Here is a 72,089-nt window from a genome sequence, read left to right on the forward strand (position 1 = left end):
CTCTATTGCTACCTTCTATTCCTGCTTTTTAAAGTCTAACGATACTTATGTGGAGGAAAACATGGAGATTATTTGATTATAGGTAAATGCTTATATTCCCTTAATTTGGTGATATTCAGGAGGAAATATCTGGGTTGTGACCCTGGGCACAACCCTGTTTGCCTCAGTTCCTCATCTGTAAAATGAACTGGAGAAGGAAATGGCAAATCACTCCAGTATCTTTGCCAGGAGGCCCCCCCCCATAATATATTTACTTATATATACGTAAATATTAAGGAAATTTTTGTGTATGTTATATTTAATTATAATCATACACAATACAATATTTATAATAGTATATAATATTATTGCATAATAATATGATATTGTTTTATGTATATTAACAATCAGTATACAAGCTGGATCCAGTATATCCCTGCATAGGGCCACCTGTTGGCAAAGCTGCTGAGATCATTGGTCACAGGTTGGAAGAGTTCAGTAATTCTCAAACTTTTTGGTTTCAAAACCCCTTTTCTTTCTTAAAAATTATTGAAGATTACTTCATATGTGAGTTATATCTATCTATATTTACCATATTAGAAATTAATACATCATATAATTTTTTGGGGTGAGGCAATTGGAGTTAAGTGACTTGCCCAGAGTCACACAGCTAGTAAGTGTTAAGTGTCTGAGGCTGGATTTGAACTCAGGTCCTCCTGAATCCAGGGCCGGTGCTCTATCCACTGCACCACCTAGCTGCCCCTATACATCATATAATTATAAAAATAATTTTGACCTTGAAGACCCCTGAAAGGGTCTACGAAAACCCCAGGGAACCCCTTTGAGAACCACTGGACTAGATGGTATCTGAGACTCTTTCCCACTTTGAGATCTTGTGTTTCTGAAATCACGGAAGAAATAATACAGTGAGGAGATAAACAGAAATTTTCTGGAAATATGATTCCTAGGACAGTGAATGGGATGACTAAGTATTCTGAATATGTGACAATCCTTAGGCTATTGGTTTTACATGGAAACATATTTAGTCAAAATAAATTACTCATCATTCTCAGATCAAAACTACTGTGCTTACTTCTGGTGGCAATTACAGTTGTTTAGACTAAAGATAGAGTCGAGTTTTTCAAATGAAGCAATACTTCTGCAGGATAAATAGATGGATGGGAGGATAAGATGAGGAATGTCACTAATACAAACTCAAATAAGACACAGCATCTGGTAATCACTGTCTGCCATTAGTTTTCTTGCTTATACTAATTTAATGTGCTTATTCAACATATTTAATACAAGTAGTATTGTTTCCTGGGCTAAATTAATAGCCATATCATTTCTGGAAAAAGAGAGCTATGGGATGAGAGCCATACAGAAGATGTCTGACTCTTGTTAGTTTGGGGGCAAGCAGCTATTGCAAAGGGGTAGTGTGGGATTCTAAGTATTACTCAACCTTTCCCAGGGAGAAAATTCTCCCCCTCAGCTGTGTTAGAAGTGGCTTTCACGTGATACTGAAAAACCTTTCTTAAAATGGGAACTAGGGGGCAGCTAGGTGGTGCAGTGGATAAAGCACTAGCCTTGGATTCAGGAGGACCTGAGTTCAAGTCCCACTTCAGACAATTGATACTTACTAGCTGTTTGACCCTGGGCAAGTCACTTAACCCTCATTGCCCCACAAAAATAAAATAAAATAAAAAGGGGAGTAAAAACAATAATGCAGAAGTCTAAAATCAAAGTCATCAACTCTCTCTTATCACCAGATTTCTGTTATTGGCATCACCATTTAAAAAAATTTTTTTTTCAATTAAAACACATTTGTTTTCTCTCTTTTCCCCATCCCCTTTCATTAAGATAGAAAAGGTTAGTGAACAGATCCAACCATTCTGGAACTATGTTCAAAGGGCTATAAAACTGTGCATACCCTTTGATTCAACAATACCACTGCTAGGTTTATATCCCAAAGATATTCCCCAAAAGAGGAAAAGATCTATTTGTACAAAAATATTTATAGCAATTCTTTTTGAGGTGGCTAACCATTGGAAATCAAAGGAATGCCCATCAATTGGGGAATGGCTAAACAAGCCGTGGTATATGATGGTGATGGAATATTATTGTGCTATAAGAAATGACAAGCAGGATGATTTCACAAAGGCCTGGAAAGACTTGTATGAATTGATGTATAGTGAAGTGAGCAAAACCAGGAGAACATTGTGCACAGTGACAATATTGTTTGATGAAGAACTGTGAATGACGACTATTCTCAGCAATACAATGATCCAAGACAGGCCCAGAGGATTAATGATAAATCATTCTATCCACCTCCAAAAAAAGAACTGATATTGATTGAACACAATCTTGTGGAAATTTATTTTGATTTGGGGACCCTGCCTTTGGGCTGAGATTAAAAAGCCTTGGGCCCTCAGGGTATTTTTTTCTGTGTAAGCAGAGCTGGCACCCTTCCCCCTCTGTTTCAGCTGCAGGGGGGGGGCCTCTGAGCCAGGCTAAACTGCACACAGGAAAAGCCTCAGGCCTCAGGCCCCTAGGCGAGGCACAGTGGTCGTCCCTATGCACAGTGGAGAGGCACATGAAAACCCTCAGGGACGCCAGGGTTTACTTTGCCCAGCCCCCGAGGGCCGGCAGTCAGCCCCAAATTTCACCTGAGAGCAGGTTAATAAGGGGAGGGGGGAGAGACATATGGAGGTTGGGGAAGGGAAGATGGCAGGAGGATAGAGAAAGTGAGAGGAGACTAGAGACGCTGAGAGGTCCATGAAAAAGAAATGCTAGAAACGCTGCGGGGGAGACATAAGAGTAAGGAAGGAGAATGAAACAGTAAGGGGCTTTTCAGGGGGGAGGTCAACAAAGTGAAAGGGGCTTGGAGTTAGAAGAAAGGAGCTGAGCAGTGAAAGGGAATCAGGGGAACAAGAGTGAAAGTTGGAGAAAGCTGGAGCATACCCTAAGGCAAGAGGTGGAAAGGGCCCTTATTGTATTAAAAGCAGATAGGTTGTATAATTTGCATTTCTTAACCCTTATCTCTTACATTTATTTTTATAAATCTGCTTTGATTATTTAATTAAGAGGCTTCTTAATCTTTTGCTTATGCAGTGTGGAGAAATTTTGTAAAAGGCCCATATTAAATTAATAGCAGTCAGATAGCCAGCCAGTCAAACATCCACAGATCAGTCAAAAGTCCAATAAGATTAGGTCCCCCAGTCAGATTAGACCCTAGTTAGCTAAAATATTACCACAGTCTGAAGCATGCTATTTTTCACTTTCATTTTTTCTTTTATTTAAGTTTTCTTATACACAATGACTAATATGGTAATGTTTTACATAATTGCACATGCATAACCTATATCTGATTGATTACTGCCTCAAGGAGGCGGGAGGGAAGGAGGAATAAAATTTAGAAACCAAAACTTTAAATAAAAATATTTATTATTAAAAAATAAGAAAGAAAAATAATTAAAATAAAACCTCTGTAATAAATATGCATGATCAAGCTAAACAAATTCCCACATTGGCTCTGTCCAAATTTACATATGCTGCATTTTGCATACTGAGCTCATCACCTATCTATCAGACTCTATATGACATGCTCCATCTTCCATCCTCTTGATCTTGGTTATATAATATTAGCTATATACACAGAGACATATATATGTATATATACACATTGTGAAATTCCACCATCAATCAACGCATAGATACATTATGATGGACACTATGGAACAATGAAGAAAGAGCTAGCCTTGAGGTTCAGAAATGCCCTGACTTAAGTCCTGACTCAAACGTAAACTAGCTCTGTGACCAGGAGCAAAGCCACTTTACCTCCCCTTGCTCCTAGATGTAATCTATTTGAGTATCAGGCTCCTCTCTTTCAAATAAGGAGGTTGAACTAGGAGGCCTTTAAGGTCCCCTATACCTCCAAACCCATGACCCTATTAACTCCCAAAGACTAGAAGTTACAGGTGAGTTTTGAATCTTCTTTAGTAGAAAGAGTCTATACCCAGATTTCCCTTATATAAATCAAATCACAGAACTCGACCAAATAAATCAATATATGCAACTTCTTCCTCCTTCCTTTAGAGGATATTAATGCGTGATGAATTTAAGTAAGGTCTTTAAGGCAGCATTCATTTCCCTTTAAATAATAATTACATGCTGAATGCAATGGAACTGAAGTTGGCTTTGGCATCTGAAGACTTGGGTTCAAATGCCAGCTCTGCTACTTACTACCTGTGTGACTTTGGATAAGTCATTTCATTTTTCTGGGACTCAGTTTCCTTGTTTGTAAAACGAAGGGGTTTAAAACCTAAGATCCTATTATTAACACCTGAAGCTTGCTTAAATAGGTACAAAATAAACAATTATTGAAATATAGAATGTGTTTTATATGAATTAGGTAAATAAATTCTTTGAAGAAAGTTCTATGTACTGAATTGTATTGTTGTTGTTTGACCTTCATTCTCAAAGAGGACAATGACATCGAGGTGATGTCATGACTTACACTGAATTGGATTTAAGTAAGGGAGGCCTGTGCAAGTCACCAACCTCATTCTTTCCTCCAGAGCCATCTAGGGCCAGTGGCAAGATATAGATGATGACGACTAGAGATGGCCCCAGATGTTTAAGGCAATTGGGGTTAAGTGATTTGCCCAGTGTCACACAGCTAGGAAGCATCTGAGGTGAGATTTGAACTCAGTTTCTCCCAGATTCAGGGCCAGTGCTCTACCCATGGCTCCATGTAGTTGCCCTACTAGATAGCATACATGCATTCTGAAATCCTTCCCCACCAAAGTAAAAAGAGTGCCACTGAGCTGGTACTGGAAATGACTGCACATCCTGACAAAAGCCTGGCTCTTGTTGCTGTCTGAGAAGGAAAGCCTAGGGCCTAGCCAACAAATTGCTACTGTTTAAGCTGATCAGAGCCTGTCCTTGAGTGTTTCAGCAATCCTTAGGAGGCATTAGGAAAACAGACTGCCAATGTATAAGATAGCTATTACCTGAGGGGATGTCAGCACATATGCAGGCATTGGCTCAGTGTGATTGTTTGACTTTATCCCTAGCTCTATTGATTTTGATATGAAGCCCTAATTCCTTTAAGTTTAATTGATATTTGACCTCTGCAAACTTAAGTTCTAGAGAAAATAAAAGGTTTATGCCAAATTGTATTTGCAATGCTGTTGTTTCAAGCCACAAGGCAGATAGCAAAGAAGAGGCTCTCAGTTCTTTAGTGAAGCCAGACACAGATAAAGAATAACATGCCTTCCAGAGATTCAAAAGGGCTTTTTCCAGGTTACTGTGATTAAGGGATTTCTTGGAAAAAACCCCTATGAAACACCACTGCTGCCTTTGGGGATGATTCATGGGACTGGGACTTAAAACATTCATTCAACAAGTATATATTAAGTACCTACTTTGTGTAAAACACTTTGCTAGGTGCTAGAGACATAAACACCGAACAAAAACAGTCCCTGACCTTAAGGAGCCTACACTGGGAGGACATGGAATGGAATACTAGGGTGGCAGTGTATAAAACATTTACACATAGAAGTAATTGTAAGAATTGTAAAACTTTGAGAAGGGAAAAAAAATACTAATGGAATATCAGGAAAGGATTTCACAGAAGGTGGCACATGAGCTAAGTCTTTAAAAAGCTAAGAATTCTAAGATGTGGAAATGATAAGGTAGTGTATTCCAGGCATGAGGATGCCCCTGTGCAAAGGCATGGAAGTGAGATATGGAGAACTGAATTTGTGAAAGAGCAAATTGGACAGGTTGGCTAAAATATCGAGAATATGAGAAGAAGGAAGTAATAAATATCTCAGAAAAGTTGGAGCCAGGTGTTAAAAGTTTTTAAATTAAAAAATTAAATAAATAAATAAATGAAAAAGTTTTAAAATACCAACTTAAAGAGTGTGCATTTTATCCTGAAGGCAATAGGTAACTACTTAAGATTCTTGAACAGTGGAGTGATATGGTGCTGTCATTTGTGTAGAGAGAGGGTTAGAAAAGTAAGAGACTAGAATCAAGGAAACTAATTAGGATGATCTGAATTAGGTTGATGGCTGTATTAATGGAGAGGAAGGGATGTATTGTGAGTGAGGTTTTGGAGGTAGATCAACAAAAGAATACAAGATTTTGTAAATTTTATGAGACAATCATACCTCTTTTCTTTTTCTTTTTTTTTTTTTAATTTTAGTGAGGCAATTGGGGTTAAGTGACTTGCCCAGGGTCACACAGCCAGTAAGTGTTGAGTGTCTGAGGCCGGATTTGAACTCAGGTACTCCTGACTCCAGAGCCGGTGCTCCATCTACTGCGCCACCTAGCTGCCCCTCATGCCTCTTTTCAGTGATTTGGGAGGCTTTATAATAGTGCTTTTATAAAAAGTACTTTATAGATTACTTCAATCCTCAACATTGAAAGAAGGGTTAACTAAGGTTTAGAGGAGTTATTAGACTTGCCCAACATCACACAGTGATTAAGTGTCAGAGCTGAACCTCAAAGCCAGGTCCTCTGGCTCCAAGTCCAATGTTATACTACTAAACCAAGCTTATATAATGATATACTTCTAAGCTATATAGTCATGCACTTCCAAAATACTTTTAATTTACAATCTGGCTCCCTATTACATTATTACTTCAAGGATCAGTGATTTCACTGATGTAGGCTCTCCCTCAACAGCTGCCTTTGTGCCTTGTATCATCTTCATGTGTTCCTGTGGCTGGAAGCCAATTTCTTGGTGATCAGCTTCTCTGAACTTAGCAGATACATACTTCATTTAGGCCCACACTCTAAGCCTTTCAATCTTGGTAGGCCCTTCCAGAGCTTATCATCCTCTGGCATAGGCTTCAGAAGGCCAGAATTGCCTTCACATCACAGTGCTGCCTTTAAGTAAGTAGTGCAGATGGCCAAAGGTCCCTCCCCTTAGATGTTGGCCCCTTTCCTAGAGGAAGGTACTTGCATAGGGAAGAGCTGCTTCCATTCCTCTCCCTCCTATAATCAGCTAGTTTTTTCTTTTCAAATGGACATAGATAAAAAGCAGACAAAATCCAGCAGCTCTAGAAAAAAATGAAAAGAGAAAGGCAATAGAGAAATCAGTGAGAGAACTTTTCCCTGGAGTAGAATTAACTATAAAACAGGGCAGGGAGCCAGGGTAGCATATATCAACTTTGCAAGAGAAGGTTTTAGTAACAGACAACCCATGTGGAGAATTGAGCCCTGAGTTCTTCCTCACTTTGACCCAGAGAGACTATATGGGTGCTGGACTGGGTACTGGCCAGAGGAGAAGTGCTCTCAGCTCCTTGTGTCCTTATTCTATGAACAAAATGGTTCTTCATTGGGTAATCTTGTGAGCCTGAGGACTCGTTAGCCATTCTTGGAGAGAACCAGATACTAAAATGCTCAGGTTTCCCTTGAATGAGGACAATTATATCATATAAGGGAAAGGTCTAAAAAGTGTACCTGGTCCCTCTTGTTAGGATTTAGCCTCTAATATGTTATATTCTTATAAATAGGTTATTCTTTAAAAGACTCAAAATGACAATTCTTGTCTTATGTTTGGCGATGTGATCAATAAACAGAAAAATTACCTCAAGATAATGATCTGGAGACCCAGACTGTAGTTCTAGCAATTCGAGCTAGTATTACCTAGCAATAATAGATGCTGTTACTAGTATCTTGTACTGATGTAGTGTGTGAAATGTGAAGTGTTATATAAGCTTATTGCTCAGCAAATCTTATTTGCATCTATATAAGTGGGAGAGTATTCTTATTTTTGTTGTTGTTATTGTTTAGTCATATCCAACTTTTTGTGACCCCATTTAGGGTATCCTTGGAAAAGATACTGGAATAGTTTATCATCTCCTTCTCCAGCTTACTTTACTGAGTCAAATGGGGTTAAGCCACTTGCCCAAAATCACACACCTAGTGTCTGAGGTCAAATTTGTACTGTTAAGGGCTAAAATTCTAGCTAAACTGTCTAAAATATCTAATGAGTGGTCGCCAATAAATTATAAGCTCTAGCAAGAGTTAGACTTTTAAGCATTTATTAAGGAGAATAAGAATTTGGTAAAGAGAGAAGAAAAGGCCTAGATTCCTATCTATTAAAGGGAGAGTGCATTTCTAGCTCCCTTCTTCACCAGTGTCCCCAGGAAAAGAGCGAGACAGAGCCCCAGTCTCTTCCTTCTTCCTCCCACTAGCAAACATCACTTCCTGACGCCAAAGAAAGGACGCATGGTCTTGCCCTCAAAGACCTTCCTTTTCATGGTGGAGCTTTTCTACAGTAAGTCTCCAGGAGGTGGCGTCATTCCAATCGTTACAGTACTAACCCAATTTTTCATCCTCATTGACCTCCGATCCTTTCAATCCTTTGTAATTTCTCAAGCCATTACCCCTACTTTGGCTTTAATTTCTCTTTCCAATGTGGGCCCTATGATTAATCGATTTGACTCTACCTTGTTTTCTACTCTTAAATCCCCATGTCCCTTTGTCCTATTGATGCTCATCTTTTGTCAAATCCTATTCCTTCATAACTGTGACCATCTTTGTTGTTGTTGAGAGGATTCAGTCATATATGACCCTTCATGAATGCATTTGGGGTTTTCTTGGCAAAAATACCCGAGTGGTTTGCCATTTCCTTCTCTAGCTCTTTTTACAGTTGAAAAAACAGGCAGACAGGGTTAAGTAACCTGCCTGGGGTCATACAGCTAGTAAGTGTTAAATAAAGCCCTTGCCCAAGTGAAAAGATAATAATCTGTTGGCCATATTTGAACATATCTATTCTTATAAGGACAGAAGAAATCTGTCCAAATGTGAATTTGTTCCCGTCGATTACTTTACCATCCTATTTTCTGGGTGAAATTGTGGCCTGATTTTTTATCTACTTGTGGAAGACTTTTCAAACTTTTAATGGAAGTTTGATATTTTGGACTAAGGTCTTCCTGACTCAAGACCCAGCACTCTATTCACTATACCACCTAGTTGCCCTGCCATATGGCTTTTCTACTCTTCAGTTGCTACTAAATAGATAATACTAAATATCCAACTCTTTTGATTATAAATTACTATAAATAATTATAAATTCAGGTTATCTAACTATGACTGGGCCTTCACTGCCCCCAAAGTAGTCCTTTTTCTCCTCTCTAATTTTTTTTTTTATTTCATTCCCCAGAGAGGTAATCCTAAGTTTTCTTTTCTTCCTTCAAATCTTCCATACCTCTTCCTACCCACATTCTTTCAGCTAAGGAACTAACTTTTTACTTTCCTGAGAAACTGGAAGTGAAGCCATTCAATATAATTCCCCCTTCCTCCCCTTCTCTTCATCTCAGACCCCCTTGAAACCATCCTTTCTCTTTGCCAAATCCAGTCCCTCTATGTATGATGCACTTATTTTGTCCAGTAGATTGTACCTTCAATCTTCCCTGCCCCCATCTCTTAACTTTGGTCTCTTCCTGTCTACTAGATCTTTATGCACTTCCTTTAAACATGTCCAAATTTACCCAATCTTAAAAAAAAACAACAACAGCAACAACAACAACACACACACACACACACACACACAACCCTTACCTTTACTAGACCCTTCAAACTATCATCCTACATCTCTATCTAATAATATCAATATGAAGAGAGTGCTAAGGACTTGGGGAGGGGAAAGGGAGGGAAGTCAAGAAAGTCTGGAAAACTCCTGGTCTGTATTTTGAAGAAAGCTCAGGATTCTAAGAGACAGATATGAGGAAGGAAAACATTCCACTCATGGGGGGTTCTGGGTGGAAGGGGACCATATGTGCAAAGATACGAAGGTGGCAGATGAAATATTGTGTCTCAGGAACAGCTAGTAGGCCAGCTGACTGAATGGAGAGTGTGTTAGGGCTGGTAATATATAATAAGACTAAGATTTAGTGGGAGCTAATCTGTGAAGGGACTTATGTTCTAGGTAAAGGACATTATATTTTATCCTAAAGGAATAAGGAGCCACTGAAGGACTATCAAGATAAATGCTTTAAAGCATGAGAGGAAGTGCTCAGGGTCAAGAACAATTCTTTCCAAATTTATGACCAAACAAGAGATAGAAAGGATCATGGGAAATAAAATGGATAATTTTGATCACATAAAATTAAAATTTTTTGCATAAATAAAACAAATGCAGCCAAAATTAGAAGGAAAACAGGAATTTGGAAAAATTATATAGCAAGTTTCTCTGATGAAAGCTTCATTTTTCAAATATATAGGAAACTAAGCCAAATTTATAAAAATAAGTGCCATTTCCCTAATTGATAAATAGTCAAAAGAAATGGACAATTTTTAGAAGAAATTAAAGCTATCTATAGTTATATGACAAAATGTTCTAAATAACTACTAATTAGAGAAATGTAAATTAAAACAATTCTGAGATACCATTTTATACTTATAAGATTGGCTAATATGACAGAAAAGGAAAATGATCAGTGTTGGAGGGGATGTGAAAAAATTAGAACCCTGATGCATTGTTGGTGGAGCTGTCAACTGATTCAACCATTCTGGAGACCAATTTGGAACCATGCCGAAAGGGCTATAAAATTGTGCAAACCCTTTAACCAATACCACTAATAGGTCTGTATCTGAAAATGACGAACGAGAAGCAAAAATGTTCAAATTAGTGGAAAAATAATTGTAGCAGTTCTTTTTATGGTGGAAAAGAATTTGAAATTAAGAATATGCCAATCAATTGGGAAATGGCTGAACAAGTTGTGGTATATGATTGTGATGAAATACTGTTGTGCTATAAGAAATGATGAGCAGGACCATTTTTTTTTAAACCTGGGAACACTTGCATGAACTGATACAAAGTGAAGTGAGCAAAACCAGGATAATATTTTACATGGTAACATCAATATGGTAAGGATGAGGGATGATCAACTGTGAAAGACTTAGCTTCTCTGATAAAGACAATGATCCAAGACAATGATCCAAAGGACCCATGATGAAAAATGCTATCCACCTCCAGAAAGAGAACCAGTAAACTCTGTGCAGATTGAAACATGCTTTTTAAAACTCTATTTTTCTTAGATTTTGTGTGTGTATGTGTATATATGTGCTTTCTTTTGCAACATGGCTATGTGGAAATCTGTTTTCATAACTTTACATGTATAATTGATATCATATTGCTTGCATTCTCAAGGGGATGGGGGAAGGGCAAGAGGCAGGGAGAGAATTTGGAGCTCGATTTTTTTTAAAAATGAATGTTAAAAGTTTTTATATGTAACTTGGAAATATTTAACAAAATAAATACATATAATAATAAATGCAAAATAATGTTTATTGATTGGCTGACAAAAATATTTTTCCTTAAAACATATTATATATAATTATTTTTAAAATCATAAATTGTTTTAAACACTACTTTGAGGAGAAAAAAAACTTGTTTTACCTGTTCGTGACTTGGAAGCATACATATATCATACACATATATTCATATACACATACATTTTGTTTGCCTTTCATATTTTATCATTAATTATTATTTTTTGTATTTTTAATGTAGCCTTGTATTTTCCCCAAAGACTTGAGAGAGAGCTGTGTAACAAATATCATACTACTTTTTACTTTTTAACTATACCTCCCTCTTTTGTCTACTCAGGGAGAGCAGGCATCTGGAGGTGCAATGGATAGAGCCCTGGGCCTGGAATCAAGAAGACCTGAGTTCCAATTTAGTCTTGGACACTTATTAGCTGTGTGACCCTGAGCAAGTTGCTTATGTCTATTGCCTTAGTTTTCCTCAGTTGTAAAACAGGAGTTGTAAATTTCTTAGGAGAGTGCCTGACATATAATCTATGTTACCCATTATTACACTCTGAATATTTTTAATTATAACTTTTTTGTGATATGGATAAGGATAGAGACTGGATCTGTGGTATAATCGATTTATGGAACTCCTAAATGTTAGGAAACTCCCTCTATCACTATAGGTCAGAACCTTCTCTACAACTTAAAGTCTTTGAGAGTTTCCTGGAGGACTGGGAAGTTAAGTAATTTGTCCAGAATCACACTGTCAGTATGTCACAAGTAGGAATTGAACCCAGATCTTCTTAGTTTCTTGAGGTCAGGGACCATGACTTTCTTTGTATTCCAAGCATTATACCTAGTACAAGGTAAGAGCTTAATAAATACTTGTTGACTAACTCCAACCTCATTTCTCTATCCAATGTGCCAGTTACCTCTCATTTAAAAATAAATAAATTATTAAAATCATTTGAATTCATCTTGTTCTTATTATTGTTCTTCTTATTAATTATTATTATGCGATTGGCATTAATAGTATATACTGCACTAAGTGATCTCACCTGTGATTCATCTTTTTAGAAGGAAATGGTTTGAAATGATCCCTAAGTGACAGTGGTTTTGTCTCTCAGTTGGTTGATCATACTCACTGACAATATATCTACAGTGTTTGCTTTTCATATTTTGCTCAGTGCCTGAGAAGTCCATGATGCGGGAAAGGATTGGAGTTCTCATCTCAAAACCAGAGATACTGAAAACATTCTGTCATTTATTTTAAATCACTCTGACACTAACAATTGCTACATGTATGGGCACCATTAAATAGCTTTAAGGTTTTACACCTCAGATCTCTTTCTCATCAGTTTTGCTAATTGACCATAGAATGGAACCCATAGAATGAAGGTAGTTTCCCCCCCTCACCATCCACCACGCCCTACCTTGGAGCTCCCTCTAAAGGCAATATGAACTTGATGGGCTCAAAAGACTTCCAGACTTGGAAACAGGTTGAATGAACAAATAAATGAATTAATGTGCGAGTACTTGAAGAAAAAAATGTTGCTATTTAGTCTTTTCAGTCACATCCACCTCTTTATGACTCCTTTTGGGGTTTTCTTGGCAAAGATAATGGAGTGGTTCGCTATTTTCTTCTCATTTATAGAGATGAGGCAACTGAGGCAAACAGAATTTAAGTGACTTGTCCAGGCAGGGTCACAGAGTTAGGAAGTCTCTAAGGCTGGATTTGAACTCAGGTCTTCCTGACTCCAGGCCCAGTGTTCTCTCAACTGTATCACCTAGTTTACCAAAGAAAAGGACAATAATTCCTGATAAACAAATGGCAGAAGGGTAGAATGATGGGTATGTGAAGCACATTCCAAGACTGAAGCTTCATTACCTCCATAGAATAACAAGAAACTGTTTGGAGAACAAAATATATCCCTATAGAGGTGAGTATAATCTAAAGGACAGATTAATTGAAATGGAGAAAATACTTAATTTTGAATAAGATGACCTTGGATCTAATGGTGCTTCTGTTGCTGACTACCCTTCAGTGCCCTTGAGTGACTTTCCTTTTTTTTTTCTTTTTTTTTTGGGGGGGGGCAGGGTACTGAGGGTTAAGTGACTTGCCCAGGGTCACACAGCTAGTTAAGTGTCAAGTGTCTGAGGCTGGATTTGAACTCAGGTCCTCCTGAATCCAAGGCCAGTGCTTTATCCACTGCGCCACCTAGCTGCCCCCCTTGAGTGACTTTCCAATTTTCTATGGTCCTAAGGCCCTCCATCTGTACTAGATGACTCCAACTTTTTTCCCACTTTTAATCTGCTTCTAATATCCTAGGCATAGCAGATAAATCAGGCATGATATTTCCATGTGGCTTTGCAGAAACTATCAGATACATACATACATACATACATATACATGTATATACATATACACATATATACATATATGTGTGTGTGTATATATATGTATGTATATATATATATATATATATATATATATATATATATATATATATATATATGCGTTAGAATCCAATGTGGGAGAATAGGTAAGGTGGAGAATTAGCTGTTGGTCAGCCATGATTTCTATCCTTCCACCTATCCACACCCTAATGATAATAACTCATAAACTTACATTACTTTTTTCACAATCCTACAAGGAAGTAGGTAGTATAATCTTAATTTATAGATAAAACAAAGGCTCAAAGAAGCTAGGTGACTTGCCCAGGATCACATAGCAAATAAGTAAGAGAGTTAAGGATTGAACCCAGGTCCCTGGGAAGCCAGTCTCAATAGAGTAGTAACCAGTATAGGATTAGGAACAAAATCTGGATGGGGAAACAGGAACTTTGTTTCCAGAACAAGTATCCTGCCTTAGAGCAAAACTTCTTAAACTGTAACTGAATTTCGGGGTCATGAAAAATTTGGCAACAGTAAAAGGTTATGTATACCTATTTTATATACCTAAATACTTAGGGTCACTTAAAAATTTCTCAGGTGGAAAGTTGTCATGAGTGGAAAAAATCTAAGAAGCCCTGCCTTAGAGGATACAATTCCTTTGAGCACAGGTCTGACTAGTTGTCTCTCCCCTCCTCCTCACCCCAGACTACAACTATAGTAGGGCCCATAGCAACCACACTCTAGAACTATTTCAAGGAAATCATCCTGCCTTCATCTTGCCACAAATTAGGGGACAGAAATCTGTACTGAATCAATATGGGAAGGTATGACTGGGAAGAATCAGTGGTAAAGGTAGATATATGGCTTATATCACCCTTTGTAAACTCTTTGAAGAATTGTGTCACATCTTTTCCTTGGTCTTCCCAGACCAAACACAGAGCCTTGAATGAGCCCTCAGTTAAAAATGATATATTAATAGAATAACAATTGACTTATTTTCTGTAAATCAAATAGTTACTCCTCCTACTTTCCAACACACATACACAGTAATCATCCAAAAAGATCTGAGAAACATTCACTGACCATTTGGGTTAGAACTTTGGAGCTGACTTAGCATCTCTGTACTCCCCATGCAGAATGACTAACATATCCTTACCCTCTCATTCTTATGATTCGCAAAGTCTCCTGTCTAAGGCAAAATTTTTCCCCTGTTATCTGTCCCCACATTCTCTTTCACATCCAGCTCATTCCTTGCCAGGAATTCCTAGCCTGTTTCATTTCTGCTTTTTTCAAGCCATGCAGAATAGGTTAGATAGCTTAATTTTAAAGAAAAATTAGCAAGAAAAGGTCTTATATGGGCATAGCTATTTGACCATTCTTGTGGAATGATTTTAAAATTCACTCTAAAGCTTATCTTCACTCCTTTTGGACTTTGTTCCTGACTCTCTGAATTTCTTTCTCTACGTGTGTTTTAGCTCAGTTTTATATATTGTCCTTCTCCATAGAATATAAGCTCATTGAGGGCAGGAACTGTCTTTCTTTTTTACTTGTATTTTTAATCCTAGAACTTAACACAGTACATGGTAAGCATTTAATAAATGCTTATTGGATTGATCTTTTATAGAAGTGAAAATAAGAAAAAAGATAATTTTTTCATTGAAAGTAAAGGGGAGCCAAGATAGCAGAGAGAAGCCAGTAAGTTGCCTGAGCTTTCCCATCTTTCCCTCAAAAACAACATTAAATCAAGCCTCTAAACAGATTCTGGAACTACAGAACCTACAAAAAGAGAGACACAATCCCCCGACTTGAGATCATTTAGAAGACTTCAGGAAAGGTCTGTTTTACCTGGGTGAAAGGGGAGGGTGGCTCAGCACTGCTAGGCTCAGCTCAGCACAGCTCAGTTCAGTGGGCAGCTCTGCTCAGTGGGCAGCTCAACACTGTTGCAACTCGACACAGCTGAGAGTGGGGCAGCTGAGACTGGTGCAGCTGAGAACAGTAAGAAGCTTACAACAGTGAACCCTGTGCCCCAGGAGCAGACTTCAACTTTATAAGTTTAAAAATAGGCTACAACATGAGCAAGAAACAAAAAAAGGACCCTTACCATTGACAGCTTTTATGCTGAAAGGGAAAACCAAAACTCAAATTCAGATGAGTTTGTCAAAATGCCTACAAGGGAAGACTCAAGTGGGAAGATCATCTTGTCTCAAGACCAAAAAGCCTTCTCTGAAGACCTCAAAAAGGGTTTTAAGGGGTGGCTAGGTTGCACAGTGGATAGAGCACCAGCCCTGGAGTCAGGAGTACCTGAGTTCAAATCTGGCCTCAGACACTTGACACTTACTAGCTGTGTGACCCTGGGCAAGTCACTTAACCCCAATTGCCTCACTAAAAAAAAAAGGCTTTTAAAAACCAAATGAGGGGCAGCTAGGTGGCACAGTGGATAGAACACCAGCCCTGGATTCAGGAGTACCTGAGTTCAAATCCGGCCTGAGACACTTGACACTTACTAGCTGTGTGACCCTGGGCAAGTCACTTAACCCCAACTGCCTCACTTAAAAAAAAAAAAAACAAATGAGAGAGGTCAAAGAAAAAAAAATGAGAGAAATGAGAGTTACACTGCAAAAAGAAGCACAAAAATTGAGGAAAACAATTTCTTAAAAAACACAATTGGCCAAATGAGAGAGAAAAATGGCCAAATGGGAGAAAAAAAATTGGCCAAATGGGAGAAAAAAAATGGCCAAATAGAAAAAGAGGTGCAAAAGCTTACTGAGGATAATAATGCCTTAAAAATTAAAATTGGGCAGATGGAAGCTAATAACTCCATGAGACACCAAGAATCTGTCAAACAAAATCAAAAGACTGAAAAAAAGAAGAAAATGTGAAATAACTCATTGGAAAAACAACTGACCTGGAAAATAGATCTAGGAGAGATAATCTGAGAATTATTGAACTGCCTGAAAGCCATGATCAAGAAAAGAGTCTAGACACCATATTCCAGGAAATTATGAAGGAGAACTTCCCTGAAATTGTAGAATCAGAGGATAAAATCATCATTGAAAGAATCCACCGATCACTGCCTGAAGATGCCCCAAAAGGCAAACTCCAAGGAATATTGTAGCCAAATTCCAGAATTATGAGGTGAAGGAGAAAATAGTGCAAGCTATCAGAAAGAAACCATTCAAATATCATGGGGCCACAGTCAGGATTGCACAGGAATTGGCAGCTTCAACATTAAAGGATCAAAGGGCTTGGAATATGATATTCAGGAAGGCAAAGGAGCTTGGATTACAACCCATAATCAACTACCCAGCAAAACTGATTATTCTCTTTCAGAGGAAAAGATGGACATTCAATGAAATAGGGGACTTCCAAGGCTTCCTGAGAAAAAGACCAGAAATGAACAGAAAATTTGATCTCCAAATACAAGATTCAAGAGAAATATAAAGAGGAGGATAGGTACAGAAACAGAATTGACAGGGGTTGAACTTGAACCCAGGCCTTTTGGACTTCAAGAACAGCTCTGTGCACTCCAGTCACAAAACAGCACTGCCTCTCATCAGTGAATGTTAACAAATACTTTACATAAATTGATTATTATAATTTATGTGACATTTGGTGAGAGTACTAAATCCAACTTTAGAAAGGGGAAGAGAAATGTGGGTGTGGTTCTATTATAAGGTTATAGCACAAAAAGGAAATCTTTGTAAAAACCAATTTATCCCCCCCCCCCCCCCCCCGCCAAAAAGAAGAAAATTAGTTAAGGAGGGGCAGCTAGGTGGTGCAGTGGATAGACTACCTGCCCTGGATTCAGGAGGACCTGAGTTCAAATCCGGATTCAGACACTTGACACTGTGAGACCCCAGGCAAGTCACTCATTGCCCCGCAAAAAAGAAAAGAAAAAAGAAGAAAATTAGTTAAGGACACCAAAAAGATTATAAAAATAAATACTTTTCCAGGGCTCATGCTATCAGTAGCATACAAAGATTTTTAAAATGCATACATTTTGAATAAATATACATTTACAAAACACATTACTTTTCTTATTGAAGTATTTAAAAAATTGGAAAGGTGTTCCATCTTCTACTGGTGTATTGCAATTTTCAGGGTAATGCAACATTTCAAATGTAAAAATATATGAAGTGTTTAATTGATCCAAGATTTACTAAGTCATCCATATGAATATTGTGCCTAAGAATTTTGCATTCATTGGAATTGAATGAATATTGCAAATTCATTCAATAAGCACACTCTCCTTAAATTAGGATAGTGACAAGGAAATGACATTCATATAACTTGCCTGACAATTTAGGACATAATCCTATACTTTATCCATCAGTATTGCATACATTCTCTAAAATCATATATACTTTGTCTTCTGCAGGTCCTCCATCACTTGGTTCATTGCAAGCAGGAGCAGACATAATGTACCCTTTAGGAAGACAATAGGGTTTTGGCAGTGTCCTTGTTGTGTGGGGAGCATGACAAGAAACTCAGTGTTCCAGAGGAAACCAAGGCCTTTGAATTTTATTCACAAAGCCCAGGGTAACAAGGGCGTTTAAAGTTATCTATGCTTTATTGCTTCCAGAGAACCTATCATTTAGCATACTGTGGGTGCTCCATAAATATTTGTTTATGTTTGCGATTTATTCAGAATAACAATGCAGAGAAAGGTCAAGGGAGATTTAAGACTCAGATTTGCATTCCTTGCAGGACTGAGCAGTTGGAAAAATCTGCATTTGGGCATTTTAAAGGGGAAAAGGTGGAAAAGTGAATATATTCACACATAAATTAGAATGAAAAGTTAATTCAGTGGATTTCTTACTTTTATTAGTCTTTATTATTACTTTCCTGATGCTAGGACTCTCTATATAGGCAAGAGAGGTAGAAGGGAGGAATAAATTAGGAATTACTTCACTTAGAAAATATCCCATTTGTATCTGTGTTTCCTTCCTACTGTCTCCTACTCATAACCTCAGTTGCCCATTCCTTTAATGAGAGAATCATCCATCAAAATAGAAACAATTAGCAGTGTCCTGCTCAAAGAACAGCAAAGATCTCCCCTTGATCCCCTCTAGTTGTGACTAGCATGCTTGATTCCTTTAGCAAGAATATTATCTGATGGCTTCCCAATAAAGTTCAACCTTTCTTCTCAGAGATGGGAAGCCACAGTAAAGGTATAATATTTCTCCAAAGTTTGAAGCATCTGTGAAACACCATAGCATGAGCTAGCATATCCAGAGAAAGCATCAAGACTGTTTACTCTGTGAAATGAAGTCACAGGTAGAATTTTCCACAGATTAAAGTAGCATGAAAAATCCAGTTCTCAATGTTGATTTCTCAAGATAAAACATTAGATAGATACTGTCTATTTTTCTATCTATCTATCTGTCTGTCTGTCTATCTATCTATCTATCTATCTATCTATCTATCTATCTATCTATCTATCTATCTATCTATCTATCTATCGAGAGAATATAAACTCCTTTGGGACAGGGGTTCATTCATTGATGGGTGTCTGCAGTGCTTAGTATGAGACCTGGCACATAGCAGGATTTTATAAACAATTTTTGATGAATTTATTCTAAATGGATAAAAACATCTATTAAGATGTCAAGTTGGGGGCAGCTAGGTGGTGCAGTGGATAAAGCACCGGCCCTGGATTCAGGAGGACCTGAGTTCAAAACTGGCCTCAGAAACTTGACACTTACTAGATGTGTGACCCTGGGCAAGTCGCTTAACCCTCATTGCCTTGAGAAAAAACGATGTCAGCTCAACAAGCACCTATTAAATGCCTACTCTGTGACAGACCTTGTGCTAAGCACTGGGGTTATAAAGGAAGTTAAAAAAAAAGTCCCTGCTCTCAAAGTTCACAGTCTAAAAGGAGAGATGATATGCAAACAATTATGTACAAATAAGATATATTGGAGATAATCACAAAGGAAAGACACTAGCTATGAGAGGGCAGCAACAGTCCTCTTCTCCTAAATCTTAGGAAACATATTCATATTGGCCATCCAGCCAGCTTCACACTCTGTTGGTTGGCATGACAAGATGGAAACTATTGATGATTCCCAGTGCCTGCTCCAGCAATCACATCATTCTGGAAGCAGACTCAATGAGTGATCCATCACCCTGCTGTGTGAATCAAATATTCAAGTCTTCCCCTCAAAGGTGGTCCAGTGCTATATGCTGTTTTCCATTGGACACTTACTGACCCCTAACAATGTGCCAGCCGCTATACATAGCTTTGCATTAGAAATAATTCCCTACTCAGTGGTTGGCTATAGAAACCCAAGCTTGGTTCTCAGGAAGGGTATTTCAGGGATTTGATTGAAGTTTCAATTTCAGAACCCTGTTTTCCTTCATTTAAAAGAGAGAGACAGAAAGAGACATGAGACCCAACAGATGCGTGTGGGAAAAGCTCAGCATTTGGGCCAGGAATTGTTTCATTCAACAGGCATCTTTCAAGGGCAGAAGGAAGCTAAGAATGGAGCCTGAATAAAATATTAATATGTGCATATACAATGTCATATGGCTATAGATTTAGGCAACTCAAATCATTCTTTAAGAAGTTTTGCTCAGAATAGAATTTAAACAAGAGAATTGCATGTCTCCAATATGGTACAATGAAAGGAACCTTGGATTTGAAGTCAAAAGACCTTGATCTTAGCTTGATAATCTACTCCCTATATGTTTGGGGCAAGTTATCTGTGCATATACAGTGTCATATGGCTATAGATTTGGGCAACTCAAATCATTTCTTAAGATGTTTTGCTTAGAATTATTTACTACCTCTATGATTTGGGGCAAGTTATCTGCCCTCTCCAAGCCTCATCTGTAAAATATCAGTTTGAACTTTAGGAGCTCTTTTGTACATCCTATACCCCTTGGGCAATTTGGTAAAGCCTATTGACCCTTCTCAGAATGTTTGAAAATGCATAACGATTATAAAAATAATATACATATAATTATAAAGGAAGCTGGTTCTATTAAAATTCAATTATCAAAATATTTTTAAATGAACCCCAGGTTAAGAACCCCTGAACCAACTGTTCTCTAAGGCCCTTTCTGGCTGTACAATTCTATAACTTTGTTGCATGGAGTCCTAACATAGAGCTTCCTCTAAAAGCCTCAGTAAGCTAAAAAATCTTCTTGATATGGAAATAGGATCCCTTATGATAGAAATCACCTAAAATAGCATGTCAAACCAGAAATATCAAAAGCATACCCTGAGAATCATAATTTTTGACTTCATTCTTTTGGTTGTATTCTAAAAAACTTGATTGGCAAACCTCACTTCCTATGAAAGCAAGAGGGTCTGGGCATAGAAAAAAAGATAAAAATAGCCCCATTCTGTTTGAGTTGGCTATTAATTTCTCTCTAGAATATTTGGTAAATAAAATGGATTTTTTTTGTTGCCTAAACTGTAGGACCACTCTTTTTCTATAGAAAAACATGGTGAACATTTTTATTCATCGGAGCTAAGTGTTCTCTTATCCAGAGTTGGACAAGACCAGTGTAAGTCACCAATTTTGGTTGTTTGTTCCTTCTTGTGAGGCAATATTCTCCAAACAGAATGAATTCCAAAAGGTGTTTACTTTGTAATAGCCTCAACGGTTCCATTTTATTTCAGACTGCTAAGTAACAGTGTGGTCATTAATCACTAGCAAGTAGCTATAATTTCCTAATGATTGTCATTTTAATAAGACACATCTGCTCCAGTGATTCCTCCCAGGGTTTTCTTGCCTTATCAGATACTCACAGCTAGACCTGCAATCTCTATATTGTTTCACAACATGAAAGAGTCAAATTCAGCCAGAGAAGCAAGCAAATTTGGAGAAGGATGTTATCCTTGGTCAGGGTTTAAATGTGTAGTGGCTTGTTATTGTTACTGGGTTGCTGCTGAGTTGTTGTTCTTGTCTTTTTTTTTTTTTAATATTATGTCCATGTCAGGCTATCAGCTAAAATAACTAATATAATCTCATGCTACATTGATGAAAGTATGGTGTTCTCACTCCACTGTACTATACTCTGGGCAGACCACATATGCAGTACTTTATGTCCTATTTTTGGATTTGTAGCTTAGATGTTCAACAAGGAGCAGTAATGTGTCCAAAGGAGAGTCTACAGGATCACGAGGGGCCTGGAAACCATGTCATCTGAGGAAATAACTGAAGGATCTTGGAACATGAATTTTGGAGAAAAGAATAATGAAGGTGAAAAAATGTGAGATATTTTTAGACAGGCCCAATATGTAAATTTATTTTGCTTGACTAAGCATATTTAATACCAGTTTTTTTTTTTAATGGTACATGAGAAGGGGAGTAGGGAAAAATAAGAGAACAGAAGGAAAGCCAGAGGGAATCACAGAAAAGTAAGACATCTTTGAAAGTTACATATTAAATTATCATACATTTAAGAGAAGAAATAGATACATAGTATAATAGTCATAGTTTCATGTTCTGTTCTACAAAGTATATGAAAAGTTCTTTTTTTGTTAAGTTCAGAATAAAAACAAAAAAGAATAAAAAAGGAGAATCTGTTACATGAAAGAATAAGTAAATTTCTGTACTCGCCCAGCTGGCAGGACTAGAATCAGTTTGATAAACGTTTATTAAATGTCAACTGTATGATTGGTTTTGAAGGAGTTATAAAAATTAATGAGACATACATACATAACATTTTAATTCTTCAAAAATCATTGGTGAGTTTCATAAGTGAGGATGTTTCCTCTACAACTTAGTACATAGTCTTCAAGAATTGCTGTGGCCAAAACTTTTATCACTTTTCAACCAACCTGGTGATGTATCTCTATGAACCTACCTAGGCCGGTCCTCAGACAGCAGATCCACTATCTGTTCTAGGTCCATAGGAGGGTAATGATAATTCACATTTATGTGAAGGGGGAAAGGAAGGGAATAAGAATTTATATAGTGCCTACTATGTGGCAGGCACTGTGCTAAGTACTTGTGAAGCCTTAATGCTTACAAAGCACCTTTTCATGACAACTCCTTAGCTAAGCAGGTAGGTAGTTAGCTAGCTAGCTAAGTAGTAGGTTGGTAGATAGGTCGACAGGAAGTAGGTATGTATGTAGTTAAAGAGAAAAGGTTTCTGATTTCAAGAAACTTAAAATGGAAGCTATAGCTTCATATGAATGTGAATTATTATTACCACAGGAACAGATTATGACACAGGACAAATTTCGTATCTACATAAGAATGGGATAGAGAATGGGTTTCTATGACAGCACTCTAAAGGCATAAAATTTAAAAGTAATTAACTTTCACCTCATCTCCATCTGCTTCAGTCGTTCAATAGTTTCATGCTTTCGTCCTCTTCCCATATCTGCCATAGATGGATATTAGGGCAAATGTGTTCCAGAGTCTGACTTCTTAAAAATCTGCCTATTCTTTTTTACTTTTTTTTTTTTTTTTTTTTTTGGTGAGGCAAGTGGGGTTAAGTGACTTGCCTAGGGTCACACAGCTAGTAATTGTTATGTGTCTGAGGCCGGATTTGAACTCAGGTCCTCCTGAATCCAGGGCCGGTGTTCTATCCACTGCACCACCTAGCTGCCCCCAAATCTGCCTATTCTTAAGAACTACCAAGAATGGAGAAAAATGTTTTCAGTTTTTTCCTAACCACACACCCTGGATAAGGACTTCATCTTGCTTAAGTACAGTTCTGATTGGCTGATTTCCATTATTCCCCATCATTTCTTTCTTCCTCTGTCCTACTTCAAGACTTCCACATATTAGAGATCCGGAGTCCATTCATACTGTACCCTTTCCAATGTAGTGCAACCACCTTTGACTATGCTCTAACTGTTCCCTTCTCCACTATTTATCTATCCTGTTCTCCTTCATAACCATTATATCTAGCCAGTTTCCACACTGTGCTTCTCATGGATTTACCCGTCTTTTTACCTTTTTGTCCTGATGTTCTATGTACATCCAACCCCAATACTTCCCACCTAATTACTCTGGGTTTTCACACCTCTTAATCTTGAGAATAAGAAATCAAATCATCACTCCCATTGCTACTAGAAAGGGAGGGACATGTAACTGCCCTCTGGTTCCATTCACAATCCCTTTGACTCCCCAGATCAAAACTCCCTTCCTTGGCTACTACCACTTTCCTGTGTATGTTGTCTCCCTCTTTTAGAATCAAAGTTCCTTGAAGGCAGGCACTACCTGGTTTTAGTATTTGTATGTTCAGAACTTAGCACAATGCCTGGCATAGAGTAGGCACTTAACATTTTTCTTTCATTCATTCATTCATTCATTCATTCATTCATTCATTCATTCATTCATTTATTCATTCATTCATTCTGTGAGAAAAGAATGGGGTTTAGGGACTCCCAGAGGCCCCCACTCGAGGGCCTAACCCAGAGAGCCTTCCCTGAACTTTTAAGACCGGCCTAGTCAGTCAAGTTGGACCTTGGACTGTGAATACAGACAACAGAGGTTAAAACCACACTTACCTGAAAGCTTTTCCCCTAAGATTGTCTGCCCTCTGTACTCTGATATCAGCATGTACTGCGCTGGACCACCCTCAAGTCCAGTAAGCCAATAGGTTTGAATGATGCTAGCCAATTACCTTTGACCAGATTATTCTCTCTCCCCTCTTTCCTAGGTAGGCCTTCTGATCTTTCTGAGCAACGTACTATTTCTTTACTAATGTTTAATATGCTTTAATAAATGCTTAATGCCCCAAGTAGCCTCTAATTACTAAGTATCTATATATTAGAAACCCCAGCTATGTTTCCCTAAAACTTGGGACAGAAATAGGGGAACTCCATATAATTTTAAATGCCGCAATTCATTCATTCATTCATTCATTCATTCATTCATTCATTCATTCATTCATTCATTCATTCATTCATTCATTCACTCACCATCCCTCTAGCAGAATAGTGATCTTGTTGGGTCCAGCATTCATAGCTTATACTACAGAAGCTCTGCTACCTCAACCCTTCTAGCATTTAGAATGCTTAGAGTCAGCCTTTTCGAGTGGAATGCAGGAACCAACTAAGATGTGTGTGGATCTCTCAGGCAAAAAGAATAGGAAGGGGGAGAACTGGGAAAATATTAAGAAGCTCAGGAATTGTCATCTCTGATTACTGGGAAATCAGGTCCAGTATCTTTTTCCTTGTAATGAGTGTGTATTAGTGTATGTGTGTGTTTGCACATGAGTATACTTGGGCTTATGGTAAATATAAAAGCAAAGAAGGAAACCAACATTTGAGCACCTACTATGTGCCAGGCAGTGTATGAAGCCTTTTACAATTCTTTCATCTGATACTTACAACAGCCCTGGGAGGTAGCTATTGTTTTTATCCCCACTTTGCATTTGAAGAAACTAAAACAAGCAAAGATTAAGTAAATTGCTCAGTCACACACAGCTAGTAAGTATTTGGGGCCAGATTTGAATTTAGGTCTTCCCGATTCAGTGCTATATCCATTGTACCACCTAGCTAACATATATAAAACTATAAATGTTATAAGAGAAAACAATCAATGCTGCTGTTTCTTTGTAGATACCAAAATTTCTACAAAGACAAAAAAACTAAAGATTTGATTTGGCAATGTAAAAGTGAAAGTGATTATACTGATTTATGAAAATTGCTTTATGATTTATGGATAATTACTATCATCACAATAATTATTATGCATATCATTAATGTGCAAAATTTATCTCAAATTTCACATTCAAATTTAAAGAGCATCTATTACATGTTGTTCTATATTACAGGCACTCTGTAGATGAAAAGACAGTGAATAAATATGACCTCTCCTCAAGGTGCTTATGATTTGATAATTTCTTGAAGTTGTATTTGATTACAATACTAAACTCTATGTTTGCTTAGTCTTATGATACTCGTGTAGCATCAAAGTCTGCTCATTTCCTCAGAACTTAAAAACCAAATAGAAGGAACTTAGTTTTTGTTATCCTACAAACAGGTCTTAGTCATCAGATGAATTAAGAGGTTAATGGATGGGAAAACAGCAAATTATGAATTGTACAACCTCAAAGAAGTACTCAATTACTCTGCCAGCTAAGAAGACATAATCCCAAGATGAGCAGGTCTAAATTCTTTTCAGCTCCATGAAGATCTATAATACTCTAAGTTTCTGTATCTTTGTGTTCAAAGGAAAGCCACAGAAATGTAGGATTTCATTTTAACCATATGTGTTCTGCATTTTTGATTGGTGTGTAACCGGTAGGTAGTGCTGTCTGACAGAGTTTTGTAAAGAATTAATTGTTATTTGAGGATTTTATGCCTCAGCGTGCACTGGCCTGGGGCTCTGCAAACCACAAGGTGCTCCACCCACTGGTTGTAGCCATTGCCAGGGCTCTGGCATCTCATGTCATCACCACTCACCACCGCCTACATGGGCTTGGCAAAATTATGATTGGAAGCCTAGTGAGGGCAGTCATGTGACTGTCAGAGCGGCCATCCCATTGGCTGGGACTGTGTGGGGTGTTTCTAGGTTTGGGGGAGGAGAATTGGGCATTCGAGGTGGAAGCTGGAAAGTGACAGGCATTCTGCTGTGTATTTTCAGCTGATTCCTGGGAGGTGGTATTTTTTCAGGTATTATAATTTCCCTTTCCACATTTTTATTTCCTTTCCCTTGATCCTACTGATCCTGTTTGTGTTTTTCTTTAAGTTCGTTCTTGTTAAAATAAATCTTGTTCTGTTTTGAGGGAGGCTGCCGGTTTCCTTCCTTACCCCAATATTGTGCGAGCCACTTAGCTAGCACTCCCCAATTAAAAATTGGTCCCCACAGTTTGGTGGCTTAAGGATGAAAAAGAAAGGAAGAAGTGCCCCACCTTTGGATTTTGGGGCATGGACTCTTTTTGTAGGCCACATACCAGGTAGAATACCTCAGTTACCACTCTTACCACATGGATATATTTGAAGAGAAAACAATTGGGGGGAGACAGTGTATTTTACAAATGCCCACTTGCTCTTTGGGAATTTTATTAAACATTATCAGCAATCAAAACCATAAAGTTTTCTGATATAGCTCAGAACTCTCAAAAGAGGATAAGAAAAATAATTCTAGCTGTTTTTATACTACAAGGTCAGACTTCTGTCTTCCTTTCTATATTAATCTTAGCTATTCACTTGGCCTACTCAATTATAGCCCTAAGCCCTAACAAATTAAGTCAATCCAAATCACAGCAGTGATTGTAGGAGGGAGAGAGGAGTTAAATACCTCAACAGATAGTTCCAGCCACTTTCCCTTCTTTGAAAGACAGAGGTTTTGATGTGGAAAAGAACTCAAATTGCCTCTGTAGGGGCCAGATTTTAATTGGGGAGTGTTAGGTGGCTCACCAAATATTGGGGCAAGGAAGGAGATTAACAGCCTCTTTCAAAAACAGAACAGGATTTATTAACAAGAACAAACTTAAAAACACAAGTAAGATTAGTAGAATTAAGGGAAATCAAAAAAAAAAAAAGGAATGGGGGAAGGAAAATAATACAACCTGAATCACACCACCACCGAGGGCTCAGCAGAATATACAGCTTCGTCCTGTCTTTTTCCAGTTCCAAAGCCAGAATGGTGAATCTCCTCCCTTCTCTCTACGAGCAACCCCTTCACTCACAGGAAACAGGGCGGTCTCGGTCTCTCTCTCTCTCTCTCTCTCTCTCTCTCTCTCTCTCACACACACACACACACACACACACACACACACACACACTGAAGCTAATTGTCTGGCAGCCCTGATTGACAGAATTAACAGATGGTTGTAGAATGGCCAGCCTCCCAGCTTCCTCAGGCCAAAGGTCACCTTCCTGCCCTCACCTGGCTTCCCATCATTATAATTTGGCCAGGCCCATGTAGGAGGTGGGTGGGGCACTGTGCTGAGTGCCTGGGTGTGCTCTGGGACTTCTAAATCACAATTAATTCTTTACACCTCAATACCACAATCTTCATCCCTATTCAAAGAGACTACTGGAGCACCTCTGTCTCTACCTAATTTACTGACCACAACTCTTACAGAGCTGTAAAAAACCAATAGAAGTTATCCATTATATTTGTTTGATATTGCTTCTGCCCCTTCCTCTTCCTGCTGTGCCAGTGTTTCCTCCCTACCCTCTCTGTTTCACACTTCCATAACAGTCTTTATCTCTCTCAGGGTAGGGGAGTCTTGGACTACATCTCCCAGAATTTACACAATTAGGTGTCAGAACTTCTCATTCTTTCCAATATTTAAAAAAGTAATCTATTTCTTCAAGGAATAACTTGTGTTTTGTTCATGGAAGAAATCAAAGAATTATGATCCAGCTTGCAGGGTTAATCCTTATTGTTTATGTCTCCTTGGAGAGATAAGAAGGGTTATTTCTCTTCAGTAAAGAAATTACAAGAGCAGCTAAAGTAGTGCAGTGAATTGAGCACCAGCCCTGGAGTCAGGAAGACCTCAGTTCAAATCTGACCTCAGATATTTACCAGCTGTGTGGTCCTGGGCAAAGACATTTAACCCTGTTTGCCTCAGTTTCCTCATCTGGAAAATGAATTGTGAAAGGGAGTGGCAAACCTTTTGCGTATCTTTGCCAAGAAAATCCCAAATGGGGTCACAAGTAGTCAGACAAGACAGGACAGATTGACTAAATAACAACGAGTTTCCTCTAATAAGCGAGACAAAGCATGAATCTATGTTATTTATTTTGTTATGGTTCAGTTGCGTCTTACTCTTCATGACACCATTTGGGATTTTTCTATCAAAGATACTGGAGTGGTTAGCTAGTAATTGCTTTATAATTCTCTTCTCTTTTTTCCCTTCCCTCTACCCTACCTGTCAAGTAGGTATTACTACAAACATGTAAGTCTGAAGTAATATCTCAGATCATGTACTTAACTTGACAAAGGGCATTACATAAACATAATTGGCTGGCAACCCTAATGCAAAGAATGAATCTCAGTCTCTTTTTTAAAGTCCTGTGAAGTTAAGACATATACCTCATCAACTAATCACACTATGGTAGTCTGGGAAATATAAAAATAGCAATAGGAAATGTCAAGAAAATCAGAAAATGTCTATAAATACTAAGAACACATAGGAGATAACACTCCTCCAAACAGTATCATTATGGCATTCTCACTGATTTACACTTTTACTATGAATGGAGCCAATAATACAGAATCAAAGTATTTTATAGCTAAAACAGATCATGGAATCAGAAATCTGAAAGTTGGTAAGGACCTTACATGATCAGCTGGTAAAATCCATATAGGTAATTTTCTCCACCCCCCCCCTCCAGGATTACAAAACTAGTAGATGAGGAGTATCCTTTTTAACAAAACTTTAGAAAACTATCTTATGCTATTTTTGTGGAGATGATTGAAGAGACAGGATTGGTCCCCAATGGATCTGTCCTGGGTGTTCTTCTTGTATCATGCTTTACCAGATGTGTCAAATACATGGCTCACAGGCCGTGTAAGGCACATAACACTCCTGAATGTGGACCAGACCAAATTAAAATATAATTGAAAATAAATAAACATACAATAAAACATAGACATTATATTTAAAATTGCAGCCCTCAGGGATCCATATGTGTGGATTGGTGACCCTATTTCTATTTGAACTTGACATCACTGTTTTATATCATTTCACTTGATGATCTCAATAGCTCCCATTGATTTGTCGACCAAGCCACAACTCCAAAAGACTTGAGTAGTAACTTATTTTAATACAAGAGAAAGAAGAAAGACATGCATGCTGGGTCCCCTCTTGTACAGAGTACAAAGGAGTCCAGCAATGTAGACAAGACCTTGGGTATGTAAGGGTTACAGCAGAAAGTGATGGTCTATGAGAGGGCAAAAGGGCAATGTCCTCCCAAATGGGAATGGCATGGTAAGGGAAAGAGAGCAGTAAGGGGAGGGAGAGCAAGAGGGAGCAGAAGGGCAGTACCCCCCCCCCCACAACCCTCAAAACTACAGGACCATGGGTGGAGGATGTTCCACTTATCTGAAAGGTTTCCAGCTACACAGTTTATCAGTCTTGGATAAACTGACTGGAACCAGGTTTGTAGTTGACTTGGATTCTAGGCCATACTGAGAGTTCTATTAGGGTTGAAAATAACAAATTATGTCAGCTCTGGGGGGCTTCATCCTTGACATTCTGGGCTTCCTGTATACTTCAAGATCAGTGTTTCTGGAAAATATGGCAACTCAAGAAAACAAGTTCAGAGAGGATTCTGGGAAGATGCAGAGTAGATCAGAAAACTGCTCTCCGTATTTCCTTCACAAAAGACAGAACATCATCTCAGAGTAGCAGAAATAAACATGGTAAAACAGATGTCCTCCTAAGATAATTTGAGAAGACCCCAGGAAAAACCAGACCTCCAGGGGCAGCAGTTCAGCCTGAGTGAAGTACAAATACCTCCAGGCTGACTGCAGAATCAACAAAAAATAAGCCCTGGAGGTAGCTGGATTGAGAGGCAGCCTCAGACCTAGAAGTTTTCATCTCACAGACAGTGTGAGGGTCTGACAGTTGAGTAGGAGAAGATTGAAAGACTTTCCACTGTAGAGGGACACCAAGCACAGCTGTGCTGACCAGATGCTTCCCAGGCTGTGACTATGGGGAGAAGAGGCTAGCACACACCTGGTGAAAGCAAAATCCTTGGCAGAGTTCCAGGGTAGAGAAGACAGCTATAATTTGCAGCTACCAGAAGGACCTCAGGGAGCAAGATCATTTGTGGGACAGTGTGGCTGGGGGACTAGCAATGACTTAGGAGTGAAGAGGAGAGCCTATGGTTGGGCCCTGAGACAGATCTCAGAGAATAACTGCTAAAAAACAAATAAATATGAGCAAGCAAATGAGAACAAACCAAATCATAGATAATTACTTTGGGGATAGAGATGTGGGTTCATATTCAGAGGAAGATAATAGAGTTAAAGCCACTCTTCTTTCAATGAGAAACATCAAATGGTCCCAAGCACAGAAAGAGTTATTGGAAGAACTTAAAAAGGACTTGAAAGAGAAAATAAGAGAGATTGAGGGAAAAATTAAAAAAAAAAAGCAATCCTAGAAAATCAAGAAAATTATGAAAAGAGGATGAAACAATTTGAAATAGAGAACAAAAAATTTAAAGAAGAAACTAATTCCTTGAAAACCTGAATTCAGCAAGGGAAAGATAATGATATTCTAAGACAGGAAGAAATAATAAAAACAAAACCAAAAGTATGAAAAAAATAGAAGAGAAAGTAAAACATCTCATCAGAAAAAAAAACTGATTTGCAGATCAGATCAAGGAGAAAGAATATAAGAATAATGTGACTTATATGAAAATTATGATAAAAAAGGATCTTAATACAGTATTACAAGAAATTATCAAGGGAAATTGCCCTGAAGTTCTAGAACAAGAAGGCAAAGCAGAAATAGAAAAAATCCACTGATCACCACCTGAAAGGGATCCCAGAAGAAAAACCTACAGGAATATCATAGCCAAGTTTCAAAGCTCACAGGTTAAGGAGAAAATATTGGAAGGAACCAGGGGAAAAAAAGCAACTTTAATATTATGGAGTTACAATAAGGATTATTATACAAGACTTAGCAACTATTATGGTGAATGAGCATAGATCTTAGAATACTATATTCTGTAGAGCAAAAGAACTGGGGTTATGACCAAAGTTAATAACTTACCCCACAAAGTTAACTATGATTCTGAATGGGAAAAAAAGGACATTTAACAAATTGAAAGACTTTCAGATTTTGTAACAAAAACCCCAGAACTTAAGGGAAGATTCAACATATAACATCCAGGAGAAAGATAAGGTAAACATTAATATCTAATTATAAGGGACTCAATAAGGACAAAGTGTTTACTTCTTATATGTGGAAATATAAACAGGACCTTTATGACTGTCATTATCATTTGAGTAGTTTGATAGAAATGCTTTGGCTGACTTAAGTATGATGGGGTGATTTAAAAAAATAAAACTGTAGGGAGAGATAAAAGGAGTAATTACCTCATACAAATGAGGCACAAAAGGAAAAATTGATAAAGAATAAGCTAGTAGGGGGAAGGGCAGGTAATGATGGAACCTACTCTCATCATGAATGGGTTAAAAACAGGATAGAGAGGGGGAAGAATAGGCAGGCAAGGTAGTAGGTAGAAGTAAAGCACAGTAGTGAAGAGGGATAGGATAAATAAGGTGAGAAGGATAGTGAGGAACAACAGGAAGGAGGAAAATATACAAGAAATAATTGTAGCTTAGAATGTAAAGGGATGAATTCATCCATAAAACAAAGAGAAATGGTTAGCATAATAAAAATTTGAATTCACCAATATGTTGTCTTCAGGAAACATTTTAAAAAGGGTATGTAAAGACAATATAATTTTTAAAATGACAATTTTACCTTACTAATCTATGGAATCAAGGTTATCCAAATTAAATTATTTAAAAAATATTTTACTAAGAAAAAATAATAACAAATCTTATTAGGAAGAACAAAAGGTCAGGAACTTCAAAGAAGCCAGGAAAAAAAGATGTAAAGATAATCGTTTCATCAGTGTCAGACCTTAAACTATATTATAAGGTGAGAGAATTGAAGCATAAAATGGATAATTTTGATTATTTTAAATTCAATTTTTCTTGTATAAATAAAACCTATGTACCTAAGAATAGAAGGAATGTAGAAAATTTTGGGGCGGGGGAGGGGTGGGGTGGGGTGGGGGAGGGGGGGAGCCTTCATGGACAATCTCTGAAATAGGATGTGATTGGGTTGGAATATTGCTGTGGTGTAGGAGATGATGAGCTGATTGATTTGGAAAGGCATGGAAACACTTGGACTTGAGAAGGAAGATGCTATCTACCTTCAGAGAAACAGATGATGAGTGGAAATAAGCATAGTACGGTCTTACATATATGTGTATGAGTCTTTATGTGCATATATGTATGTTTATATATGTATAGGTATAAATATCTATGTGTATGTATGTATATATCTCTATCTCTATCTGTATCTCTATCTCTATGTCTATCTGTATCTCTCTCTCTCTCTCTCTCTCTCTCTCTCTCTCTCTAATTGCAGCCTTCTTTAGAGTGAGGGAGGGCAAGAGGGGGGAAAATAGTGAAGTAAAAAATATACAACAAAGAACAAAAAACTAACAAGGAAGCAAAGAAAGGCCGGGGGAGATTTGAAAGCAATGTGTAGTATTAATTATATAAGTTTTCTTAAAATGGAAGTGTATTGTTTTATATTGATTCCTCTCCTATGTTCTGCTGTGTACATGACTTTTTTTTCCCTTTTCTCATTTTGTATTCAAGTTTAATTTTTTTAATTTACCAGAAAAAGAATTATAGGTTTATATTAAAAAAAGAAGAAAAAAAAAAAGAAGTTCAGGGGACCCTTTCAAATTTGACAATCATCTCTATCCAGATGACTCTTATCCAGCACTAACCTCTTTCTTGATGTCTAGTCTAAATCACCACCTGCCTTTTAGACATCTCCAACTGGATGCCCTATAGACATTTTAAACTCAGCATCTCCAAACTGAGTTCATTATACATACTCCAAACCTTCCCCTCTTCTTCTTTTTTTTTTTTTGTAAGTGACTTGCCCAGGGTCACACAGCTAGTAAGTGTCAAGTGTTTGAGGCGGATTTGAACTCAGGTCCTCCAGAATCCAGGGCTAGTGCTCTATCCATTTCACCACCTAGCTGCCCCCCTTCCCCTCTTCTTACTTTCCTATCATTGTTGAGGCTATCATCATCCTCTCAGTCACCCAGACTTGCAACCTACTTATCATCCTTGATTCTTCCCTTTCTCCTACCCCCTTATCTAATCAGTGGTCAAGTCCTTTTGTTTTTACCTTCATAACATCTCTCAAATATGGCCCCTTCTCTCCTCTAACACTACCACCACGCTGGTGTGGGCCCTTATCACCTCACCCATGGATTACTGCAATAGCCTATCCATTGATCTCCTTGTCCCAAGTCTCTCCCCACTCCAGTCCATCCTCCACTAAGCTTCCAAAGTTATCTTTCTAAGGCACAGGTCTGACTATATCATACACAGCCATAACCACCCCCTCCTGCCCTTTCCCTTACCCCCCACCCCACTCAATAAATCCCAGTTGTTCTCTGTCAGTTCCAGAATCAACAGTGTTTCCTCAAGTCACAAAATAAACAATAAATCAATCAATAAACATTTATTTAGCACTTACTATGTATCAGAAACTGTGATAAATGCTGGGAATACAAAAAGAGGCAAAAGACAGGGTTGCTTAGACAAGATTTCTAACAATATCATCCAGGATCATCAAAGACTTAGAATTGAAAGTTACCTTATAGATTTTAGAGTTGGGTGGGTCTTTTGCAGTCATTCAGTCCAACCCTGCCCCCTGCTTATTTATAAACAAATCAAGGAAGGGCAGCTAGGTGGCGCAGTGGAGAAAGCACTGGCCCTGAATTCAGGAGGACCTGAATTCAAAGCTGGCCTCAGACACTTAACACTTACTAGCTGTGTGACCCTGGGGAAGTCACTTAACCCTCATTGCCCACTCCCCCCTCCCAAAACAAATCAAGAAATAAAACAAAGAAACAAAAAACCTCAGGCCAAGAAACATGAAATTACTTGCCCAAGGTCATATAGTACCAGGATTTAAATCCATATCCTCCATTCCAAATCCAGCATAATTTCCACTGCAAAGTCCTGGGAGCTAGTGATAGAGGACAAAAATTCAACTCTCCTGGCTCTTAGGGCAGTGGGATTTTTCCTTATATCTTGCTTTTGTCCCAGTAACTTTATTATCTTGTGCTGATCACATAGAATCCAATTCTGCATTTCAGCGTTTACAGCTTGATGGGAGAAACAAGGCATATAAAAAAGAAAGAGGTAACAAACAATGCAACACATATAATTGAGTGCCCAAAATGAGTGGCATAAAGTACAGCAGGTGACATGGGAGTTCAGGAAAGGGACTGATGAAGGAAAGTGGTTGGGGAAAGCTTTATGGAAGAGGCAGGACTTCTGTGACAGCAAATAGATATCTCACATTGATGAAGTCAGATAACATTTCTAATCTTTCAGTACTTGGCCCGTTTAATTGCCCTTCAAAACGACCCAAACTTGACTTTTTCAAAGAGCATTCCTTGATGTTTCCCCCTTGAAATCACTTTTCCCTAAGGGAATATTTTTCTCTTATCTGCCATTGTGTCATAATTATTAAAGTTCTGTACTTGGTGTCACATATGAATTAGAGTGAAATTCCACTGGATGGACATTTGCTAGCTGTGTGACCATGAGCCAACTTCTTAATGTCTTTGGGCCTCAGTTGCCTCTCCTGTAAAATGAAGATAATAATGCCTATAGTAAATACCTCAAAGGGTTGTTGTATGGTTCTTATGAGATAATAGATGTAAATTGCTCTGCAAATCTTAAAGCACCCAACCATACAAACACATACATTAACACACACATACATATATATATATATATATATATATATACACACACACACATACACTTGTGTGCATGCATATCTCTATGCATCTGTGTAATATGAGAGATATATGATAGAGAGAAAATAGATGATAGACAGACAGATAGATAGATAGATAGATAGATAGATAGATAGATAGATGATAGACAGATGGATGGATGGATAGATGATAAATAGATATATGCCATTCATTTCTTATTGGAAGTGTTATAACCTTAATTTCAGGAAATTTCAAACTCCACTGTTTCAACTATAGTTAAAATGGTTTTGACACAGAAACATGCTGGGCGTCTGACCTTATCCTGTGGCAAGAACATACCCCGTGGCAAAAACAGAGAATCCCCATTTTATCCAGGGGTAGCAGACAAATGCAAAGGAAGGTGAGCTCTCAGAGCCCCGCAGGCGCCCTCTGGTGAATCTTATCAGTTGATGACAGTTCAGACTTCCCACTGCCATTCCTCATTACCTTATTACTGATGCCACTGATGGACCTGCTGTTCAGGACTTGGAATTCTCTGAAGAGCCTTTGGCTTTATAGCGTGGAACTTTTGTCACTAAGAGGGTAAGGTTCCCAGTAATCAATTCTGTTTCTCCTGAGACTATGTCTATCCCCAGGCCATTCTGAATGACATTTATAGCAGGTGTCTAATTAGCAGCTGCAAGTTGTTCTATACTCAGGAAGCATCTCTAATTAGGGTTTCTGTGCTTGCTCGTAGAACAGCCTGGGGCTCACTGGTTCAAATGTCAGGTGCTAAGTTCCGTGTGTATTTCATCACCACCTGTCTATAATAATAACAATAACAACAACAGTAATAATACCTTTTCAGTTTGCAAAGCATTCTCACAGACATAGTTGTATTATGTTCTCACAACTAACTTGTGAGTTTGGTACTACAAAAGTTAGTTTCTCCATTTGATAGATGGGCCTTTGAAGAGATTAAGTGATTTGTCAGTGATCACAAAGCTATTAAATGTCATGGGTAAGATTTGAACCCAGGGCTCTCCTCACTCACTCCAAGACTAACTGCAGTGTCTCTCTCCTTGTCATTACAAAGATCTGTAAAATTCCTATAATTAAGCCTTATCTTGACATGTATATGAGCCTGGGCCCTTGAAGACTAAGCCAGAAAAAATAAAGACTTTGTCAGTTTCTCTGAAGCTGGAAAGCCCATGAATATTGTCATGGTGACACACTGAACCTATTATCCAAGGACCAGCCTAGCTAAGAACACAAAGGCTGGATACCACCTGGATGATCACTAGGTAATTAATTCTTTGGCTAAGTAAGGTAACTGATGAAGTAAGGAGGAGGGAAAGAGGTGGAGAACAGGACAAAATGGCCTTAGGTGCTATGCATTCATCTCTTTCTTCAGTGATTACAGCAGAATGCTGGAAAAGGACATGATTTTGACTCTTTTTTACTCTAAGTATGAGATCTTTTGCCAATGACCATCAAGTTGATAGCATACCAGAGATACCCAGTTACATCAATTTTAGCATTCTTGCAATAAATGAAACCTGAAGACATAAATTAATTTCAGCTAAATGGAAGAACGGTTCACAGGTAGGTGGCTCAGTGGATAGAATCCTGGGTCTGGAGTCAGGAAGACCTGAAGTTCAAATCCAGCCTCAGACACTTACTAGCTGTGTGATCCTGGACAAGCCACCTGTGTTTGCCTCAGTTTCCTCATCTGTAAAATGGGAATAATAATAGCACCTACTTTCCAGAGTTGTGAGGATCAAATGAGATAAAGCATTTAGCATAGTATCAGGTGCACATTTAACATAGTGCCTGGCTATATAAATATTATTGTTTTATTGTATTCTCCTTAAAAAAGCAAATAAGGGACTTGATAGAATTGGTTTCATTGTTTATCTCATAGGCTAGCAAATCAATGCCCATGAGCCAAATCAAACCAATGGTCTACTTTTGTACAGCCTGAGGGAGGGCTAAAAAGAGGTTTTATATTTTAAGCCATTCTTGGCTTGTGAGTCATACAAAAATATACACTGGGTCAAATTTGGCCCATGGGCCATAGTTTGCTGATCTCTGGCTTAGATGAAGGCAAGGAAAAAAAAACATTTCATGGGACAGTAACTCTATTTTGCCTTGTGTTCATGATAAGAACATGCCAAAAGGTCATTGCAGCATGTGCATTATCTGCTAACAGTAGATGAAGGATTCAAGTCAGTCCCACCAATATTTATTAAACACCTACGATTTGGAAAACACTGAGCTAAGGACTGAAGATTCAAAGTAAAAAGATATAACTGTCCTTGTCCTAAAGGAGATTGTAATTTACTTGGATGATGTAGCCATACAATGATAAAGAAATTTGATAATATAAGGAGGGAGAAAAGGATCAAACAAGTCTCACAAAGGAAGTGGTTTCTGGGCTGATCCTTGAAAGGAAACACGGATTCTGATAAATTGGCAAAAGAATATTTTCCAAGAACTTAACAAGATATTCTAAACCAAGTCAGCATACTATTTAGAAAAAATTATGATGAATAGACAAATGGTCAAAGGATATGAGGAAATGGTTTCCAGAAAAAAATGCAAGCTATCAATGACCTTATAAAAGATTTTCCAAATCACTTGTTAGAGCAATGCAAATTAAAGCATCTCCAATGTATCACCGTACCTCCTGTAAATTAGGAAACATGTGAAAAAATGAAAATAGTCACTTTGGGAATAATTGTGAGAATTTAGGCCAAATAATCCTTTATTAGTGGAGCTATGAATTGATCCAACCAATCTATAAAATAACTTAGTGGTAGGTTAAAAAAAATTTACCAAGCCATTCAAACTGTTTTGATACAATGATCCTGCTACTGGGTATGTAATGCAAGGAGATCGGTGTCAGAAAGAAAGGCCTTTTATTTTCCAAAATACTCATAGGAGCAATCTTCATAGTAGCAAAAAAGCTAGACACAAAGTATGTATGGCAATCAATTGGGGAGTAGCTGAACAAACTATGGTATATGGTTGCAATAAAACTACATATGAGGAATTCCAAAAAGTCATGGGAGCATTTGTATGAATTCACACAGGATAATGTAAACAGAACCAGGAGAACAATATACAAAATGACTATAATTATGTAAATTAAGACTACAATAATGTATGTTACATTGGAGTAATGTAAATGAAGACAAAACCAAAAGACAACAGAATTCAGATAAAACATAGTAAATTATATTTGTTCCAGATGACTGATGTTGGAATACTTCCTTCCTCTGTATAAATAAGTGTTGAACTAGAGATATAGGATGTTACATATTGTGGTCAGTCAGTTGCTATATCAGACTGCATTTTTTAAAAGCAGTATGTTTACAGTAAGCAATTTTGTTGTAAACAAGATTCGTCTATAATTTTTTTTAAATAGAATTTATTGATGAAACTGGAAGGATGACAAACAGCTATAAAATGGAGCAAAATTTACAATGTTGCCATATCAATCTGTATAGTTCATCTCTGATGAGATTAGAACTACATTTGGGATGTAATACCTCTGTCTGTATGTGAGGAAGTTAAGACACTTAAGAACATGACATTATGATTAGAAGCTGGACTTTCATTATACTCATATTTTAATATTATATATTTAATAATAATGTTATATTAATATTATGGATATTATATATTATCACATTCATATTTAATATACACATATATATTTATATGTACATATATATTTAAATTTCCATCTGACGGCACTAAGGGGTAGAATTTCAAGATACCTAAATGAGGTATATACATATACTAAAAGAATGGAAAGGATTGATACTTCAACATTGAAATACAAAGATGTGTTAACCTCAGTTTCTTGTAAGGGTACAGTCAGACAAATGTCCTCTAAGATATTTCCCAGCTCTGAATTTTTGATGCTATGACTTTATGGTCCAGTGTAGTTGCTCATTCCAAAGGTGCAGATGGCAAGCCATCCATAACTTGTCAAGCTTTGTGACATTTTTTAAACAATGTATCACCTGTGTGAAAAATCAAAGCCTGAGTCACATTTCACAATCACAATCACATTTCCACAATTCTAGAAAGAGTCCCACCATTCAGTTCTCTTAAAATATTAATTACAGTCTTTTCTCAGGAATCTCTTCAAATTTCTTCACAAGAGAAAGGGTTAAAACAGTTTTCATGGGAAAGTACTCTTTATCCTCTCCTTTGTACATCAGTCCTTCTTTAGCTTTAATGCAACTAGCTAGTGCAGGGGATAGAGAACTGGCCCTGGAGTCAAGAGGACCTGAGTTCAAATCTCACCTCAGATATTTACTAGCTGTATGACCCTGAGCAAGTCACTTAACCCCAATTTCCTTAAATATCCAGGGCCATCTCCAATCATCCTTTTTAAGCATCCTGCCATTGGTCCCAGATGGGTCTGGAGGAATGAATGAGGAGGAAAGAGTAAGGTTTGTGACCTTTCACAGTGCTCCCTTATTTAAATCCAAAATTTTATTCCTTAAAGAAGCAATATGGTATGGAGTTGGGGTTGGAGGGGAATGGATAGTACATGCAAAGTAAGATGGTTTGCAAATGGTGGCCAGGAAGTGATGTGAGAGTTTGGTTCCAGGCGAGATAAGACAAAAGCTTACTTATCAGAGCCAGATGGCCCACATCAGAGTCCAGAGCTCTGGTCAGGGTTGGCAGGAGGTAAGATATGGTCTTTGTGGCATATGCTACTGAAGCTGTTGTTATATTAATAATCACAGGAGTATCAAAATTATCTCTGTTATAATTTCAGCAGGAGACTTTGTTGGTGATGAGGCCATTTGAGACAGTGCTTCACTTTATGGAATCAAATGCTTTTTTGCAGTCATCAAATCATAATAAATTTTGCATTCCTTATGCCTTTTAGATAGATGGACGGACATATAGACAGACAGACAGATGAGAAACAGACAGACAGAACATTTGTTGTTTACTATATGCTAGGCACTGTGCTAAGTGCTAGAGATCTAGAAGCAAACAAGACACACTTTGTCTTTTGAGATGCTTATTAATATTAATGGGATTAATGGGAGAAGATAAGTTATACAGAGGAGCTGGAGAGCAACAAGGTCTATGCGTGTGAGGGTAGGGGTACAGAAGGATAGTACATGCAAAGTAACATGGTTTGGAAATGATGACTAAGAAGTGATGTGAGAGTTTGGTTCCAGGCAAGATAAAACAAATGCTCATTTCTCAAAGCCTGGTGACCCAAGTCGGAGTCCAAAGTTCTGGCCAGAGTAAGGGGGAAGCAGAGTGACAATGATGGCTGGGGTATACTCAGCATGGTTTGGGAATTTTCGGAGGACTGTAAAAAAAGATGTGATTTGCTTTACAATATTATTTATGAAAACTAGCTATTTCCTTCTTAAGCATTCATGAAGGATAATTTTAGTACAATCGAAATTGTTCTCATGAAGATTTCATATAGATGGAAAAATAGGAATGTAGGTCAGTAGTTGTTAATATTCTCTTGATTGTGATAGGTGAGTAATAAAGGTGTGTTGTTGTTTTCTTGGTGGGGCAATGAGGGTTAAGTGACTTGCCCAGGGTCACACATCTATTAAGTGTCAAGTGTCTGAGGCTGGATTTGAACTCAGGTCCTCCTGAATCCAGGGCTGGTGCTTTATCCACTGTACCACCTAGCTGCCTCCAATAAAGATTTTTTTAAAACATCGTACATTATCCCCTCTTTCATTTATATTAAGAATCAATAAATCCACTCAAAATTGCTTTGTCTACAACCGTGGGCCAATTCTGCATGTATTTCGTCCAGTGTACCTGTCTTTCCCATCTTCATTTTCTTTATTTCCTTTTTTAATTCTTTATTAAATTTATCAGGTCAGTGATATTGTAGTGTGAAAGAGGTATGTCCTTCATCATTGATGAATAAAATAGTTATAGAAATCCCGATAGATTCCCCCCCTCCTTTTTTATCTATATGTTGTTCTTCCAGTTTTATCTTTAAAGCTTTCATGATCTTGTGACGTACTCTCAGTAAGCTTTCTGTAAACTCGGTTTGTTATTTTTTCTGCTGGTCTTACTGTTAAATGCAACCATTTGACTTATGGCCTTCTACTAGCCTCCACCATAAGATTTTACAATTGAGTTTATATTCATTACCAGGATTATTCTTGCTACTATCAGCTTGCTCTAAATCTGTGATCATCAAGGTAGCGTTTTTTTTTTCCCAAATACTTATAATGAATATATATTTTTTTTGGAAGGGCAATGAGGGTCAAGTGACTTGCCAAGGGTCACACAGCTAGTAAGTGTCAAGTGTCTGAGGCCAGATTTGAATTCAGGTCCTCCTGACTCCAAGGCTGGTGCTTTATCCACTGTGCCACCTACCTGCCCCCCCCCATCATTAATTTTTTAAAAGATGACCAAATATTCCATGAAATGTTTCTGATAATCTTTAGATAAGCAATAAAAGCAAATGTCACATCCTTTATTTGTCTTCCCAAGAAGATTCTGTGAGTCATTTTTCAACTTAGCTGCATCCTCATTTAGTTTTTCCCCTTCTTCTACAGCATGTCAGGATTGATATCATTCAGTTCTTCCAGTAGTATATCCATTCTCTGGAATGACTCCAGGCATTTTCACTGACAATATCCTATGCCTGCAATTCTCTACCTCATCATCTTCATCTCCCACCCTCCCTAGTTTCTTAAAAGTCCTAACTAGAATTTTGCCTTTTGTGAGAAGTTTTTCCCAACCACCCTCAATATTGGTGCTTTCCTTCTATTGATTATATCCAATATTTTTTGTGTATCTTTTTTGTACATAGTTATTTAAATGTGGTCTCCTCCATTAGACTATGAGCTCGTTGAAAGCAGGGACCATCTTCTATGTTTCCTTTTTTTGTATCACTAGCACTTAATACATAATAGGCATTTAATAAATGTTTATTGGATGATTGACTACTGGAAAAAGATTATACACTTAAAGTATCAACAATTAAATTAATATTTATGAATGCTCTAATAGTCAGGTGATTCTTGTTATGTCTATATCCTTTCCTAACACTGAACCACTGTCAATGTATGGGCAGAAGTGAACACACAAGACTGAATACTATTTTATATTTTTCATTGTTTCATGAAATGCCATTGTCATAGAGTTTATCATCAAGTGTCTAGTGTCCTGCTGATAAGCTTCTCTATACTTACGTGGACCAGTCCACAAATAACAGACATAACCTATTACTGAGATCCTATCTTCAATATTTCCAAGATGGTGGATCCTGTGAGAGCTTGTGTTTCACTCGCATAGCTTCTGAGAACCCAGGGTCACCTCTATGACCCAAAATTGCATTAGAGTAGGACTTTGTATAAGAAATCATGGCGAAAAAATTGTGTAGCAGCTACTAATGCAAATGCCTACATTTTAATTTATATACAATCTTCATGAGAATGGCTTATATATGTATCAAGGGTAATGGAAATATGAGAAGGGAGAGGCAGGCTTTTGAAGATTATTATCTGCAAAAGAAAACATCTTCAAAGTTACAAAATTAACTGAAAGGTTTAAGATTACAAGAATTAATTGGATTTCCTTTTGATGTTCATTCACCCTCCAAACTGTCTACAGCAAAATACAAGTTTAAAAAGGTATTCTTCTAACAAATTGTCTCCTATGGGAATGTTGAGATCATATAAAATTACTTGAAAGATTTAACCACAAAGAAAAAAAAACATGTTCAATTATCTTCTGATTATTAATACTAAGCAAAAAAATGAAACTGGGAGACATATTTCAAAGCATTCACCATTCTCATGGAAGATATGTCCAGAACAGAATCAAAGCATAAGTGTGATTACTTGTAGGTGAAGTCCAATTCACAAATGAGACCATGAAGATTGCATCAAACCTACAGAATACTACAGGGTCTCCTTAGTGAGATTCATAGTCATACAAAAAAAATAGTTGCAACAATCTACACAAGATAACCCAAGTGGAGGAAAAATGCCTATGGCCCACACTATCACAGACAGCTGGATGGGTAGCTCATTGAATGTTCCATCGGTACAGAGTCTTTCTCTTTAGAAGGTCAATTTCTATATAAAGTTATTTCTCGGGCCTCCCTGTTGCTAGTACTTATTTATGAGCATGTTGTATCCCTCCATAGGATATATGCTCTGTGAGAGCAGGCACTGCTTCTTTTTTTTTCTTGTGTCATCACCTTTAGCACAGTGGAGGCATTTAACATATGCCTTTTGATTGATATCTTCAATAAGCACTCCAGATGAACAATGAGCTGGGACCAGAATTGAATAGGAGGAAAATAATGGTCTCCACTTCATTTAGGATATGAAGAAAAGCTTTCAAATATCTCAAGCTATTCCTTGACACAAAAACCCATCTTTTTGAATATCACTATTCTTCTAGTGATGCTATTTGGTTGTGAACTATGGAACCCCATCCTCTCTGAACAATCAATGTCATGACTAATCAATAGAGATGCATGGTGCATATAAATAGGTGGGAGCATATTTCTAATGTTGAACTATGCGTAAGAAACAGGGCAAAAGATATATAAGGAATATTTGGTCAGCAATTGAAGTGAGCTGGTGATATAGCATGAAAGATCACAGAGAGATGGCCCAAGTCCTATACTGACATATTTGAGATATTAAAAGCCCGTGAAGAAATGCCCCTAGTGCTTCGGGCACATCATCTGTGATTGGGGTTCTTGACCTTTTTCTACCTCATGGATTCCTGTCACAATCTGGTAGAGCCTATGGGCCCCTTCTCAAAATAATGTTTTGAAATGCATAAAATATATAAGATAACAAAGGAAAACTTCTTTTGAATTACAGTTAGCAAAGTTTCAAAAAAAAAAAGTTAATGGACCCCAGGTTAAGAATCTCTGCTTTATGGCAAATTTATAAGAGGTTGTGGAAATGAGTCATACAGGGATGGGAAGGAAGGGGAAGGGAACAAGAATTTATTAAGCACCCACTATGTGCCAAGTACTCTGCTAAGTGCTTCACAAATACCTCACAAAAACTCTGGGAGGTAGGTGCTTTTATTATCTCTATTTTCCAGAGATTAAAACTGAGGCACACAATAAATGTCAGAGGCTGGTTTTGAACTCGGGTCTATCCTGACTCTAGAACTAGTGTTCTATGGATTGCACAACTTAGCTGCCTGCCTTAAAAGGCTCACACAGCTTGTGATTTGTACCACTGACCAAAATATCCACACAGACAAAAATCACAGAGAGATGCATCAAAGTGTTGAAGAGTCTAATTGTATACATTCTGTCTTCCAATTTGAAGTAATCTTAGAAGTAGAGAATATATTCCTTCAGGACACAGTTTTGCCACTAACTAGTTAGATTGACTCTGAAAAAACCATTCCTTTTTTATACCTCAATTTGCTTGTTTAAAAAATGAGGGGATTGCATTCCATCATTTATAAGGTCCTGGTCAACTCAAAACTTAAAAAAAAAAAATTGACTCTGATAAACTGGTCATTCTTTTTATATCTACCAAAGCTCCACAAGAGGGCAGCATTTATTCATCTCTGCACAACTCCTTGGAAAAATACCTTTCTTGGGCTCATCTGTGCTTCAACTTAGTATAACATATGTCAATATAAAATGAAATAAGGGAAGAAGGGGAATGCTTCGTTATATTTTTCCATTCATTCTGACTTTCACCATCTCTGTCTCTTTGCTTATCATCTCTTTTCCATTCATATTCCACCCTTTTCCAATTTCTAATACTTTCTTTTTAAATAAATGATAGAGGTAACAATTCTGATAACTCACTTGGCTGTTCCAGCTTTGGGTCAAGATGCAAAGAAGGACAGTACTGTTTATCTCTGCCTTGTTAAACCTCTCAGGTAGACAATTTCACCTTTGCTACTTTGCTAGTTGTCCTTTTGGTAATTTTCTCACAAAATAGACTTCTCTTTTTCTTTTTTCTCTCTTGCTTTTAGTCTTCTGTCCCACCCCAACCTCCTACATATATACATCCTATTTAATATTAGGCTTTAGGATCATAAGTCTAGAACTGGAAAAAATCTGAGATATCATATAGTCTAAATCCTTTATCTTAAAAAAAGTGGAAACTGAGACCAAGGAAGATCACATCTAAGGACAATGGTATTTCTTAGTAGTTACTCCAAAAAATAGAATATCCTTCAAGACTCAAGAAAAATAATTTCTTTATTTTGAAAATATTCATTTCTTTTTAATATTCATTTAAAATTTTTTGAGTTCCAAATTCTCTCCCTCCTTTCCACTTCTCCCCCACCTATTTAGAAAATAAGTGATGTGATATCAGTTATAAGAAATCATACAAAACATTTTCCACATTATCCATGTTCCCAAAATGTCAAGAAAAATAAAGAGAAAAAAAATATGTTTCAGTCTGTATCAAGACTTCATCTTTTCTCTTTCAAAATGTAGATAGCATTTTTCACCATAAGTCCTTTGGAGTTGTCTTGGGTCGTCGTTATATTGGCCAGAGTAGCTAAGTCATTCACAACTAATCATTGTTACAATATTGCTGTTACTGTGTCCAATATTTTCCTAGTTCTGCTCACTTTACTTTGCATCAGTTCATTTAACTTTTCCCAACTTTTTCTGAAACCACCCTGCTTATCATATAGCACAACAATATTCAATCAAAATCATATATCACAACTTGTTCAGCCATGGGAATGGGAATTCAGATGGGAATTCCTTCAGTTTTCAATTAAAAAGAAGAATTTCTTTGTTTTTTGTTTTGTTTTGTTTGTTTGTTTTTTTGTGGGGCAATAAGGGTTAAGTGACTTGCCCGTGGTCACATAGCTAGTAAGTGTGAAGTTTCTGATGCCGGATTTGAACTTAGATCCTCCTGAATCCAGGGTCAGTGCTTTATCCATTGTGCCACCTAGCTGCCCCCCAAAAGGAAGAATTTCTAATAGCTGACTGCTAAACCCTTTGAGAGGCAGTGAGAAAGATACTGATTTGTAAAAGACCTACTCAATACCTCACAAAGAATATATCAGTGGCTCTCTCTTTTTTTTTTCTTTTTGGCTTTTTTTTTTTTTGGGCAATGGGGTTTTTAAGTGACTTGCCCAGGGTCACACAGCTAGTAAGAGTCTGAGGCTGGGTTTGAACTCAGGTCCTCCTGAATCCAAGGCTAGTGCCTTATCCACTGCGCCACCTAGCTGCCCCTATCAGTGGCTCTCTTAAACTCAGACCTGACTGCTGTATTCCACATTGGAAGACTGGAAAACCTTTAGGCTCTGTAATAGTTCTTTCCGTGTACAATTTAATTTAGGGACAAATGGCTAGGGTATTCTATGCTTTCCTCTTCTAATCCCTTCCCTATGCATAGCATACATGATTGTTCAGCTCTTTTGGTTGTGTCTGACTCTCCATGACCCAATTTGGGGTTTTCTTGGCAAAGACACTGGAGTCATTTGCCATTTCCTTCAGTAGATCATTTTGCAGATGAGAAAACTGAGGCAAACAGGGTGAAATGACTTGCCCAGGGTCACACAGCTAGTCAATATCTGAGGCCTGATTTAAACTCAGGAAGGGTCTTACTGATTCCAAATCCAGTGCTCTATCCACTGCACCACCTAGCTTTTCTAAGCACCAGATATATGGTCACTATAAAGCAAGTTCCAAATAGGATTACATGGAATTACACAAAAATGCTAAAAGCCTGGTCGACCCAGAACTTCTCATATGTAAGAAAACCATTCCCCCAGCCTGAGGGAGATAACCTCTCTTGTGCACTTGCTCATCATTTTTAGAGCATAGGAGGACCACATTCTGTGAATAGTACTTGACTGCCTCCAACTGGTGATTCACCTTAAATATGACCCTAAAATTGGAAGTTGAGGGGGTGCCCATCAATTGGGGAATGTCTGGACAAGTTGTGGTATATGAATACAATGGAATAGTATTGTGCTGTAAGAAACAATGAGCAGGAGGAGTTCAGAGAAACCTGGAGGGTCTTGGGTGGGCTGATGTTGAATGAGATGAGCAGAACCAGAAGTATATTATACACAGTATCATCAACATTGAATGTTGATCTACTGTGATGGACTATATTCTTCTCACCAATGCAATGGTACAGAAGAGTTACAGGAAACTCATGATAGAAGAGGATCTCCAAATCCGAGGGAAAAAAAAAAAGAACTGTGGAGTATAGATGCTGAATGAATCATACTATTTCTTTTGTTTTTGGTGTTGTTGTTTTTTTCTATTTTGAGGTTTTGCATCATTGCTCTGACTTTTTCTCTTATAACATGACTAATGCAGAAATAGGATTAATGTTATTATGCGTGTGTGTATATATATACACACACACACACACACACACATATATATATATATATAAAACCTATATCAGATTACCTGCTGTCTAGGGGAGGGGGGAGAGAGGGGAGGGAGTGAGAAAAATCTAAAATTGTAAAGCTTGTATAAACAAAAGTTGAGAAATATCTTTACATGTAACGGGAAAAAAATAAAATACTTTATTAATTTTTAAAAAATATGACCCTAAGATATTTGTTTGTTTTATTTGGAGATCATCATAATTACAAGGAATTTCATTTTGAAATGTCTATTCTCTTACCTGCTGATTTCTATTGAGAGGGATGTGGAAAGGATGCCAGATCTTCTGATTTGGGTTTAAATTCTGACTCTGCCATTAAACCGTCTCTGTAATCTTGGGCAAGTGTCTAAATCCCTCTGGACTTCAGACTCCTTACCTATAATATGAGAGTATGGGGGCAGCTAGGTGGTACAGTGGATAAAGCACTGGCCCTGAATTCAGGAGGACCTGAGTTCAAATCCAGCCTCAGACACTTGACACTAGCTGTGTGACCCTGGGCAAGTTACTTAACCTTCATTGCCCTACCAAAAAAAATCCAAAAAAAATATATCTATAATATGAGAGTATGGGATTTAAGCTGGAAAATACATCTGAGGCCATGTAGTCTGACACCTTCATTTAAAGAGTGAGGAACCTGAGGACTACAGAGGTTAGGTGACTTGTCCAAGGCCACACATGTACATTCCATTTCTAAAGCTGTGCATCCTATTTCAGATAATAACCAACCCCTGCCCTCATTTTCCTATTATTTTGATTCCAGTAAGGATAAAATGATTTTCAAAGATAGCTATAAAAGAAAAAAGAAGCCACAAAAAGTCAATAGCTTGAGAAATGTATTTGGAAGGTAGCAGTACTATTTCCTTTCACTTTGTTGAAGAAGAGACCAGATTTCCCGGTTCCCTGATTCACTATACCCCAGGGATGCATTTTCTTCTCAACAGAGTCAGCATAGCTGACTCACCTCCTCAGGATGAGGCATTCCGGAGTAGAAGAAGCATTAGAGATGACTCAACTCTCCCAGGGGACCATTGAGGTTCAGCTTTCATATTATCATTCTTAAAAGTTATTGTGGGGGCAGCTAGATGGCGCAGTGGATAGAGCACCAGCCCTGGAGTCAGGAGTACCTGAGTTCAAATCCAGCCTCAGACATTTAACACTTACTAGCTGTGTGACCCTGGGCAAGTCACTTAACCCCAATTGCCTCACAAAAAAAAAAAAAAAGTTATTGTGGTTTTAATGGAGGTGCAACTCAGAGCACAGGAGAAAGGACTTGGCACAAGTGTGGCCACAGAATCCTAGACTCCTGAGATTGGACGGGACTTGAAGTCGTCTGGTGCAACCTATACCTAAACAAGAATTTCTCCAACATCCCAGACAAGTAGTCTTCTAGTTTTTGCTTAAGTGAGGAGGAATTCACTGGCTATCCTCCATGCCTGGAATTCTCTCTCCTTATCTTTGTTTTCCTTTTGTTTTCCTTGGTTTCCTTTAAGTACCAACTAAAATCTTACCTTCTACACAAAACCTTTCCTGCTTCTCCCTAAATGCTAGCATTTCCCTTCTATTGATTATCACTAATTTATTTTGTATAAGTAGTGAAATGATGAAATGACCAAGGAAACAAAGGTTCGATCTTCCAAGGCACATTGATTTATTAAATAATGAATGCCAATTGTTCAACCAACCAGGACCAGACCGCCTCAGTTTAGGCCTGTTTTCCAAATATGAGAGGAGATAGACCTTTACACATTAAAAACAATTAAATAAGGACAAATAATTAAAAGGAACCAATACAATATTAGGTAATCTGATTTCTAATTAGAGGAAAGATCAGGGACTTTCCAAGCTGGCAGCGGGAGAATGAACATGTGCAATTTCCTGAAATCAGAAAGAGAGGTGCCCCACTCCCCCAAAGTGTCTGTAAACAATTAATGGGAACTGGAAATAATAACTTATTGTTCATCATGGGGCCAATTTTCAGATAAGACATATGCATTCCTTGAGATGTACAACTGTGGGAAAACACCTTGCATTATTAATGTTTGGATCTAAGTTTCTGGTCAGTATAACCTAGGTTAAGGGTCTCTAAGTAGCAGATTGAGGTATTCCCGTTTCCCAGTCATGCAAAGTCAGGTTCAAACAATACAATTAGATTTTCTCCCAATTCTCACAACTGAATACATTTTTCTCACAAGACAGAAGTTGGACTAAACCTGTAATTGAATAGAAGGGGAACTGAGGTAGCTCCAGAATTGAGGAACAAGTTGGAATCATTGTGGTTCACTCAATTCCACAATTAACCACTTGCTGTCCTGATCCCTTCAATTCCCTTAATTTTCTCATACATAACTTGTTTTTATGTAGTTGTTTGAATGTTGTCTCTCCAGTTAGACTGAATTCCTTGGAAGTAGAAACTGTCTTTTCTTTGTATTTCCACTGCTTAGCACAGTGTAAGCACTTAATCAATGCTTGTTTACTTGACCCGAATAACTCCAAAGGAAGCTTTTTCAACTTTTGGGTAACTCTAAAGAATAGGAAATTTTTCCCTGTATTAAACCTAAATCTGTCTTTTGCCAAGTTCTCCTTGTCTCTATTTCTCCCCTCTGGGTCTAAGCAGAACAAATTTAGCCCCCTCCCCCGCCCCCTTTCAAGAGGCAGCTCTTCAAAAACTTCAAGATAGAAGATGTGTTCTCACCCCATTCCCAAGTGTCCTTTTAAATAGACCAAACAATCTTAATCGCTTCAAGCAATAATCATGTGAGACGATTTTGCAGCCTCGTAAAGGGCTGACCTCCGCTTTCATTTTCTACATTGTCAATGACCTCCCCTAAAGTTTAATGCTCAGAGCTGAACACAATTCAGCAGATGTTCAGGGTTGGTAGTTTATAATGGGCCTATCGCGCCTCTGGTTCTGGACACTACTTTTCTTAATGTGGAAGGAAGGAAAGGAGGAAGGGAAAGAGGGAGGAGGAGAAGAGAGGGAGAGAGGATGCAAATGAGGGAAGAGGGAAAGAAAGGAGGAAGGGAGGGAGAAAAGGTGGCAAGAAGAACGGAAGGAAGGAAACAAGTATTTATTAAGCTCCTACTATGTGTCAGGCATTGTGCTAAGTACTTCACAAATATAGAGTAAAATGGGTGCTTTCATTTTTCACATTCTACAAGTGAAGAAACTGAGGTAGACAGAAGTTAAGTGACTTTCCTGAGAAGTGTCTGAGGCTGGATTTGAACTCGTCTTTTTGACTCCATGTCCAGTCCTTTATCCACTGTGCTACCTAGCTGCAGTAATATGGTCTAAGATTTAATAATTTTTTGTTGGACATTGTGTCACTTTGTTGACTCCTATTGAGTTTGCAGTCCACTAAAACTCCCACATCTTTTTTGGATGAACTACTACCTAACCATGTCTTTTCCTTTCTGTACTTGTGACTTTTTTTTTACTCAAATGGTACACTTTACATTTATTCCTGCTAAACTTAATTTGTGATATTTGATATTCTGACTGGGTCACAATATTCCATCCTCTCCTACAACCAACAGAAAGAATCAAATCCAAGTATGTAACAGCTTTTTTTTTCTTTTAATCTCTTGTTATTTTATAACCCTCATAATCCTGTTAATAGGGGCATCAGGTACCTAAGAAATTAGAACTAAGGAATGTAGTCTCCTGCAAACAGCTTCCTTCCAGAGAATTGGGGACAGTAATGGATGAATCTTTTTATGTTCTAGGCTCTCTACAGAACACACAGAGATGACCCAACAGATTTCTTGCTCTCAAGACTGCCCCCCCCATTTCAACATGACCCCACACCACAAAGCAATAAATAGTTCAATACTAACAGAGACAGGAGAAATAAGTGAAAAGGTTTTTTTTTTTGGGTTGGTTTTTTTTTTTGGTTTTCTTCCTTTAAAAAAAAAGAATAAAAACAAAGTTTGATGGTTCCCATGGGGAAAGGAAGTTGTTAGACTTTGATTTATGGGAAGTGAAAATCCTTCTCTCAACCCAAGTGTCTGGGAAGGTTTCCTGCAGGAGGGAGGATTTTGAGGGCTGCTGTCTGGTCAGCCTTCCACGAGAGCCAGTTTTGTACTCTAATTGTCACATGCAGATAGAACAGAGCCAAGCAAAGCTGATCTCCAGGAATAGGGCTTTATAGTGCATTATGTGATATCCCTTGAATTGGTGAACTGTAGATTCCAAGGGCAGAGCTGGAAACCAGAAAAGTGAGACCATCATCAGGGCTTTCACCATACTAACCAGAGTTTCTTTTTTTATTCCCAGCATTAGTACCATCATTTCCCCAATAGCATCTGCCAGCTCACATTTACCAAGGGTAAAGAGCAACTGGATCTTTCATTTCTTTGGTATAGGAGACTTCCAATGAAGAAACATCCTCTATTAATGCAGGTAAACTTTCCCCTCTCCCCTGCAATTTATAGTTGTAGATATTTGTCATGAGTACTGAGAGGATAAATGTTTTGTCCAGACAATTCAATAAGTGTCAGAGGTAAGCAAAGAACTCAGGTCTTCCTGGCCCCAAAGGCAACACTCTGTCCACTCTGCCAGTCTGACCTTCTTAGTCAATCAACTAACGTTTATTAAGCATCTGTCCTAAACCTCTAAGCAAACAAAACCCCACTCTCACATTTATAGTGTCTCTTTTGTATTTATATAGCCTTTTTATACTTTACTAAGTACCCTACATATATTATCTCATGAGGTTTATCTACATTGGAGCCTCACAATCAATATCCTTGTGTGATATTTCTTGAATTGGTGAACTGCAGATTCCAAGGGTAGAGCTCAATTGACCAGGACATAGTACATAGGGATTATCACCACTTATTTAAGGAAGTTATGCCCCTCAATACAGTCCAACATGGCACTAGCTTTATTGACTACCATATCTCAATGTTACTCATATCTGCAGCCCACTAAATCATTTTTTTCATGTGGAATGCTAGTATTATATGAACTACCTCCCCCATTTTATGCTTCTGAAATTGACTTACTAAACCTAAATGGAAGACTTTATATTTATTTCTGTTGAATTTCATCAAAATGGACTCAGCTCAATGCTCTAGGCTGTTAACATCATTTTTTTTTTCATCCTGACTGTCATTCATTGAATTAGCTATTCCCTAGCTATGTCTCCTCTGTAAAGCCATTGATAAAAATGTCAAACAGCACAGGACCTGGCATGAATGCCTATGGTACTGCCTTGGAGATCTGCTTCCAAGTGGACATCTAATCATCAGTGACTACTAGGAGTTTGGCCATTCAACCAGTTTCTTAATACATCTAATTATGCTATACTCTAGCTCATCTCTCTCCATCTTCTGCGCAAGAATAACATTATACTTTTATCAAGTGTTTTGTTGAAATCTAAGGGAACTGTGTCTATAGCAGTCTTCAGATCCACCAATTTTGTAATCCTGTCAAAAGAGAAATAAGATTATCATGGCATGACCTTGCCTTGATGATGTCACCCTGCTTCTTTATGGACATTACTTCCTTTCACTAACTGTCTCTAATGTGGTCTAGAATTTTCAAAGTAATTGAAGTTAAGCTCATTGACATATCATTTGCAGATTCCATTCACTTCCCTTTCCTTTGATTCTCTCTCTTTTTTCTTTGTCTGTCTCTGTGTTTCTGTGTCTGTCTGTCTCTGTGTCTGTCTCTGTCTTTGTCTCTGTCTCTCTGTCTCTTCTCTCTCTCTCTCTCTCTCTCTCTCTCTCTCTCTCTCTCTCTCTCTCTCTCTCTCTCTCTCTCTCTGATTATGGGTAATATTTGTCCTACTCCAATGCTACTAGAGAAGAAACTAAGGTGAGGTGACTGTGGTTTGTCCCAGGATGCCTAAATTATAGGGATGGGGAGGGCACATACTCTCCCACAGTAGTTGGAAAACCACCGTCTTTATGATTTGTGGTTGACTTCCAGTCCCACCCTGTTTCTTCATCCATCCTCAGGCTGTCACTCCCAGGATCCGATAACTATGTCCCTCTTTTCTCTGGGTCTGCCTTCCTCTCTCCCTCTCCCTCTATTCTCTGGCTAATATCACCTCCTCTTTCCATGGATTAGGGAGTCAAGGTTCAGACTTTCTATGGTATATATAGCCTCTGTCCTATACCAGCTCCACTTAGTTGTAGCTCCCCTGTCACAACACTGAATTTGGAGATATACATTTTACTGAAGATGCCGGAGATCCAGGTCCTTTCTGAATCTCAGATGTGCTTTACTTGACCCAACCTGCTTGCATGCATCTTGGTAGCAATGATTTTTGGGGTCTCTAGCAATGGTGTCCTAGAGCCTTCTTTTGATAGAAAGGAAAAGAGGAGGAAACAAGTATTTATTAGGGGCCTGGTTTATGAATATTCTTTCATTTGATCCTCAAAACAACCCTAGGAGGTATTGCTATTATTATCTCCATTTAATAGTTGAAGCAGACAGAGGTTAAGTGCCTTGCCCAGGGTCACATGTCTAGTAAGTGTCTGAGGCTAAATGTGAACTTAGCTCTTCCTTACTCCCTGCCCAACTACACTATACCATCTAGCTGCCATGAGAGTTTGTGTCCTGAAGAATGAGGTCATTCACCAGGTATGATTCCACCTCCCTTCCTCCATTGTCATTTGACATTTACTTTTTTGTAAAACATCAACATTCACTCCAGGACCCAGAATTCCCAGTTGAACCGCTGAATACTGAAGAAACTTCTCGTGTTCCATGATCTTTCAAATAAGATTATCACTAATATTATTCTGCGTTTCATCCCACAGCATCATACTTTGATTTTCATTAAAGATATATCTTATTATGATTCACTTAGATGCAATCCTAAAGAGCTTTATAAATTGTCAGAAAGGGAGTGTATTGAAATCTTTAACAGCTCATGGAAAATCTGCTGGTCTTCCACTCAGGTATTTTGTCATTGTCATCACAAAATGACTCACCAGTGGGTGGAGTTTGTGCAAGGTTATTTTCAAACATGAAAACAAAACAAAACAAATTCACAATTTCACAGAGTCTCTCAGATGTGGCTTCTTTTAAAGTTGACATAACATAGCTAGTTTGGCCTGGAAAGGATGTTAGGAAGCTCAACCCCTTCTGTTTAATAGATTTTTTAAGGAATTGAGACCTAAAGAGGTAAAGTGGCTTGTTCCTAGCTGCACTATTATTCAGGGTCAGAGCCAGATTTTGAACCCAGGTTTCCTTGGCTTCTTTCTCAGGGTCCTTTCTACTATATTTTATTCCTTTATAATTTCATTTATTTAAATGCATACATTTCCTGAGCACATTCTACTGAGCACAGTGTGGGTCAATAAGTGACAGGGTAGGCATAGATTTAAAAAGGGCAGAGATCAAAAGTCAGATATCAAAGCCAATATCTCAAAGATAAGCATGCCCCAAGATACCAAGCTTTCCTAGTCCTTCCCTGGGAGCACTGCTAGAAGTAGTATGCCTTTAATAAGAAGGGGGGAAATGATAGCTAGCATTTATGCAGGTGTTAGAAGAGTCTAGTTTTCACTATTAAAGAAAAGTTTTAAGCTTCTGAAGCTTAAAACTGCACTAAGAGGGGCAGCTAGGTGCAGCAGTGGATAGAGTACCAGTCCTGGAGTCAGGAGTACCCGAGTTCAAATCTGGCCTCAGACACTTAACACTTACTAGCTGTGTGACCCTGGGCAAGTCACTTAACCCCGATTGTCTCACTAAAAAAAAACACAAAACTGCACTAAGACATGGGGGTGCACTAAATAACGCTTTAAGGTTTGTAAAGTCCTTTACAAGTATTATCTCATTTCATTTTCATAACAACCCTGCGAGATAGGTATTATATCATACCTGTTTTATAGATGAAGAATCTGAGTCAGGTTAAGTGATTTGCCTAAGGTCACATATCTAGTAAGGATCTGAGGGTGGATTTGAACTCAGATCTTTTAGAGTACAGATCCAACACTCTACCTCCTAAAGCATCCAGTAGTGTAACTGGTCACCTTTATCTGGAGACAATGAAAACTAAAAGAGTGGGATTATGTTCCCGTCAGCATGTATAAACTTTTAAAAGATTGTGTGTGTGTGTGTGTGTGGGGGGACTTTTGTACCAATTTTCTACCTATACTCACAGTTATCCAGGGCAGAATTTAAAAGATGCCATTGGAATTTATGATCTCTCTCCTGAAAATCTACTGAATAGAAGAGACAGCTAGAGAGAGAGAAAGAGAGAGATGATAGATATAGATACATATATACACACACATACACATATATAATATATATACATACATATATATACATGTGTATATATACATATATATATATACACACACATATATGTATACATATATACATATAAAACCAAGGACTTCCCATATTGGACTAGAGTGTGGATTCATATGTGCTACTTCATGATGCTCCTTATGATGCTCCAGTTGCTTCCTCCACTGAGCATCTTGATATGCTCCTAAAATCAATTAACCTCTGGCTTCAGAGGATAATTCTTTAAATGTGTTTGCTACTTACACTGTCTACCCAGCAGACAAGCTAGATTTTTCACACTGCCTCACACTGAGAAGAGAGGTAATTGGGAACACTTGCCAAATCCTTCATGAAAACTGCTACTGAGTGACAGTGGTAGACTCATGTCATAGCCCCACACACGAGTCTGGGGAAGAAAACTGCCAAACCTTTCCTCACAATCCTCCTCAGAACCCTCCCTTCATTTTCTGCCTTCTCATCGTGGTGTGATATTTAATAACATTAGATAGGGTCAGACCGAGCCTTTGTTTCCACCACTACCCCTACTCCCCCCAAACCCAAGCCACCAGGGAAGAGAGAGCTACAAACCCAAGGGAAGACAACGGAATGTGTACTGGTAAATGTTTAACTGCCTGCTCAGCCCTCCCCCCTTCTAAGTCAATTCATTTCTCTTTGACTTCTGTGTATAGGAAAGATTCAAGAGCTCTTGTGGGTTTAATTTGCTGCCTGGCTGTTCTTAAAAGTATAATTGTTTTTCTCCCAGCAGTCCACCTAGATATTACTCAACTAACATGTTCTTATTCAGTATCTATTTATTAAATGTGTCCTATTCCTTTCATGAGACACTCCATCCCCCAAATCTGTTTCTTCTTCTTCTTCTTCTTCTTCTTCTTCTTCTTCTTCTTCTTCTTCTTCTTCTTCTTCTTCTTCTTCTTCTTCTTCTTCTTCTTCTTCTTCTTCTTCTTCTTCTCTTCTTCTTCTTGTTTCTTGTTTCTTCTTCTCTTTCTTCTTTCTTCTTGTTATTCCTCCTCCTCTTCTTCTTATTAATTATTATTATTATTAACAATAGCTAGCATTTATAGAGTTAAGGTTCACAAAGAGCTTTAGAAATATGTTCTCTTTTTATCCTCACAACAATCCTGGGATATAGGTGCTATTATTCTACTCATAAGGCAACTAAAGCAAAGAAACTAAGTGCCTAGTGCCACATACCTAGTCACATAACTGAGGGAATTTGAAGTCTTCTTGACTCCAAGTCTAGAGCTCTAACCACCGTACAACCCATGTCTGAAATCCTTTTCTCCCTTATTTCTACTTGCTGGCCTACCTACTGGTTTTCTTGGCTTCCTTAAAGTCCTATATAAAATCCCACCTTCTAGAAGAAGCCCTTCCCAGTAATCTTTTAATCTTAGTACCCTTCCTTTGAAATTACCTTCAATCTATCCTTTCCATAGCTTGTATTTGCTTGCTGTCTTTCTCATTAGAATGTGAGCTCTTTGAGAACAAGGATTGACTTTTGTCTTTCTTTGTATGCCCAGTGCTTAGCACAGTGCCTGACACATAGAAAGGTGCTTAATAAATGCTTATTGACTTGATTTACCTTATTTTATGTGCCAGGTACATGCTATGTACTAGGTATACAGAGATAAAGATCCCTAGCCTTGAATAGCTTACACTCTGATAGGTGAAACAATATGCACATATGCAAACATATATCAAAATATAGGAATGCAAGGTAGTGTTGAAATAGGGTAAACTAGCAGGGGCAGGTGAGAATAGGGGGTAAGGGAGGGAGGCATGAAAAGCTTCATGAAAAATATTGAGCTAAGTGCCCACCCTGAGATTTCACCTGGTAGAGGAAGCTAGCTTGAGCTGAATTTCAGTTCCTAGTGTCCTTATCCTCTTCACTGAGATTTATTGAGAGTTAGATCATGAGGGGTAAATTAATCAGAATGAGTGAGTATTCTTGAATGGATTGCCAAGGGTGACTGGGGGTCTTAGGACCAGGCCTTGCGACCTCATACTACCTCCTTTCCTTTTTTCTCCTAAAAATATCCTTTTCCTATGAGTTGCTGAAGGGACATTCCCTGGGGTGGCAGGTTTCCTACCCTGCTATCGTAATTAAAGACTATTCATTCCTCCACTCAAGAATTTTATTTATTTCAGAAGTTGCCAAAGGAAACCAGATTTGGTGAAAGGAGTAGGGTAAGATTAAGAGCATTCCAGGCACAGGGAACAATGCAGAGGCATATAGAAGGGAGATGAAAGATGGAGAATTGTGAGTATGAAACAGTGAGGAGTAAGAACTAGAATTCAGGAGAGGGACTAAGACTGGCTATATAAATCTGAGAACCAGATTTATGTACAGAGATAATAATTAAACATACGGGAACTGATGAGGTCCCAAGATATTGTTTAGAGAGAAAAAGGAGAGGACTTGGGATAAAAGCTGAGCATATACCTATATTTAGTGTATATGACATGGATGATGACTCAACAAAAGGGTCAAAGAAGAAGCAGTCCTTTCTATTTTTACTCAAAAGAATACTTAGTATCACAGGCTTACAGATTTAAGGCTAGCTGGGACCTTAGTTGTCACTCATCTTACAGATGGAGAAACTGAGACCCAGAGAGGTTAAATCACTTGAGTGAGGTCAAACAGGTAATAGCTCACAGGGCTGGAATTCAGTTGATACCTATTTCCTTTTCTCTTTGTAAGTTAACTAATTGTACATGTGTGGATAAAGTTTATAGACAGTCACCCCGCCTCCATTTACTAAGACTGAACCTGCCCACTTTTCTTCATCTAACCCTTCCCCAAATAGCAAACTATATACAAAGTCTCTTATTTGAATAATCATTATCATTAATAATGATAATAATCATTTTGATTATTCTTACTTCCTTCTTCTTGTTGAGTTGTGTCTGAATCTTCATTTGGGATTTTCTTAGCAAAGATACTGGAGTGGTTTTCCATTTCCTTCTCCAGATCATTTTACAGATTAGGAAACTGAGGCAAACAGGGTAAAGTGACTAGCCCAAGATCATGCTTAACTGAGTTAACTGAGGCTGGATTTGAACTAAGGAAGATGAGTCTTCCTGACTTCAGGCCCAGCACTTTATCCACTGTACCACCTAGCTGCCCTATTACTTCCTAGCACCCTCTAATTTATGGTGGTTATATTTTATTTTTAAAAACTGCATTGCCCAGAATTCAACACATTTCTCCAAATTAGAATGAAGCACAGGATCACAGACTTTGAAAGCCTAAAGGGTATTCAGCAACTCAGCATCAAGTACAACCTATACCTGAAAGGAATCTCTAACACACTTACAGACCGGGAGACATCCAGCTATTGCTTATATACCTATTCCCTCTCAAGGTATGACAAGGATCTGTGTTTCAAAACAATGCTAAGAGTAAATTCTCCTCCCTGATATTCACATGGGGGCACAGAAGACAGTGTGCTGAGTGGACCCCTGGAAAACAGTTACATAGGATGGGCAGACCCCAGTGATTTGCAATTTGTATCCACAAGGGAATATTCACCTCTAGAGACTAATGTCCCCATTGGAGTGTTGCAGTATACTCTTCCAAAATATAAACTAGGATTGTACTGGATTTTGCCTTTATTACTACAGCAGCAATGTAATAAAGCTAATATTCTATTTACTTTGCACCCTGTCCTCAAGATCATTATTTTAGTCTTCCTTGCCTAACCAACTATCCCTCTACCCTTTAGTTCTGTATCCTATTATGCCTTCTTCCACTGCATGCACCACTTTATATTTTTCTTTATTGAATCTCACTTAGTGGATTGCATTTCTTCAATTTATCTAGATTGCCCTGCACTTTAATCCCTCAAAGTATCTATGATCCTATCCAGCCCTATAACACTTGCCAACTGAGTCATAATGCAGTCAGTGAAAAGGTTTTAGGTTTTCAAATGCAAAGCCCTTTTAAAGAGAAATACCTAGCACCATCATCTACCATTTGCCTGCTAATTGCTGTTGATGATTTGACCACTTTGCAAGTACTGAAGTCCCTAAATCCACAACCAAAGTTTCGGAACACACAGTCCCCTCCAAAGTTCTCCATCCTCTCAGGAAACTATGTTCTGGGGGTTCCCCACTTGTCAGGTACAAAGAAGAAATGAAAGGCTACCTTGCAAAGTTGAGTTGGCATTTTTGGATAGATTTAATATTGCCTTTGGCGCAGCTCAGCTTTAGAAAAACTCTCTCCTTTGCCAAAACCCACTGATGCCAATGAACCTCACTCTGAGGGTAGTCTCCAGGGAAAGAGAACATTGGGAAGAGGGAAGAGCAAGGTTTCAAATCAAATGGCAACTCCATTTAATAATGGGAAAAGTGGTATTACTTTACTGGTAATTAGTTAAAAACTGAATCCGACATAAAATGTCAGACGAACTCTGTTTATTGGAATGCATCAACACATGGGACAATCCCAGCCTTGTTGATTTAAGCAAGACAGCTGAGCTGACAACTTGTACTTGAGCCTGCTAAAAACCTGGCTCAAACTTCCAACCATAGCTTTTTTTCCTCTGTCAAAACTTGGTTGGACTAAATCTCCTCCCAGCTCCTTCATGCTGGAGTTCTCTTTTTCTCTCTCTGGTGAAAGATATGAACACATTGGGAAGTTTATATAGGCTGTGGGCATTCAACCACTAAAAACGGTGAGCTTTGTTTCAATGAAACCTGAAGATTTGGGGCCAAAGGTCTGTTACCTGCACAAGAGGAAAACAGCATTGTGACTTCAGGAGAAATGAAAAAGTAGGGGTGGAGTGGGAAGCACCCAACAAGAATGATCAACTGGGTCTTAATGACAAAGTCACTTTGCCAACAGTAAATCGGGTGCTAGGTAAGCCGATCTGACTTCATTAGGTGATATAGCAGGCGGCCCAAAGCCATCATCAGTCTGGAAGAGAGCCATGTGTGTTGGTCGCACAAATGGACATTGATTTTTCAATAAACTGGAACCCAAAGCCAACAGCATGCCAGTGATATCTTCCCTCAGGAGAGATGATTTCTCGCTCATGCCCGGCACCATGTCTCAGGTCTTATATTACAAGAATTACATGGGTGAAACCGAGTAGAAAACAGCAGCTCGCTTAAGTCATGAGATAAATGAAGCAATTAAGTCAATTAGATGCACTGTTACTGAGTTCTATCTGTTTTGCTTTGTAAAATAAAATTTAAAATAGAATCATCTGTGCCCACTTGATAAAATTAAGAGTTCTGTGGGGCAGAAAAGACAGAGGTCATTGAAGTCTGAGAACTGTGCCCTTTTTATCAGGGGAATAATTTTGCCTTGTTACAGTGACTTAACCATTTCTTCTTCATTTCTTTTTCATAAAAGATCATCATATCATAGTTTCAACTGGAAAGTATCTCAGAGATGATTTACTCTAAACCCCTTATTTTAAAGATGAGTAAAGAGAGGCCAGTGTAATTATCTAATTCCTCTCCCTGCCCCATTTTTATAGAGAAAGAAACTGACTCAGAGAAGTTGGTTGTCCTAGGTCTTACAGGTAGAAAGCAAGGTGATTAGGATTAGAACTCAGGTCTTCTGACTCAAGATTCAGTGCTTCTTCCCTTGTGGCACACAGATTAAGAAAAACATGTTAGATTTGGCCTATGTTCTATTTGTTAAAATGTATATCTTTTTTTTTTTTTTAGTGAGGCAATTGGGGTTAAGTGACTTGCCCAGGGTCACACAGCTAGTAAGTGTTAAGTGTCTGAGACCAGATTTGAACTCAGGTACTCCTGACTCCAGGGCTGGTGCTCTATCCACTGCGCCACCTAGCTGCCCCTTATCTTTTTTTTTAATGACTTTTTTTTGAGGTGGTACAATGGAAAGAATCCTAGGCTTAGAGTCAGGAAGAAGTTCAAATCCAGCCTCAGGCACGTGCTAGCTATATGACTTTGGGCAAGTTACTAAACCTCTGTTTGCCTCAGTTTCCTCAACTTTAAAATAGAGATAATAAAGCACCTACCTCAAAAGGTTGTTGTGAGAATCAAATGAGAAAATATGTATAAAGTGGTTAAAACATTGGGCATATAGTAAGTGCTATATCCATGCTTTTATTTTTATATTTTTTTCAATCTCCATACAATTGCTTCCATAAGGAGAAAGATCTTCCTTATCTTCCTCAAGGGAATTCAAATTTGTCAGTATTGTGGATAAATGCAGTCATTATTTGATTTTAGTACAGCCCCATTTCCAATCCCCCCCCCCATTCAGGTCTCTGATTTATTCAAACCATTTTTGTCAAGTAAATTGGCTTAATAAGGACAACTCTTATTCTTGTAGCACTTTAAGATTTACAACATGCTTTCTATCCCCATTTTATAGATATACATCTATAAACTGAGGCTCAGAGAGATTTAGTGATTTTCCCATGATCACAAAGTTAGTTAAAGGAACAAGAGTTGAAACCAAATTATCCTGCTTCAAAGTCTAACACTATTTCCAAAACTCTACTCTAGTTATTATAGTGTGACTACCCACATAAGACACATATTTCCTTGGGATAGGAGCTAAGGGATTTAGTTCTCACTCAAAGTATTCCATATTTAAATACAATCATTTTTTCAGTTAATCAGCTGTGTTCCAAAGGTTTACTGCTACACTGACCATTTCAAACTTGGGATCCTTTCCCATAGAAACATAGGAAAATCTGAGGTGATTAATTCTCCCAGTCAGTCCATGACAACTTTTTTAGCCTTAACTCAATCAATCAACAAGTGTTTATTAAATGCTTACTATGTTCTAAACATAGAGCTAAGCACTGGGAGTGAATATTCACCTGAACTGTGGGCCCAGGGAGAAGGAAACCCATGTGAAACAAGAGAAATAAGGAGGGCCAAGAGCACTAGGTAAAAGGACGGATCCTAGGCGAAAAAATGGAATATAATGAAATATGTCCATTTGATTAGCTCCTGTCCTGTTTCCATTTCTGTTCCCCCTTTTCATTTTCTGATACATCACTTCCTCTGCAATCATCAGTATAGGGAATGAATGTTACTTTGTCCTGTTAACATTACTGCCCCCAGCCCATGCCTGCCTTACCTCCTAAGGATTCTGTGCTCTAAAATTATATATGTTTTTGTCCTAAATTCCAACCGTCATATCTGGTTGTCAAAAGTCTCCCCTTAATCTACTCAGAAGTACCTGAGTTTTTGGAAGAGAAGTTTCTTTTCTTCCAACTAAATTTCCAAGTGTTGGAATTTTACTAAGTAAAACAAAGACAAGTGGGGAGGAGTGGGGCATGAGGTGGGATAAATAACAAAAAATGGGGGAAGATATTAACAGATTTAATGTTTTCTGCATGAGATAATCAATGTCCTGAAACAACTGACCACCACCATCAACAAAATGTAAAGAAAATCCTTTCGGTAGATTGACAGAGACAAAGACCAGATGCTTAGGGACTGAGAAGTAAGTGGATAATAAGGCACTGTGAGTGTGCAACTCATCCTAGGAACTTGGCAGTGAAAGGGAAGAAAAATAGATAATGATAATTTAGGAGAATGGCAGAGTCAAGTGAACGTTTTTGAAAATGGAGGTAAGGAGGCAGCAGAAAATCAGAAAGATGAGATTGGGGGAAATTAATTATTATTGGGACAAGCTCTCAGATGAAAGTGAATGATATACAGGGTACATGGTGAAGGGTTAGTATTGACAGGCAGGGCTACCTGTATCTTGGGGAGGAGAAGACAGTAGAAGAAGACAGGTGAAAATATATCAAGGGTTTGAGACTTTGTAGAGATGATGGAACTCGGGATACATGACCTATATTTGGTAAAAATAAGTGGAAAATAAAATGGGCTTCTAAGAGAGCAAGGGGTCAAAGAAAAAGATTTAGAGCAGCTGTCAAAGGAAATTTAGTAAAATTAGAAAGAAGTATTGCTGTGGAGCATTGAGGATCCAGTCAAAATCAGATGAATTCTTAATGGACCATTAGGTAATTTCTCTAGCAGTACAGTTGAAGGAAGATGATGAGGACGATTAATTGTTAAGGACTGTCAAGAGAGAAATGATAATGAGACAAGAAGGCAAGGTCTTTAGAAACAACTTGCTTAATCTCTCTGAGCCACATTGTCCTTTTCCGAAAAATGAAAATAATAATATCAGTGGTAAGTACTTCACAAGGTTATTGTGAGGATCAGTGGAGGTAATATAACAAAAACTTTTTTGAAACCTTAAATTGTTATATAAAGGTCAGCTATTATTATCTTCCTAATGAAGACTGATCTTCCTTTTAAATAAATCTGGTCATGTCACTCCTCTTCTCAAAAATCCATAGTGGCTCCCTATTGCCTAACAAATAAAATTCAAAACTCTGCCTGGTGTTCAAGGCTATATACAATTGGACTCTACCTTTTCTCTCTTGGCTTGTCTCATACTACGTCTTTGCCTATATTTTAGTATTTTGGTTAAATTAAAATACTCTCTCCACCATTTCTTGTGTATTTTACTTCTGTCTTCATTCATGCCCAGAATGTTCTCCTTCTCCTTCACCCTTTGAATTACTATGCAATCTTTAAAGCCCTACTCACATACTACTCTTCTAGAAAACTTTCTATGGTGCTCTCTCCCCTATCACTGATAATGACTTCTCCCTTCCAACCCCACAGAGTATTTTTACCCATTTCTATTGCACTTAATATGTAACATTGTGCAGACAGCAGTGTAGGTATCATTTTTCTCACTTTTTTCAGGAGGCCAAGGACTATACCTTATCTAAACTTTGGATTTCCCTGATAACCTACCATGGTAGCACATAACAGATACTTAAGAAGTGTTTATTGAATTGGATCAAAATGCAAAAATAAACAAAGCCTCTTGTCTAGAACTTCCCCAAAACTCCTGTGGCTGCAATCCCCTCTTGAATCAGCATGTGATTTATGGAAAACAACATAAAAAGCCATCAACAGTAATGACCTCGTCTTTATCTCCAATCCATCCTCCTAAAAATCCAAAGTTCTACTTTCCATAAAGAGTTGGGCTTTCTAAGGTTGCTAGCTGTTGGAAAATAAGTACGAGTGTAGAAAGAGGTTAATGATTCTCTCTTTGAACTTAAACATTTTAGATGATCTCTCAAGGGTTTGGGGTGGAGGAAGGCTCATGTCTCACAGCTTTATAGGTTTTAATCCTAAGACTTGAGCCTCTAATTGTACTAAATTTGGACCTATTCCTTTGGAGGAACTAGCTGTGTATGAACTTTTCTCAAAATGGATTGAATAACAAAAATTCATCTGAAGTGAAAGACTGGACCTCATAGCAGTGACATCTGAGGAAATGGGCATGCTGGGTCTAGCATCATAAAGGACAGAGTATTAGTTGAATGGAGCCATAGTTAAATAGAGAAACATCATGGCTATGTCCAAATTTGGATAAGAAATAAAAAGCTAGTCATTTATCTGTTCCATCTATGGCATCACAAACAACTCAATTACCTGTGTGATTTGGCGCAAACTACTTTGCCTCCATGAGCTTCAGTTTACTCTTCTATGGGAGTGCCAGACATAGAATCAGGAACATCTGAGTTTGAATTGTACCTTAGACATTTACCAGATATTTACCATTTGCAGCTGTGTGACCCTTCACAAGTCACTTAACTTCTCTCAGGTTCAGTTTCCTAATTTGAAAAATGGGACTAATAATAGCACCATACCTCACAGGGTTGTTGTAATAATCAAGTAAGAATGTGTGTATGTACACACACACATATCACTTTGCAAACTTCAAAGTTCTATATAAACACTAGGTGGTAATATTAGTATTAAAATGAGGGTATTAGACCAGATGATTTCTGAAATGCCTTCTAGCCCTTGATGTATGATTCTAAGATTCTCTGATTGGTTGATTGTTATGCTTCCCATCCAGGTGCTTGGTAATGTATAGACATAGCTTAGACAGCCAGATGGCACAGTGGATAGAGTACCTGGCCCAGAGTTCGGAAGACATAGGTTCAAATCTGGCCTCAGGCATTTACCAGCTATGTGACCCTGAGCAAGTGACTTAACCCTACGTGCCTCAGTTTCCTCATCTGTAAAATGAGCTGGAGAAGGACATGGTGAACCACTCCAGTATCTTTGGCAAGAAAACCCCAAATGGGGTCACAAAGCATAGGACACAACTGAAACGACTCAACAACAACAACAACAAAAGATATAGCCTAAGTTACTTGGAAGTAAGCCATTCCTTAATGGGAAAAACTACCCACCCCCAGCTGAAAAAAAAAGTTCTCAACTTTATTTAGTCTAACAGAAGGAACCATGCACTAGTACTGACTTAGTCTGCTTGGCTTCAATTATATAAACTAACCACACTCAGCTGGATGGCAACCACTGCAGGATTGTGCCTGGCTTCTGCATATTCATGAGTGGAGTTTTTCCACCCGCAGTGTAAGGTACTGTGTCTGGGATTACAATTCTCCAGTGAGAATGAGGAGGGGGTGGGGGCAATAATGGCACCCCGAAAGAATATCACTACTGCGGCTAAGGAGAGCTGAGGTCACTGTACAGTGACTTCTTACCTATATCTGCCCCCAGAAATTAAGAACAGAATAATTTTTCATGCTCTAACTTCTGATGGCAATTTCTCATTTTAAAATCTCTTTTTCCCTTCTTTTAATAAAAAAAAATGGTTTCAATCCTTCTGTGTTCTTGGTTCAGTCTGGCTTATGGACCCTATGGGCCATCTGTCAACTCCCGATTGCCATGCAATACCAAAAACATTTTTAAGACCGCTAATCTCCCTTTCTGTCCCTTCGGCTTTCCTGCTCCTGACCACAGAGTGACAACATCTTCTGCACAGTTCCACAGAAAACAGTCCTCTACATTCACGAGAATAAGCTCCCACGAAACACGCCCTAACTTCCTTCAGGAAATCTCCCTGAGTTCTAAAAACTCCCTGACACGTCAATATTCCATTACCCTCAGCTTCACCTGCTTCTCCTTGGGTCATCATGTTCTTCAGTCTTTACTCCAACAACTGACAGGAGGGCAATCATTTCTCTTGGCAGGGTGATCACTTTCACATCTGGCAGCAAGGTGACATATCCCAGTGGGCATCCAAGCGAAGAGGAAACTCCATTTGTACCACAGCCCTATAATCAACACATTGTGTGACCTTGGGACAAATTATTGAAACTTTTGGACTCAGCCTACTCCCAGTGTGAGCAGAGAGGGGAGATAAACAAAGGGTGTAGAGGCAGTGAGTGTGAGGAGTCTTTTGTAAAAACTACTGGAGATTAAACAGACCTTCTCCACAGGTATAAGGGCTGAATTTATTTTTCTCTGTGAAAGTGCCTTTTTTTTTTTCTGGAGAGGCAATCCAGGTTAAATGATTTGCCTAGGGTCACATAGCTAATAACTATCTGAGGTGGAATTTGAACTCAGGTCCTCCTGACTCCAGGACTGGTGCTCTATTCCTTGCTCCACCTAGCTGCCCTGAAAGTACTTTCTATAGGGGGGAAAAAGTCATATATACATGTATGTGGATACATAGGTAGTCACCTTCATGAAGTCACACACCAATGCAATTATAAACTATTTGAATCTGTAATTTATTCCATGAGAGGCAACATGTCAGATTGATTACAGAACCAGGCTTGCAGTCAACAAATCCTGGGTTCAAGTTCTGTCTCTGACACATATTGCAAGTCATCTAACCTCTTACTACACTAGCCAACACTCTAAGACAACAGTTTACAAATGAATTGCTAATCTGCATCAATGGAAAGGGTTTCTATATCAGGAGTTCCCAGTTATGCTCAAAGTCCCAGTCTAGATGGAAAAACACCACAATAATATTAGCTCACATCCCAAAATGTACATTAGGTAGGGAGACAAAAATCACACATGTTTTATACTTGATATATTACTAGGAGCTTCAATAATCAGCCTTGGCTTGGGCTCACAAATTTAAAGTTGGAAAAGTCTGTAAAGGCCATCAAATCCAATCCCACCCCACCCCCCCATTTCACAGATGAGGAAATTTAGGTGCAGGGAAGTTAAATGATTTGTCTTGAGTGATACAACTAGTCAGGGTCTAAGGTACTATATGAACCCAGGCGTTCCTGAGCCTGACCCTGGGTCCCTAACCATTACATCATGCTGCCCCTTAATTATTTCATTCTAACAAGTGTTTACTTTGCTGTTTTAAAAATTGACTATTTTATCCATGGAGGTACTCAATCCATCTTAGACTTTACAGTTGTTGAGAGCAGTTGTGACCAAAGAACATCACCCTGTAATTTACCTAGTGGTAAGCATCACAGGTCTCAACCACAACTATAAAAAACACTAGAAAATAAAGCTCTTGCTACCAAAGTTCATGGCACTCTCAAATAGTTTAGCCACAGAAATATATGATTTTTACCAATAGAAATGATATTAAAGAAGATGCATTGAATATATTTGTATTTATTCAGTATATTTATTTTGCATCAATTGGTATATGTAACTGTCCCCCTCATTATACTAATGACAGCTAGCAGTTAAATAGCACTTTGCAAAGCACTTTACAAATGTCATTTTATCCTTGTAACTACACTAGGAGGTAGATACTATTATTATCCCTATTTTATAGATGAGGAAATTGAAACACTCAGAGGTTAAATGACTTGCCTAAGGTCACACAGTTAGGAAGTGTTTGAGGAAAGATTTAAACTCAGGTCTTCTTGACTCCAGGCCCAGTATTCTATCTACTTTATCATCTAGCTGCCTGGCTGCACCACATACTTATAGCATGTAAGCCTCTCATAGACTAAATTTACAGATTCATTTGAATATAAATACCTTACAGGTTGGAATTGTTTTATTCCTTGCACTTTTATCTCTAGTGCCTACTACAATCCATAGTAGGCACATAATAGGTATTTTTTATTAATTAATTGATTGTCACAGTGCCCCCTAAGGACCACGGGAAATCTCCATCTGACTTGTGATTGAAATCTCCTTTCTATATTGTTTCTTCTGTGAGTTCCTCATAAGTAGTGATGGTCGGGGCAGCTAGATGGAGCAGTGGATAGAGTACCGGCCCTGGAGTCAGGAGTACCTGAGTTCAAATCCAGCCTCAGACACTTAACACTTACTAGCTGTGTGACCCTGGGCAAGTCACTTAACCCCAATTGCCTCACCAAAAAAAAAAAAAAAGTAGTGATGGTCTTTATTATCGATATCTTCAGAACTTAGCACAATGTTTTGCCCAAGGTAAGTGATTAATAAATGCTCATTAATCCATTTGTTCATTCCTTCATTCATTTTGCTGGTGCCTGGATGATAGACTTAATGTTTATAACTTGGCTCATATGCATAGTTCTTCCAACTTGGTAAGATCTGACAAAGATTTCAATTTGCTGGAAAAGCCTTTGGGAATACAGAGGCACCTCTGCACCATGATAGGTCATTGGAGTAAGGTTTTCATTCTCCCTTTATATTGGGATACAACAGATGTCACCATTTCCATCCCATTTTAATTTGTACAAACTTTATCAAACCATCCAAATCCATCATTGTCTAAGAAGAAAAGATTTTTATATCTAGTTTCCAGGTAGCTGGATTAGAATGTAATATTCTTTAACCCTTATACCTATCAATATCTGGAGAATAACCTAGTGTCAGCTCCAAAAGTTTAAATATTATCTCTTATCCTATATGAGCTGATAAATCAGGTATTGGGTTGTAATGTCACTGTGGCATTGTGACTGGATTCTGACTTAGAATCAGGAAGAGGTAGGTTCAAATACTGTCTCTGAAACTTACTAGCTGAGTGGCCATGGGCAAGTCACTTCAACTCTCTGAGCCTCAGGTACCTCATTTACAAAATGGGAGCAATATATCTTATAGTGTCTACATCCCAGAGTAAGTGAGAGGCTCAAATTAGCTAATGTGTATAAATGGCTTTGAAACCTTCATGTGATATATTGTTATGATTATTGTTATTTGATGACTTTTTTTTTCTTTTTAGGGCAATGAGGGTTAAGTGACTTGCCCAGAGTCACACAGCTAGTGTCAAGTGTCTGAGGCCAGATTTGAACTCAGGTTCTCCTGAATCCAGGGCTGGTACTTTATCCACTGTGCCACCTAGCTGCCACCTGATTATTGTTATTAATAACAATGCAATAATTTCTTAGTATATCAATTAACAGATCTGTGTTGTTTTTACTCACATACCACACTAATGTCAATGACATTGTTAGAGGCAGCTTAATGTTAGTGGATAGAGATAGGAAGAAATGGTATCAAGTCCTGCATCTGATATTAGTGGCCCTCAGAAAGGCAATTAACCATTCAGTGCTCTGGGCAATTCCCAAATTGCAGAAAAATAGCTTATGTGTATTGGTAGAAGTGTTTTACCTTGTATAAAGTTCCCTATACTGCACCTCTTCCCTGATCAAAAACACTTCCATTTTGCAGCAATATATAATAAAATTCTCTGAAATCTTATCATATCATGAACTTTTTTGTGTTTTAATTAATGATCATCTGACAGGATCAACTAAATTAATTGTATGATTTTCCAACTTTGTACTCATATTTTAAAATATATATCATAGAAGGCTTACATATTTTCCAGCCATTACCCCAGTATTCATTGAGTGTATTTCTAATTAACCTCTGGGGACATGTCTTTGTTCTAGGTCAGATATGGGTTTCTTTTTCTTGGGGGGGGGGTGGGCAATGAGGGTTAAGTGACTTGCCCAAGGTCACACAGCTAGTAAGTGTCAAGTGCCTGAGACCAGATTTGAAATCAGGTCCTCCTGAATCCAGGGCTGGTGCTTTATCCACTGCGCCACCTAGCTGCCCCCAGATATGGGTTTCTTAAGCACAGATAAGTCACTAGATTTTATGATTTAATTCCCCTTTAGGCATTCTCTTGTTTTTCTTCCTTTGTGCCTTTTTCTTTAGACATAAATGTGTGTTTATGTTACAGTGAATTTCTTCTTTCATAGTTCTAGTATTTATCTTTGATAGTGGGCTAAAGAAGGGTTGGAGAAAGGAGCCTGGAGCTATTTTCCATTGCACTGTTCCTCAATGTCTTGTGACATAATGCGTGATGTAGAATCAAATTTGTAGAATCCATAACTTTTCCTCAAGGTCTCTTACTGTGCAGAGAGTTTTCTAAATTCTAAATTAAAATCGATTGTGATTGGAAAAGGCGGGGATAACCATTTATTTAAAAAATACCAAGGAATAATGAAGGGACCATCTGAGTGTTTGAATTAATGTTCAGGAAGAATTAAAAGTGAGAGGAAAGCATCTTGCTTATTGGACAAATCTTCAATGAGGGATTTATGGAAGGACATAGGCAAGAAACATACAGTATAAAGCATGGGTGGGTGGTGATCTATATACTATGCTCAATAAAGAAAGGTCTATTGAATTGATTTTGGCCATTGTAAGAAGTGTCACCATTGAGAAGACAGGTACTTTAAGTCATTGGTGTTATTTTTACTTCTACTTCCAGAGTTTTTTAGGGAAAAGGAGGCAATATCTCCACAGGGATGGATGTCTTTTTAAAATTGGGGATGTATGGATGGGTTTGGTCACTAGTCATGGTTCTCGAGAGTGTTTTGAGTCTTCATTTTGTAGATAACTGTGGTATTTCCTCCTGCTTTCTGAATAATCTGACAACAGAAGCACAAAACTGGCAAATATAATGTATGTTCTTCCTGGTTTTCTCATCTTGCTTTGAACTTCATTAAGATTAGAAAAAATATCAAAAGCATTATCTCCTCTAAATCATAGAAGGACTGCCATAAATTGCATGTTATTTCTATTCTCTATTGAAATTCTTGAAAAAGAATGGCTATGGGGCAGCTAGGTGGTGCAATGGATAGAGCACTGGCCCTGGAGTCAGGAGTACCTGAGTTCAAATCCAGTCTCAGACACTTAACACTTACTAGCTGTGTGACCCTGGGAAAGTCACTTAACCCCAATTGCCTCACTAAAAAAAAAAGAAAGAAAGAAAAGAAAAAGAATGGCTATGCTATGATTTTTACCCCTGATATTGGTGGACACATGAGTGCCTTCACCTTTATAGGATACCCTGAGCTGGTTTTTAGAAATTCTTTAAAAGGATCTGGGGCTTGTGCCAACTGATTTTTGGTGAAGTGATGTGAAGCAAGTAGTCAGAAGAAACAAGGCATGAGTATATTCAGAGGCCAAGTTGGAGAAATGTGGCATAACTAATGATTTCTGGGAAATATCCTCAGCTGGGTCAGAGGTGTCATGCAGTAGTTAGAGGTGGAATAACTCAGTTGAGGCCAAAATGCTCTGCACATTTTATAGCAGAATTGGGAATTTACAGCAAATCTTCCAAATCACGAGTTGACTTACTTGAAAAGAGGCAAAGGTG

The sequence above is a fragment of the Dromiciops gliroides genome, chromosome 1 (assembly GCF_019393635.1).
Source record: "Dromiciops gliroides isolate mDroGli1 chromosome 1, mDroGli1.pri, whole genome shotgun sequence".
In the NCBI taxonomy this organism is placed as follows: Eukaryota; Metazoa; Chordata; class Mammalia; order Microbiotheria; family Microbiotheriidae; genus Dromiciops; species Dromiciops gliroides.